Below are 72,089 nucleotides of genomic sequence, written 5' to 3' on the forward strand. Positions count from 1 at the left end.
TCTATGTTGTTGATTTTCATGTTCACTGGGGCGTAAATTCTGTCTAGTCGGAATCTATTCCAGATGTTTTACTTCCGTGTGTGGTTTGTATGGTGTGTGGATATTGCGCTCTGTATGCGTCGACTAAATTGAAATATGTTTTAATGTTGTTGATTGAGTCGGCGTGTGGTTTGTCTGCGATTAAGTCTAGTCTGTCTTCCATGAAATTAAAATCCCCGGCCAAAATAATATCGTGTTGATTGTATCTGTTTGTTAATATTTGTTCCAGGTTTTCATAAAATTTACTGTCTTTGTGTCTATGTGGTCCATGTACGTTGACTATGCTTAGTATTCCACCTTGTCCCTCGATTGTAACTATTGCTAATTTTCCGTCAAAGTTGGCGTACGTGTCTGTTATGTTGAAATTGTTTGATGTGTTAAATTTTTTTGACCCGCTACCCTTGATAAGTGATGAGTTAAACCTAAGTTGTGAGTGAACTTGTCTGCTGTGAATTTATTTTTAAAGTTGGTTTCTTGTAATAGAATGAAGTCAGGTTCATGTTTGTGGATTGTCTTACGTACTTGTCTTTGTATCTTGTAATTTGAATGTTGAGGGTTATAAGGTTTTAACACATGGTCCACCTTAGTCTGTTTTCGGATCATGCAGGGGGTGTAAACGTTTCCTTTTTGTCGTGGATCTGTCCTTTGGGGCTGGGCGTGTAGGGGTTGGCCGTGTAGGAATCTGGATAGTATCAGTTTCTTTTTCTTTCTTCTTCTTCGTTCTTAATTTTAGTGTTGGAAGGGATCCCCTCCAACACAATTAAGGATACGTGTCAACTGGTTATGCGCCATTGAGGCCATTGACTCCGATTTCAGTCTGCTTTTCTTTTAGGATTTGCTTCTATAGCCTTTGTCCAACCAAGAACAAACTGCAAGGCAGCAGTTGTTTGCTTTTGGAGTTGTCTCTCCTAGAAGAGTGGCTGTCCCCAGCTAACGAGCCTCATCTGCCCGAGGGTTAGAAATCGAGACATTTCGGTTTAGCAACCATGAACTTTTTCCGACTCGACCACGCCGACCCCTATCAGTTTCTATAACGTGTTCCTTTTCTTTGCTTTGTGAACTGTCTTTTTTATTTTTCCTTAAAGTCTTGTTGCTTCTTCCCGGAACTGTTGTCCATTCTTCTTCTATGGTTGGGGCCAGAGCCGGCGTTTGGGGGTGGCAAACGAAGCGGTCACGCTTCAGCACCGTCATTGTTATTTGAATTAGTTTGTAAACTTGAATAATCGTTGCTGAATAATATTGGAAAAAACTAAATGGCCAAATTCCGACAATATTGATTGTTATAACTGAGGACACGGTTGATATTGGTTATCACCCACCTGAAGTGGGACAGGCCGTAATTCGATATAAAATCAGTGTCACACCTCGCTGTGCGCAGGGTACGGTCGCCTCGCATTTGACCTGAGGTGAATGGAGATGTTTGGACGCGATTTATCCCCCGACCTGACCTGGGAGGAAAATTTCGAAAACACGTAAAGAGATATACTATTGAATGCGGACCGATGAAGATGTCCTTTTAGTGAGAAGACGGGATGCCTGTAGTAGACAGTGGCCTGATGAACGCTAGTCCTGACTTTCTCGTTGTAGTTGTCGTATACATACTTGTCTTGGTATAACAAAATTAACACTCAGTGGGAGGAGGGCGATGGGGGGGGGGGGGGAGAGGCCCTGGGGATCCACATCAGGGGCATCCAACAGAGTGATTTATTAATTTATTTTTTTTGGAAGAAAGTTAAAAGTGTTGTTATGTTGTGTCATCCTAAGGATTTATCCGTTCCCGGGCAGAATTATTAATTTAAAGGATGCATCCAAATTGTTAAATACAATCGACTACCAATGGTGCTGATATGATATAGTCATCGAATTGTCCGCATGGCACATTTTTTATGGAGGAAGGGTCATCGGCGAAAAGCAGTAATATGGTAGTCATGGATAAACGCGGTCTTTCAATATGTATCTGATTCGTAAAGTGATTAAGCACATTTTTTATTGTAGGGATATACTTTACAATAGTAAATAGCATAATGATTTTGGTTTTAAAATATTTTAGGAATTCAAATTTTGAAGTCTATACTGTTTTGATACACTGAGCCGAGTTCGCTTTATTGTAAAGTTGTCCTAATTTCTCACACGTCTCGAGTACTGGCATTCAAGGTAGTCCGATCATGCCGTAGCAAAACTCTTAAATAAAGTGTCGCTGGCTGTCACGTGGTTCACTTCCTAATTATAGACACAAACCTTCTCTTGTAAGACCGCGATCTTGACCAGTAATTTAATACGTGGACGCTCTGTAAACACGAAGCTCCTTTTGAATGACTCCAGTCAGAGATCCAGTAACGTAGTACTCGAACTTGGAGACCTTTTTTTGGGTGTGGCATCTCATAGCCATCGTGCGGCGTCAAAAAGGTCAATGACCAAACGGCCCCGTCAAAACAACCCCGACAAATCGGCCCGGTCAAAAAGGCCAGCAACATATGGACCCCGTCAAATAGGCTCCCCACAAATAGGCTACTGTGATCTAGGCTCCATCATATAGGGTCCCGTAGTTTAGTTTCTCGACAAAACGGCCCAGTCATTACGACTCCTGACAAATTGGCTCCCGTCAATTTGACTCCCGACAAAAGGACCTCTGACAACACGGTTTTCCGGCAAAATGGCCTCATTGAATATGACACCTGCCAGTGGGATCCAGGACCGGCGCTACCTATAAGGCGAGCTAGGCGGTTGCCGTTTTGACGGGGCCGAGTTGTCCCGGGCCGTTTTGACGGTGTACCCATAGCCATAGATTTAAATGCACAGTTAACTTTTACCTAACACCACCAACTGTCACCCACCATAAAGTTCCATCCTACCGAGCGTCCGTGATTAGATGTGATGTCCAAAAACAAAGAGTGTCTTTTCACGATTCGTAATCAGTGCTTATTCACAATTCCAGCTAGATCTATGTCCAAAAGCTATCAATGTTTTTCTATTTGTATTAACTTCAATTACTTTAGTTTTGTTAATTTGTAATTTGACTAAAATTGTGTGCTTACTAACAGTTTCTTTTTAAATACACCTAAAACGCATGACTTTTATATTAACTAATTGTCCTTAAGAAACAATTTAAACAACTTTATTGTCCTAATTTTTTAGCGCAATTTCCATTCTGGAGAATTGCGTTTATTAACGCGTCATTTCTGGATGGATGGATGGATGGATGAATGTATGGATGAATGTGTGTCCGGGCTTTAAGTCGTATCTCCTCCTCAACGAAGCAATATCGATGACTAGTTCCAAAAGCAATTATGTTAAGCAAGTTACAAGAATGAGCATAGGCCATAAAAATTCCGGGTTTCTTTCATGTATTTCCCGGAAAAGCCAAAAAACCTCGAAAAAAAGCAGTTTTTGGCCCATATCTCGTCAACCAGACCACTTAGCGACTTGAAACATGTACCAATCGATTCCTGCCATAATTTAGAGCAATATTGCCGAAGAAAGTTTTCAAAAATATCCTCTCGTTTGGTCACAAATTTTAAAATTACAAAAACACCTACAAACCGATTGTTCTTCTAGCTTGAACGCATCCCAGCATTATGCGTCAGAGCTATTTTTAGATAACATAAGGAAATTGCGCATAAATGTCACTAGACTTTTTTAATTAACTTGTTTTGGTACGTAATGAATTTTCTTGAGTGATTTGGTATCGATTACAAAACTGTCAAAATTATTTAATATCTTTGTAAAAAAATTAAGAACATTTAGTAAACCGTGGGAGCGGTAAACTTCTGTTATTAAAGTAAGAAGATTGGCATTTGCTTATAAAATCCTAATAAATATTTATATACATATATATAGGCTGTTTATATAATTGAAAAAGCAGGCCCTTCGCAGATGGTTGGCCCTAGGCCCCGCGTATTCCTAACGCCGGCTCTGGTTGGGGCTGTGGATGGTTCTTGGGCTTGCTCGATTTCTGGTGCGTCGTCTGACACATATTCACTGTCATATCCGAGTTGATCATTGGCGAAATAGTAACCATCATTATCTATCGATAGTTTCTTTCCCTTACATACGAGCTTCGGCAGGCGGCCGGCCCGTGTTTGGTTGTGCCGCACAGGGGGCATATAAATCTCCTACCGTTTAGCTGCAATAAGAGGGTGGTTTGCGAGGTGTCCGTATTATCCTCAGGACAAAGCGAAGGCCAGCTGAGGTTTCTTGAAAGTCGTGTCTGTCTGGTTTCGGCCATCTTGGTTTCCAAATTCACAAGATTATAAACTCATGAAGGTTCTGCTAATGTATTAGATCTGCTACGTCTGGCTTTTTTTTTTCTTTTTCTTTGAAATAAAAAGGTGGTGTTTACTTGTATGGTTCCAAAATCTATAGTGATGACTGACGGACAGACGGACTGACACACTATTATTATAAATATGTATTTATTTATTTTATTATGCCTATTAACTTTAATCTCATTGGAACAATCAAGCCAACTAGCCATGCTACCTGCACTGGAAATCACTTTTATTTATCCCTGGTTAAGCATTATCTTTTGTCTAATCCTTTATGAAAAATAAATATCTATTATGTTGTATTTGCAGGAATTGCAAATAGGTATTTTGGTCATTTTGCTTTTTCTCATCGTTGTCGGAAATGTTATTGTATTGGTTGCCATTTCTCTGTCAAAAAAACAAAGGAAGTCGAGGATGAATTTTTTCATAATGCATTTAGCACTGTGTGGTAAGTTCCTCTCTAAAACTCTGTATCACATCAACGTAGAGTGTAAAAAGGGAAATAGACTTTTGTTTAAGAAAGCCACAAAACTCACTCAAAATAATGTATATAGCATGATAATTTATAACAACGATATTTAGACTAAAATTTTGAATAATAATACTTTTGAAAAGAACATGACAAATAATTGAATATTATTTGTTTAAAAGTTTGGTGGTTTTTTTCTGGACTCTTTCAAGCTGAATCATACAATAAGATTACAATAATGTGAAATAAATCATAGGTTTTCTCAATCCATTTGTTTCTATTTTATTTCAAAAGTATGTTGTGTATATATTGGAAGTTTATACTTTGCAACCAAATGTAATACCATGCTTGTGTTGAAGACTTGCTTACAGGGCCTGCTGTAGTAACGGTTGACCTCATATCACGCATGACCAGCCACTGGTACGCTGGGGACACCTTCTGTAGAATACATAAATTTGCCGCTGTGAGTCACAAGTAATTCTTTTTAACTTTTCCAAATGTTCATAGCACCAGCTGAACATTTAGCACATTACTTACTTTTTAACTAAATGCTCTTCTAGGTCTCAGTCATGTATGCCTCTACCTACATGTTAGTGGCACTGAGTGTTGATCGACTTGAAGCTGTAGCAAGACCACTCCACTTCACTGGACGCTGTGGGTAGCCGTTTTCTTTATACATGTGGGCTTGATTATATTAGACGTTTGTGTATTATGTAGTAGCTGGCTAATTAGTCTCTACTCTTTAAACGTTGAAACCCTTTGAATATTTGCAAAAAACGGTACACGACAAAATTTGGATAAAAGTTTACGTTTTGAAAAAGACATTAAATCAGCTAATTATAGAGCTTTACAAAGTAGCTAATGTTTTTAGTAAAAGTAAAATTGTATCCGACATTTAGAAGAACCTCATAAAATAAAAGTAACTATTTCGAATCTGGCGGTCTCTATCAAACAGATGAAATAGAATTCGCCTGTTTCTATGACATCGGCATATAATGGCGTAAGTTTTATGGTCCCTAACGTGAGTCAGGTACCATCAGAGCTGGGTAGACTCGTTGAGTTCACATGCCTACTGTTTAATGATTACATATAGATTTTAGATTGCGTTAAATAACGTATGAAGCAGCAGCATGTATGTTGTCAGCGTGAACATATTTTTAAAAATTTAACAAATAACCTATCTTTTTGTAAAATTACATAGATCTATCTTAGACTGTTAAGAAAAGCTTATAATGAAGAGAAACACAAACTATGATTTGCATGTAGAACTATCCTCTCGATATTTTTTTTCTGTTGTCGCTGTGTGACCCGGTAAACAAACCGATTTCATCAAAAACTTGTGAAATAAAACAATACTAGATTCTAGATCTAGATCTAGTTCTATTTCAGTTACGAACATAAGTTAAAGACTCGGGATCTTTACATTTTTTTGTAAACTAATAGGAGTTTATTGCACTTTGTAATAAAACCGCTACAGTACGGAAACCAAGGGTAACGTTATTAAATATATTGTTCTTTGACATTTGACTAATTATTCAATAGTTCTGTGCTACTACTGTCTGGCTACAGGACATAACCCCACCCCCTTAAATTACCACCCGGAGCAATTACCCCCATCCCCGGAGAATTACCCCCCCCCCCCCAAAGTTAGAATCCAAACTCAAACTCAAATTCTATACTTATATATTACTGTAATATAGTGAGACTTGTGAAGTCAAGGGAACTCACTCTTCTTGTATTAGTATTATATTTAAACTGTTATCTTGAGTGATGTCCCTTATATGTATATATATATTTCTGTCTCGTGACTTCCGCCCTCTGTCGTTACCATCATGTAGTTGAGGCCAATAAACGTTTTATATACAATCACATGCTTCTATCGTCAATCTATTACATCTGGCGACGAGGATGGGATAATCCACTAGAAAGAGCATATGCTTACTTAAAAAGGAGCTTGCTAGAGCATATTGGCTAAGTATTTCTAGGATAATGGCGCTGTATGGCCAAATAAAAGAATTTTATTCGAATGATGAAACCATTCATGATTATCTAGATAGGTTTAGCTTTTACCTTGAAGCTAACGACGTGATGATAGAAGCCAAAAAGAGAGCTGTTTTGTTAACAGTCATAGGGCCTCAACAATTTAGGCTATTAAAGGACTTATGCGCACCAGCTAGTCCAGATACCAAGAGCTTTAACGAGCTGAGCAAATTGCTAACAGACCACCATGCGCCTATACCATCAAAGTTTCTATGTAGAGCTAGATTTGACGGTAGGACTCGTCAACCAAACGAGTCAATATCAGAATATGTTGCTGCTTTACGTCATTTAAGTGAATTTTGTGAATTCGGAGACACGCTGTCTGACAGACAATGTGAAAAGTTTGTGACAGGTGTAAACAGTCCTGATGTTCAAAGAAAGTTGCTGCTCGAGTCAGATCTAACATTAGAAAAAGCAATACAACTTGCAACTTCATTCCAGCAGTCATCCGAGGCGGCAAAATCTCTAACGCCCTCAGAGATCCATGCAGTAAACAGCAGGTTAGTCAACAAACACCAACCCCATCAGAGCATTTCAACTTATGCTAAACAGCCTGCACGTTCAAATCCTAGATCTAAATCTAATAATAATTATCAAAAATGTCATCGATGCAAAGGTCCCCATGCATCTCATCGATGCAAGTTCAAGTCAGCTACTTGTTATAAGTGCAGTAAGCAAGGTCAAATTGCCAAGGCCTGCTTTGCAAAGTCTTCGTCTGTTGCTAAATCTAGCCAGTCAAGACAGTACCGCAACCAAAGACAGCACTATGTTAACTCTCACCAAGACTACCTAACCCAACCAATGAACCACTCTACCTGTGAAAATACTCAAACTGATTCGCAGCCGGATTTCAACCTGTTCTCTGTGAAATCAATAAGTCATGCTCCCATCAATGTACTAGTTAATATCAACGGTAAGAGCATCAACTTCCAACTTGACACTGGAGCATCTCTAACAGTCATCACAAAGAAGGACTTTGACGCTGTCACAGGAGGATCAGTGCCTCTACAACCATGTCACAAGTGTCTAACAACATACACTGGTGACAATGTTCCGGTAATAGGAGAGTGTATGGTTCATGTAAGTTATAATAGTCAAAGTGTTAAACTTCCTCTTCTTGTGGTTGAAGGAAATGGACCACCATTACTAGGTAGGAACTGGTTAAGTGATCTTTAGTTAAATTGGGAGAGTATATTTTCAGTGATCAAAGCAAGAGAATCTAGTTTTACTTCAATAGATAAAGTTATATTTGAAAATGAAAGTGTTTTTGGTAATTCAGGATTACTAAACGATAGAACAGTGAAGATAAGCATTAAAGACACAAATCCAAGATACTGCAAAGCTAGAGTTCTACCTTATGCAATGAGGAATAAAATTGAAAATGAGCTAAGTAGATTGGAATCTAATGGCATCATAAAGAAGGTAGACTATTCCGATTGGGCAACGCCCATTGTGCCAGTGTTAAAGAAGGATGGTTCTGTAAGAATTTGTGGAGACTATAAAGCTACACTGAATAAGCAAATAGAGCTAAATAGGTACCCTATTCCTAACATTGAGGAAATTTCTTTGAATTTGGCAGGAGGAGACAAATTCACTGAATTAGACTTTAGTCATGCTTACACTCAACTAGAACTGCATCCAGATTCAAAAGTCTATACGACAATAAACACACATAAAGGACTCTACCAATATGAAAGACTATGTTTTGGCATATCATCCAGCCCTGGAATTTTCCAGGCTGTCATGGACAGTATTTTTAAGGATATTCCAAATGTTTGTGTTTACTTTGACAATGTGTACATAACTGGTAAGAATGACACTGAACATCTTAAAACACTTGATAAAGTCTTGAAAATAGTTGGTGAAAAAGGTTTAAAGATAAACAAAGATAAATGTCAATTCATGCTGACAGAAATTAGTTTTCTTGGTTATATATTAAGCAAGCAAGGTATCAGACCTCAACCTGAGAAAACAAAAGCCATTAAAGAAGCACCCAAACCTGAAAATACCCAACAACTAAGAGCTTTTTTGGGCTTGATAAATTACTATGCAAAGTTCATAGGGAATCTGTCTGGTAAACTATCACCACTGTACAAACTGCTACAGAAAAATGCAACTTGGCACTGGGGTAAACAACAAGATGCTGCTTTTAATACAGCAAAAGAAGCTTTGTCTTCTGACACCTTACTAACTCACTATGACCCAGGGAAAAGACTTATATTAACATGTGATGCTTCACCAGATGGTGTAGGAGCAGTCTTGTCCCACATGGATGAAAAGGGTGACAGACCCATTGCTTTTGCCAGTAGATCTTTGAACCAGGCTGAGAAAAATTATTCTCAGTTAGATAGGGAAGGCTTAGGCATCATTTTTGGTGTTAAGAAATTTCATAAGTTTCTGTTTGGTAGGAAGTTCACCATCTTTACAGATCATAAGCCATTGCTAGGTTTATTTGGAGAAAACAAACCCCTACCTGAGCATGCCTCACCAAGAATTCAAAGATGGGCTATCACACTAACTGCATACAATTATGAATTGAAATACAAACCTGGATCTGAGAATAGTGCAGATAGTCTTAGTCGATTACCTTTAAAAAACCAAAGCCTTAGCTATGTACCAGAAGATGTATTTGTTCTCTTCACTATCATGGATAACTCCAATATAAATGTGAATGATGTCAAGAGAGAAACACAAAAAGATGAGTGCTTAATAAAAGTATATGAGTACTGTAAGTATGGTTGGCCTGAAGAGTCAGTGAATGAGGACTTAAAGCCATATAAAATAAGAAAAATGGAATTAAGTCTAAAAGATGGAGAAGATGCAGTCCATTATCAGTCAGAGTTGCCTAAACAAAGTATTTGTAACTTAATAAATGATTATGGTGATATGGCAAATTTCAAATGCTTTTAAAGAGAATACATTAGTAAGAAGGAATGTGATCATCAAACAACTTTGCTAACATCATTAGCACTTACAGAAACTAAAAGGGTAACATCAAAAGAAAAAAAGATTTTTGCCATTTAATACACCCACTTCAAATACTGGATCACAGTTGCAAATTGATATGGTCCAGGATATTACTTTTAAACAGTATTTTTGGTTACTAAAAAGCACTATCAGATTACCTGAGAAAATTGATCAATCAAAGAAATCTATGTCAGTTAAGGATCTGAATAATAGCATAATACTTTCAGATGCCAATTCAAAAATAGTTCCATTAAATCATGACAAGACATCCATTGAAAGAGAATTTGGAGTTAATGACAATGTGTATCTGAGAAATTATGGGAGAAGGGAAAAATGGATACCAGGTCAAATTGTTCAATGTACAGGACCTGTGTCTTATAAAGTAAAAACAAATGATGGACTTATTGTCCGTAGACACGCAGACCAGTTAAAAATAACTTGTGCAGATAATAAGTGTGAATCTATCAATCCCACCAAATCTGATCAGTTCACACCAACTCAGTTTGTTCCACAACCGAGTTCTGTTGATATGAGTGAACCAAGTTGTCTAGAGTCAGAAAATGTAAATTCTGGAATTAATGATTTAGATCCTAGACCTCCTGAGATAGAGAATCCATATGGTCAGAATCTTGAGTCACCAAATCAAAAGCCACTGAGAAGGTCAAGCAGGACAATCAAAGTCCCAAATAAGTTAGACCTATGATTTTAAAGGTCAAAAGGACTTTGACATCATTGTTTTGTATTTTAATTATGTTGTAACGTATTGTGCATTGTTTGTAAGGATGTAATCTACCATACTGTTCATGTTACAATATAATTGGTGATTTTAGGATACTGTAAATTGTTCTATTGAGAGATGTGTTGTGTTTACTAAGGGTAAAGGGATGTAATATAGTGAGACTTGTGAAGTCAAGGGAACTCACTCTTCTTGTATTAGTATTATATTTATACTGTTATCTTGAGTGATGTCCCTTATATGTATATATATATTTGTGTCTCGTGACTTCCGCCCTCTCTCGTTACCATCATGTAGTTGAGGCCAATAAACGTTTTATATACAATCACATGCTTCTATCGTCAATCTATTACAATTACCTTAATCCTAACCTTAAGAAAAAGAGCTAAACCTAAGCATTCACCTCAGCCTAAAACACAAAACCAAAACCAATGCTAGACATTGTTTTTAAAGCATCACCCTAACACTAACCCTAGCCATAGCCATAGCCCTAACCCTGACCATAACACTAATCCTAACCCTAAATCTAGCCCTAGACGTAAACCCTAACCCTAGACATAGCCCTAACCCAAGCCATAGCTTTAACCCTAAACCTAACTCTAACCCTAGCCCTAACCATGTCCGAGGAGTAATGTTCTTCTGGGCGGGGGGTAATTGACAGGGGGTAATGACCTGTTCCCCTGCTGTCTATCTGTGACAGTGATTTGTTGTTACTTTGTGCTTTTGAAACCTGGTTAATCAGCTAGTTCGTTCGTTAGTGTTCATCGTCAGTTAGATTAGAATATTGCAGATGCTGGCGTTAATTCATCGCTAATTCTTCAGAGATAATATTAATATTATTGCAGATACTGGCAGATTCATCACTTTCTCTTCAGAGCTTAGATAATTGCAGATACTGCATTGATTCATCACTTTCTCTCCAGAGCTTAGATAATTGCAGATACTGCATTGATTCATCACTTTCTCTCCAGAGCTTAGATAATTGCAGATACTGGCAGATTCATCACTTTCTCTCCAGAGCTTAGATAATTGCAGATACTGCATTGATTCATTACTTTCTCTCCAGAGCTTAGATAATTGCAGATACTGCATTGATTCATCACTTTCTCTCCAGAGCTTAGATAATTGCAGATACTGGCAGATTCATCACTTTCTCTCCAGAGCTTAGATAATTGCAGATACTGCATTGATTCATTACTTTCTCTCCAGAGCTTAGATAATTGCAGATACTGCATTGATTCATCACTTTCTCTTCAGGGCTTCGCTTTAGGATTCTTGTGGCCTTAGTTTGGGTTTTTTCTTGCGTGTTTGCCACACCACACCTACTCTTGTTTCAAGTGGACGAAATTTTCGATGGACCTATATGTCATATTAACATGCCGCTAATGGGGTGGAAGGTAATAATAATAATATGTATTTTAAATAACGATTTGCCAAACTATACACATGCCTAGCTATAAGGCCTATATACATTCATAAACGTGAAGACTTAGAAATTTAAGAGAGTAGTCACTGGAAAGGTCACACTTTTTGCAATGAGTATTCTGAAAGACTGATTTATTAGGTAAAATTAGAGGAATAACATAATTTTCTCAAATTAGTTTTTAGTTTAATCAATAAGCTAAAATCAATTAATAGATATAATTGTATTTCCATTATAATTTATTACATCTAAATATGTGTTAAAAAATTGTATTACTATTTTTGCGTTTAAAAAAAAACGAAAGGTCAACGGCGACAATTATAGTAAAAAATGCAATCATTAAAATAATTTTTAGATCTCATAATGTTGTAGGTCTATATTTATTTTTATTTTCTCGTACACTGAGTAAAGAGAAAGTACTATAATCGTGCACCAATATTAAATGCGATTTTGACAGTTTTTGCTGTTTTACATATTTCTGTTTGATCTTATATGATCTATAAAGCATGTTTGGTAAACGTGCAAACATCGAAATCCAGCTTTTAAAATCTCCACGTCTCACATCCTCCCGAGTCCGAAAAAAAGATTTGCAATATTGACCGTCTTTCTGTGTGTCATAGAAACAGGCGAATTCTACTTCATGTGTCTATATATATATATATATATATATATATATATATATATATATATATATATATATATATATATATATATATATATATATATATCACGATAACTCGAGTACCGTTACAGTTAGGTTGACGAAATTTCATAAAGGCCTACAAATATTTACTAATTTTTTTAGTCGTTTTGAGCGTTTTCCGGTAATCGAAACTAGTACTTTTTCCGCTTCAGAGTTCTCAAAAGACAATATCTTGAGTAAAGTTTAAGTTAGGTGTTTACATACAGATGGATGGATGGATAAGATTGCAAAAGATCATCTGACTCATGGAGGTGTAGAGTGCAGATAATTAAGAAATCTTGATGCACGATTATAATACTTCTTCTATAGTCTGTATCTGTATAAGAGAAAATAAAATAAAAAAAGTAATTTTCGTTTTTTACGTAGTATTTTTTACTAGTGTAGCCTCTCTTCCCCCCCCCCTCCCCGTCAAAACTCGCAAGAATTACATTAATAGTCTTATTTGACGATATGTACATACCTACTTTTGTTGCATAATCTGACCTACATGATTTTTTTTCATCAGATTTACGTTACCCTTGTGGCGATGTCTTTATTTTTTATACCCGCGCTCATCATCCTATTTTGCTACGTTGCGATCATCTTCGTTATCTTCAATAGCAGTCAAATTTTGATGTCTGTCAATAGAAGATACAAGAAAAAGGAAAGAGTTCCGGGTAACTACCAAGATGTATAATTTATTGTTGTCTCTCATTTTACTATAAAATAAGCTACAACAGTCTGTTTGATCACACAGAGCCAATACTAGAGCACACTGACAGCGTAGATATTAAGGTACATTCCCAGAGTTCAATGGGCGTTATTCCCCAGGCCAAGATTAGAACTATAAAGATGACTTTCCTCATTGTGCTAGGTAACTACTACTTATTTCCATTATGTTTACTTCATTCTCTAAACCTATTAATATAGGCTTTCCAATACTTCACAATTACATTTGTTTGTTGTTTTTTTTTGTCTGTTTGCTTGTTTGTGGCTTTGTCGAGTGACCCGGGATCCCAAATGAGCACTATATATATATATATATATATATATATATATATATATATATATATATATATATATATATATATATATATATATATATATATATATATATATATGTGGTTCCATGACAAATTATCTCTGGACAAATGATCTCAGGACAAAATATCTCAGACAAAATATCTTACGGACAAATGATCTCAGGACAAATGATCTCACGGACAAAAGATACCAGGACAAAATATATCAGGACAAATGATATCATGGACAAATGATCTCAGACAAAATATCTCACAGCAAAATGTTAATAGTAATGAGTTTAGTTGATTTGAACTTTTTTTTAATTGACTGTCAATATAGTTTAATTTACTCTTCTACGCATAATAATTGATTGTTATAAAATGAATTTGTTAAACTTAAACAAATGTGAATGGGTCTTCGGGTTCGTAACTTAAAACTGTTGTTTTTACTGCATCATCAACACAAAAATAAAGTTTACGTTACTTTGCTGGCAGGTACATCGTTATGATCACACATTTCCAATACTATGTGATCATGTATTGTGTGAACTTTCGCTGTAGCCTACATGTTCTTACTTGACATTTCCAAATCTTTTTGCCTGCTGCTCTACTTATGGCTTGTATAAACAGAAATTCATTAGAGGTAAAGAGGCCTTAGCTGAGTAATCACCAGTGATACTGCTTTGTTTGCATGTACGCTGCGACGAACTTTGCTCCGCGATGACCGCTGTCGTTTAAATAAGCATTTGTCACCTGATCACTAAGGTGTGACCGACGCATAACACTTGACTTTGGATGGAGGGCGGATGTCTTCCCAATAAGGCATGTTAATGTCAAAGCGGGCGGCTTGATACGAAGGTGTGTCTTTATTATTTCATTCCCTTTAATCTAGTTTCGTCCACCTGACGTGGTAGGATTGTCTCGTGCTTGTCAAGCCCACCTACGCTATCTATCGAAAACATTTCTTTAATCTTCGCATACTATATTAGTAATCTGAATTTTAAAATGCCTAGTACAATATGCCAAATTTATACGGCAAACATGTCTTACAGTTATTATATAAGCCTATAAACAATATTAAACATAGTAAACAAAACCATATGACAGTCAATAAAAAAAAATGTTCACATCAACTAAAATTATCCAATACACTTTTAAAATTTTGCTGTGAGATATTTTTTGTCTGAGATCATTTGTCCTGAGATCATTTGTCCAGTCACCATATACATATATATATATATATATATATATATATATATATATATATATATATATATATATATATATATATATATATATATATATACAGTGGCGTAGCGAGGTCAGGTGTCACCCGGTGCGGCACTTATTGGTGTCACCCCCCAGAGGCGTAGCACCATCCCCCCTCAAACTTTCGATTTGCACCCCACTCCTCAAGTTTTCGATTTGACCCCCTCCCCTCAAACTTTCGATTTGCACCCCCCCCCCCTCAAGTTTTCGACTTGCACCCCCCCCCTCAAACTTTCGATTTGCACTCCCCCCCCCAAGTTTTTCTCTCTATATTTTGCGATTTTCTTGCCTTGGTGTCACCCCCCACCCCTAAATGGTGTCACCTGGTGCGGTCCGCACCCCCCGCCCCCCCTCGCTACGCCCCTGTATACATATATATATATATATATATATATATATATATATATATATATATATATATATATATATATATATATATATATATATATATATATATATATATATATATATATATATATATATGTTACGGTCAAAGCCCGAAGTGCGACCAAAGCCCGCAATTGCCGGCCAATGTGGCCAAAGCCCGAAGAACTTAGCACTAAGAGCGTATTTCCTACATTGGCCGGCCAATGCGCGTACTGGCAGGGATGTCCTGGCCAATGTCCTATCTAGACTAAGTTGTGATCGAGTTTTCATTATTCTGGGTGCGGTTTCATTGTGAGTAACGTATTGTTTGGCTCTTGTTTGTATAGCATTCTATATGCAATGCGACATAGACTAAAAGGACCGTCAAATCAAGAGACAGACATAGCGATGGCTGTCAAAATAAATAATCAAAATCCTAATGGAAAAGAATTTGTGAATCAAGTTATTTCTGAACTATAGAACATATGGCATGAACTTTAACTAGTTCACAGAAAACCAAGGCATAGCCAAAGCCAATGTTCAGTAGAACATGCCAACTAAGATGTTCAAAATATGATGATGACAATGATGCAGAAAAATGAATCGGCTTATTGGGTTGAGAGTCTTAAATTCATTCAATTTATGAAAAACAGTAATTTTCATCAAGGAATCCAACAATAGCCATACGAAACCTTGCTTGGATGCAAGGCAAAAGTGGGACTTAGCACTTCAAATCTACCAAGAGAGGCTCTCGATAATTTGGCTAATGAGGAAGATCTTGCGAACATTGAACAAGTAATGGAGGTTGCCATGCAACGAATCCTCACCTAACACATCTGCTGCCGTGGCGCAACGTCAAGACCAGTTGCGTGACAATAATATGGTCAACATATTATGCGTAGTTTGTGAAAAATATTGCAGTGCAGCCTATTCTTGTGGATCCTGTGGCAACGATGTCTCTCTCTCTCTCTCTCTCTCTCTCTCTCTCTATATATATATATATATATATATATATATATATATATATATATAGAGAGAGAGAGAGAGAGAGAGAGAGAGAGAGAGAGCCAAAACCTTTTTTTTTTTTGGTGTGGGGGTGACACCAGATGACACCCCACCTAGCTTTGCCATTGGGACACGGTATGCCCCTACGGCCTACAGTCAATGGAGGCGAGCGAGTTGACGAGATTCCTTCCATAATGTTGTTGTCATGGAATAAAAACGTGCTTTTTAGATTTAGACCGTAAAAAAAAAAAAAAAAAAAAAAAAAACTTAAGCCTAAAATTAATTTAGAAATTTTATATTCTTAGAATAAATGCTATAAAAGTTACAAATCTAGAGAACTTGAAAATAATTTGTTGAGTTTAAGGCTACATTTCTATTTATTTTCATCAAGCCTAAGTTATAACCGGATGTTTCACTTTCGTAAGACAAATATTGATTGGCTGTACAGTTACTTAGTGATCGATAACTATTTGTTTACAAAACTTTGCAGATCAAGTTTTTAAATAACAATGCAAATTTAAAACCCCATGACCTAGTTTTCTATTTTTAGCTTACAATGTGTACAATAAATCTATGACGGCCTATCCAATAGCAGGATGCCATTGTTTATGTCGCCATTACACGTGAAAACCAAATTGTTTTTGCTTTTTTTTTTTTAATTTTTATTTAGTTACCGAAAATATTAAAAACATCAAATACATCCAATCTTTAGTAAAGTCCGAAAAAAACCAGACAGGCAGGATTTTATAACCATATTAATTGTAACTACGCTGTGCATGATTTTTAAATGAATTTATACACCTCTCAAATACCTTTGAGACTTTTCTCGCTGGTGTCCATTACTTAACCGTATATTCCGACCTTGAAAAAAAAGTTCACATTCTAAAACTACCGATTGATAATTGATAACGCATTCATGAAACCCTCAATAATTTTGCAATATTTTGGTGTGTATTACCAGACAAAGCGGAATAAAATAGATCCATTTTAAACCACACGTCCGGCCTAAAAAAAAGCTCATAGGTGTGTTAAGTCCTAGCTGATTTAGTGTGTCTGACGCCGTCAATGCTAGCCTTCAAATGAGAATATACTCCTTACAAGATTCAGATTTTTGGTGGAATTTGAATTAGATGCCAAGGCATTAGAAACTCTAACATGGGTTGAAACATGATACCCACCTCCCTTATCTTCAGTGTTTCTTCCAGACTTTTTTCTCCGGGGGGTGGGGGGGAGACACTTGAAATTTTCGGGGGGGGGGGGAGCGGACTAAAATTTTCGGGGGGGGGGAGGACAGTGTTAAAAGTATATATTTTCTATATAAATTCCATTTCGTTCGGGGAGGCGGTAGACTTTCTTTCGAGGGGCTTTGCCCCACCTCCCCCCCCCCCCCCCCCCCCGAAGACATGCCTGGAAGATACTCTGCTTATCTCGTCCAGAAAAAGCAATTGGAAATTGTAGTTCCGTTAGCAACCGATCTGTCTAATGTGAAGAGTGTTACTTTTATTTTAACATGTATTTTAATTTATGTTATTAATTTTGTGAACCAGTTGACCAAGTTTATTAGCACGATACAATTTTCAGACTATTTTTATGTAACACTGAATATTTTAAAATATTCTTTTGTTCTGTATCTTCAGTATTCATACTTTGTTGGAGCCCTTATTTCGTATTCAGCATGTGCCAGGTTTTTCAAGTATTTCCAGCCACACCGGAATGGAATAAAGTTTATACGTTAGTTCAAAGCTTGGCACCTCTTAATTCAGCTGCTAATCCTCTAATTTATGGAGTCTTCAGTACAAGAATATGTCGATACATTAGGTGAACCTTTTACTACATTATATACATACATATATATATATATATATATATATATATATATATATATGTGTGTGTGTGTGTGTGTGTGTGTTCCATTGATTCACATACCAACTGTATTTGTGTGATTACATTTTTAAAAAACGTGATACATTTAGAATAAACCGGGAGTAATCTCCCCTAGACCTTCTCAATTCTATATAATAGTTTCGCTGTCTGTCTATCTATCTATCTATCTATCTATCTATCTATCTATCTATCTATCTATCTATCTATCTATCTATCTATCTATCTGTCTGACAAGAACGCTCTAGAGAAAACACAAGCAATTTAAAAACATGCATAGTAATTCGAAAAACGAAGTATGACGTCGACACATTTAGCGCACAGAGTAGAAAATAATCTCAAGCCGGATAGTGCACACATTGATATGACGTCATTGATTATCGAGTAAACATTCAATACAAAGGCAATTTGGTCTAATCTAAGTGGTTTGCGTGAAGAGTTCCTTTCATACAATTCTTCAGGTAGGGGCGAAGCCCCACCCCCGCGTAAGAACGTTTGAGCCCCCCCCCCCCCCCCTCGGGGAGGGGGCGGACACTGGAAAAAGTATATAATTATATTTCGTTGAATGGGACGGTAGACATGTTTTTTAGGGGGGTGGGGGGGTGGGGTGTGTGTGTGGGGGGGGGGGTGGTTTTAATTTAGACTTTTTCCTCCCCGGAGAGGGGTGGTGGTACTTGAAATTTTCGGTGGCGGGGGTAGAATTTTCGGGGAGGGGGCGGACACTGGAAAAAGTATATAAATTATATTTCGTTGAATGGGACGGTAGACATGTTTTTTTTTTGGGGGGGGGGGGGGGTGGTGGGTGTGTGTGGGGGGGGTGGTGTGTGTGGGGGGTGGGGGGGGGGGGTGGTGGGTGGGGTGGTTTTAGTTTAGACTTTTTCCTCCCCGGAGAGGGGGGTGGGGGTACTTGAAATTTTCGGGGGCGGGGGTAGAATTTTCGGGGAGGGGGGCGGACACTGGAAAAAAGTATATAATTATATTTCGTTGAATGGGACGGTATACATGTTTTGTGGGGGGTGGGGGTGTGGTGGGGGTGGTGTGTGTGTGGGTGGGGGGTGGTGTGTGTGGGGGGGTGGGGGGGTGGTTTTAGTTTAGAGAAAAAGAGACAGCACTATCAGCCTAGCGCCCGGTGTATCCTTCCTCAACGGGCCATTTTTCTCGTTATTCTTATATCGGGATATAGACAATATTTTTAATCCATTTTTAATTACTTAAACTTTTAAAAATAGAATAGAATCTCGTAGAAACAATTGCACAGCAAGTGAATGCCAAAAAAGATGTGTATAATAGTGCGGAATATTATTAGTACTTTATAAATTCACATGCGTTTTTTGAGAAATCGGAAATAGCGTAAATTACTACTTCCGGTCAACGGAAATTACTCAAACTTTTATAGAAGGCAGAGCATTAGATCTTTTACTTACATATGACATTTCATTTATGTATCTGAAATAGTACTCAAATTTGAAAAATTGAAAGTAGAAATCGCTGAAAAGTTGATACAGATCTACAAATTTGATATAATATTCATATATAAAATTTCATTAACCTAGCCGTAACGTTACTCAAGTTATCGTGTTTTCCACACTTACTTACTTAGTCCTCTTTGCTCCTTATGGAGCATAGGGCCTCCACCATTTCCTTCCATTTCTTCCTATCCTCGGCTATTAATTTTGACATCTCCCAAGACATCCCTATTGGCTTCAGTTCTTCAAGAAGACTCCGCCTCCAGGTCTGTCTTGGGCGCCCTGTCTTCCGCTTTCCCTGGGGGTTCCACTCAAGCGCTTGGCGTGCCTTTCGCAGTGTGTGACCCACCCAGCGCCACTTCCTCCTTCTTATTTGCACACCTATAGGCTCCTGCCTAGCTTCCTCGGTTGAAGAAGGGGGGTCGGTTCTGTAGCTTCCTTACGGATTTGGCCTGCATTGCGTCATACTTCTCCTAAGTGGAGCCCTGATTCTCCCGAGGACTGGATTTGTTTCGGATTTGGCTTTGGTTTCTGTAACTGCCTTTTGTTTTATGTGGACGAGTAGTTAGCCCATCGCACAACCCCCAACCTGGAGGACCAGGGCACATCGTTTGGTCTGGCCCCTACCCACGCAGATCTGTCCGACTTGGTTAGACCTGCCAGGAGCACTAGGCTCCCGCCGGCATAGCTCTGGGGGTCGCTGGGGCACACAAGCCATCCCACCACTTCAAGGCGGTGGGGGTGTGTGGGTGATCCATCAGGAGGGTTTTTCCACACTATTATACACATTTTTTTGGCGTTCACTTGGTGCGCAATTCTTTTTTCTACGAGATTCTATTCTACAAGAAAAAATGGCCCGTTGAGGAATGATACAACGGGCGCTAGGTTGATAGTGCTGTCTCTTTCCTTTAAACCAAAACCAAAATCACCACTTTAATTAAATTTAACCGGAAACGAAAAATGACATTGAAAACGGATTTTTATCCAGAATCGTCATTTTTTATCGCATTTAAGCTTGATCTACACGTAGTTATCGCGCATTTATACTAAATATACTAAATATATTTAATATAGTCGTAGCCATACCTCTAAATCATGCACCTAATCTCAATCATGACAAAAGTCGCATTTAGAGTGTCTTTCAGGCAACTACTTGGGAGGAAGGAGCTCCCCCCCCCCCCCCCCCCACACACACACACACCAAAGCACCTCTACCGTCCCATTTAACGATATATAATTATATACTTTTGCAAGTTTGTCCCCTCACAGAAAATTCAACCCCGCCCCGAAAATTTCAAGCACCCCCACCCCTCTCCGGCGAGGAAAAAGTCTGAAAGAAACACTGGTAGCATTTGTTGATCATACAAACTAAAGGTAGAGCCTGGGATGGCTTCGCCCTTACCGGAAGAGATGCATGAAAGAAACTATGCACGCAAAACATTTTTTAGATTAGAAAATTTCAAGTTCCCCCACCACTCTCCGGGGAGGAAAAAGTCTGAAAGAAACACTGGTCGTATTTGTAATTCATGCAAACTGAAGGTAGAGCCTACTTCTATAATTTAAACTCGTTACATCGTTTCCTATTTTAGGCCGATCAACCTAACTCTTGCAGACAGTGTTTCTTTCAGATATTTTTCTGGGGGTGGGCACTTGAATTTTTGCAGAGGCGAATAAAATTATCCAGGGCGGGGGATGACGACACTGGTAAAATATATTTTCTATATCAATTATATTTCGTTTTTTTAGGCGGAGGAATCAGACGTTCTACCGAGTGGGGGGGGGGGGGGGGGTTAAAATGGGCTTCGCCCCTACCAGAAGAGAAACTCTTCACGCAAAACACTTAAAACATTAAACACATAATTTAGTCCGTAATGTCAGTATTTTTATTATGGAGTATCGATGACGCCATTTCTTTGAGGGTGTCGGTATAGACGTTCTACCGGAGGGAGGGGAGGAATTAGGCTTTCTACCGTCGGGGGGGGGGGGGGATAGACGTTCTACCGTGGGGGGGGGGGGGGAATAGACGTTCACCGTGGGTTGGGGTAAAGTGGCTTTGCCCCTACCAGAAGAGAAACTCTTCACGCAAAACACAACATTAGACACATAATTTATGCCGTAATGTCAGTATTTTTATTATGGAGTATCGATGACATCATTTCTTTGAGGGGGTCGGTATAGACGTTCTACCGGGGGGGGGGGAGGATTAGACGTTCTACCGGGGGGGGGGGGATTAGACTTTCTTTCGGAAGGGGTGGAAGAGGGGAGGGACTAGACGTTCTACCAGAAGGGATGGGGTTGGAGGGATTAGGCGTTCTACCGGAGGGAGGGAAGGGATTAGACGTTCTACGGAGGGGAAGGGAGGGATTAGACGTTCTACCGGGGGGGGGGGGCGACACTGGTAAAAGTAAAATATATTTTCTATATAAATTCTATTTTGTTTTTTTTTAGGGGGAGGGGGGATCAGACGTTCTACCTGAGATGGAGGGGAAATGGGCTTCGCCCCTACCCGAAGAGATGCATGAAAGAAACCCTGCAAGCAAACCCCTTTTAAGATTAGACACATTAATTAGGCGGTAATTTTATTAAAGAGTATCGGTGACGTTATTTCTTTTGAGTTGGGGGGGGGGGCTTCGACCCTACCCGAAAAATTGCATGAAAGAAACTGCATGCAAACCACTTTTTAGATTAGACACATGAATTAAGCTGTAATTTTATTATAGAGTATCGATGACGACATTTCTTTTGAGTTGGTGGGGGGGGGGGGGGGGCTTAGACGTTCTTACGCGGGGGGATGGGCTTCGCCCCTACCCGAAGAATTGTATGAAAATTACTCTTCACGCAAACCATTTTTAAGATTAGACAAATTTGGCTTTTTAATTCAATGTTTACTATATGCTCCATGTGACGTCATAATTCGTTTTCGTTTTACTATGAAAGTTTTTTTTTTGCTTGTGTTTTCTCAATAGCGTTTTTGTCAGATAGATAGATAGATAGATAGATAGATAGATAGATAGATAGATAGATAGATAGATAGATAGATAGATAGATAGATAGATAGATAGATAGATAGATAGATAGATAGATAGATAGATAGATAGATAGATAGATAGATAGATAGATAGACAGACAGACAGACAGATAGACAGCGAAACTATTAGTATTAATCCCAATCCACTTTAGAAGCTCTTCTTTCTGTATTTACGGATATCAACGGCTCAGGAGGTGTCTCCCGTTAGCCAGTCAGGCCCCAACACGGCCAACTCCTACTAACAGGCTTAGATATCGGTTTGAATAATTTGTTTCTTTCGCTTCTGCCCTTTGGTTCTCGCCAGGTTTATCTTCCATCCCACCAAACGCAGGTTAAAGTCGTACCCCACCGCCCAGTAAAAATGAAATTATATAACTATTAATATTTGTGCAAGGAGCTGGAGAGCCGCATCTGGACATCAATAGAGACGCATGCGGCTCGCGAGCCTCAGGTTGCCGACCCCTGGTATATGCTCATTACCAAATCACCAAATTCCTGGGGGGGGGGGGGGGGGGGGGGGGGTTGTCATACTGGGTTTCTTGAAATTTTTGCTACGTTTTTTATTTTATTTTTGTATGAAGAAAATAATAACTTAAATGAGAAAAAAAATTATGTGTTTAAAATACCATTTTTACGACCCTATTAATCAAAAAATAAATCATTTTTTTTCCAAATCTTGCAAGCTCATTACGACAAGTTTTATATTCGTCATGATATTAAATTTGGCATCATTGGAAAGCTGAATTTTTCATGTATTTGATAATTGTATTTTCCTTCGTCTCGGAAACACCCAAAAGCTTACAATCAGCTTTACAATTTACACAGCTATGGTATTTTTGTGAGCTATTTTTCGATACTTTTTGATGTTTTTCTCAGTTCGCAGTTTTAACACTAAAAAGCCTACTACTTTTTATTTATTAAACAATGCCGACAATATTTTCAGTACTTGTTCTTCATGCAACATTAAACTTTTGTTACAGGGGAACTGTGATGGCTTTCATAGAAAAAAGTGTATGGTAAATAATATGCAAATTTTGAAACTTATGAAAGTACGATTTTTCAGACCGTGTAAAATTCTGACCAGTTGCTCTATCAGAAAGTTGTCGTGACAAAAGTTTAATTGGTACTGAAATAAAAGCCGTTTAAATTAGATTGTTATAAGTGCATACATAAAAAAGCCTTAGTTTTCAAACCCTTTTTTTTTCTATTTAATACTTACCTTTTTACTAAAAGTATTCTACATGCTTTAGATATTAAATTGAAAAACAAAAAAAAAATAAAAAAAATTAGCATATACCCTAAAAGCTTACAATTGGTGGAATTTTTTAGAACTATATTATGTAGAACTAACTACGGCATCGAAATAACGTCATAACACTCTTTCCAACTCTTTATTATTGCCTTCCAGACATTCCCCAGTGAAAAGAAGTGTTCCAACGTCAATGAGAAGATGCAATTCTGGCACACAACCTAAGCTTTCTACACCAGAATACACAACAACAAGCATAATTGAAACAGATGAATTAAGGTATTGCATATATATATATATATATATATATATATATATATATATATATATATATATAGGCCTAAATTGTTACAGTTATATTTATGTTTCTGCTTGTGTTTGTGTGTGTATGTATTTATATAAGGGTGCTATTTGGCGCCCCGGGCCTTCCCGTGTCCGCTATGGCGCCTACGTTCTTTTGAGTGAGTGCAAAAGACTATGAATACTATAGTCGTTTTCTAAGCTTAAACAGGCGGTTCCGCCGGCGCCGCAGCATGGTGCGATTTGCGTTCATGTTTGCGTTTATGTTTTATTTGTATTTGGTTTGGGTTTGCGTTTTTTTTTAACCCTGCTGGGGCGCCGACGGATGCGCCTGTTTCAATTTAGTGAACAATTATATATTATATAATACTCCAAGCTTATCCGTAAACGGAAAGAAAGAAATATTTAGGACATGAAGGACCTGGCTTTCTGTTATTGATTAAAAATAATCAGAAGAAAACAGTACGTCCAGTGTATGGAATAAATAAAATGCAGTATTAAAAATACCAATAACATTGCGCTTAATCAATCCCCGCTAATTATATAATTTTTTTTCCTAACACCAAAACAAAGTAATAAAAAGTAAATTCTTTTCTCTCTCTTAATGGGTTTTTAAAAGGAAGTACTGTGTTTTTCAAATCAAGGGACGTAATGAGAACTAAAGGACAAAATGCAAATACATTTCAGACACAATTTTAGAAATTTTATAAACGTTGATACACTTTTTAAAAAATTGTATGTAGTGTTCATAATTGAACATTTGTTATTCTAAGTATATAAAATTGTTTTTAAAGACTTTCAATAGTAATTTTTTAACTCATAAATTTAGACCATGAGCACTTTAATAAGCTAACACTTGAATCCATGAAAGTATCATTTTTTTCGTTTTTTCTTATATTCCTTTGTAATCCACGACAATTATTTTACAAACATACATACACACAGAATTGAACTTTATATATTAAACTAGCCGTCCCGGCCAGGCCCTGCTCTGGCTTCTGTGAAAAACCTTTCTGTTAAAGACCATTACCTGTGTATTTAGTAATCATCATAAACCCGGCATTGCCCACCCAAACCACAACCAACCAAAACAACAAAACGCAAACATAACGCTAACACAATTACAAATACAAACGAAAACAAAAACCTAACAACAAACCCAACCACAACCACAAACACCAATACAAACACAAAGAAAAAACAAACAAAAAAGCAAACGAAAACAAAAACCTAACAACAAACCCAACCACAAACACCAATACCAACAAAAAAAACGAAAAAGCAAACGAAAACAAACCAAATCCAAACGCAAAACCAACCAAAAACACAAATACAAACCCAAACAAAAAAACACAAACAAAAACGAAAAAAGAAAGAACAAAAACGAACCAAATCAAAACGCAACCACTAACGCAAACCCACCTAAACACAAAGAAAACACTAACGCGAACATAAACGCCCGGGGCGGAATCACCTGTTTTAGCTTAATGAACGACTATAGTACCCCAACTTATTCATAGTCTTTTGCACTCACTTAAACGAACGCGCCTGTTTCAATTTAATGAACAATTTTAATACTCCAAGCTTATCCGTAAAATACCTACAACATTTGCACTTGATCAATCCCCGCTAATTATGTAATTATTTTTTTTTTCCAACACCAAAACAAAGTAATTAAAAAGTAAATTATTTTCCACAAAATGCAATGGTTTTATAAAGGGAAGTAATTTTGTTTTCCTAATTTATCAAAGGGAAGTAAGTGCTATCGGACTAAATAAAGACATAATTAGAATTTTTGTAAAAGATGATATTTTTTTAAAACTTGTGTTTAATGAACATGCCGACAATTATTACTATAATTTGAAAAATGAAAATTATTTCCCAACACTTTCAATAGTAATTTTTTAGCTCAAAATTTAGACAAATGCGCACGATAATTTTCCAAGACCAACGACAAACATATGCATTACATACAGAACTGAGCTTTATATATTAGATTCGAGAAAGTTTAGGGGAGATCACTTAAATATACACTATTGCACAAAACGCTTTCATACAATTTGTTAATAAGTAATAAATGTTATCTACTCACCAATTTAGTATACATTCTTTCCGATTTTAGTCGGCGGAAAAGCGCCCCCCCCCCCCCCCCCCCCATCCAGGAAAATTTGAAAAGCGGGTTTTGTCTGTTACTGTTTCTTACTAAGGGTATTTGTTGTACAGTTAGACAATCAAGGTAAAAAAAAAACAGTTAATTCAGTATGTAAACGCATATAGCCGTTAAATTTCTTAACTTTGTATATAATTCAAAACTGCAGCTTAAAATTAGCTTTTAAATATTTTTTCTACCCCTTTTGCCGTCCCCTAGCGTCAGCGCCCGGGGGGGGGGGGCGCCGCCCGCTCCCTTCCTTACCCTTCTAGCTACTTTTCTGTAGACTATGTCGTTACTATAACTATTCATTAATCGGCCTGCGATTTAAACGAAGTACATTAAAAACTCCGCAATACGTAGGTTGTTCTTTTCTATTTCAAACAGAATGGGTGCAGAGCTAAGAAACATCTGTTCTAGTCATGGAGGTAACCGAGTTCCTTTACAAAAGCAGGAGTTGACGGAAGCAGACAGGAAACTATTGTCTTTGTATGTTAGGGAAAAAGTCTCAGTAGCCGATACAGTCTGATCAAATCACTCTCCTTCTGAGATAGCAGTGGTGTTGGAGCAGTAACCAAGTGTCACATTACCTTGTGTGGAACGTGTGTTGACGTAACAACTAATAAACCAAATCGTTTCTAATCTGAACATTTTTACAAGCTTTTATTTAGTTTACAACGTCTGATTGTTTGTTTGTTGGTTTGTTTGTTTGTTTGTTTGTTACAAAAAGAATAGTTTTGTTTTAATTGCAATGGCCAAACCAGGCTGAATGCGGGAGAGACTATCATCTACTCAGGTCATCAGCAGTGTTTGTTCCAGACTTTTTTCTCCGGGGGGGGGGGGCGGACACTGTTAAAAGTATATATTTTCTATATAAATTTCGTTCTGGGGGGGGGGGTAGACTTTCTTCGGGGAGGAGGCTCTGCCCCCCCCCCCCCCCCGAAGAGATGCCTGGAAGAAACTCTGGTCATCAGGATAAAGATAATGAATACATTCAAGGTGTAACGCTAATGATGTTTCCAGGAGCAATAAATGCTTTATTTGCATAGAAACCAGTCTATTCACGACTTATATCAACTCGATTCTATGCCAAGGGAAAGAAAACAACTTTAATTCAGTGTCTTTCACCCACGGGAGCCCCTATTACACTACCGCAGAGGCGCCATAGTGCTCGCAGGGGAACCCGGGGCGCTTCGAGTCGTGCAATCAACTCCCCAAAGTTTCATAGCACTCGCATTTTCTTCTCGCAGTTTACCGCCTCACAATTTCGCTTTTCGCAATTTCCCATCACCCTTAACTAACCGCATTATCTGAACTGTAATGTAAGCATATCACTATCACAAATCATAATCATGATGTTTCAAAATGATTAGCCATTCTGATAAGCCCATGGCCTTTGTCCCAGACACGTAGGCCCAATAAATTATTACCAAATTAATTAGGCCTAGTAAAATCGAAGAATCTAGCTAGCTAACTACTAGACCTAGATCTAGATAGTAGATATATCTAGATCTAGATGCCTACAACAGTTGTAGTACAAATGCATCTATTTTTTAGATCTAGATCTAACTAGTCTGTAAAAGATCTAGATTTAAAGTTTAAACTTTAAAGGTAGGCCTAGATCTAAAGGTACGTAAAATCGGCCGATGCTAGTAATGTGCGTAAAGGTTGCCTCATTGTTAAGGCTTTAATAGTCCAGTTTCTTGTGATATGTGTGTGTCAAATATTATTAGCCTATAGATCTAGATCTAGAATATAGAATCTAGATCTAGATAACTGAATAATAAACCAAAATCAATGGCTAAATATATCAGTATAGGCCAGAAATTAACTTAAAACAGCAGTGTGTGTGTGCGAGCAGGATTTGCTATATAAAAGGCGACCATCTGTAAGTTAGAGTGGTTTGCCTGAATATCAGAAAAAAAAAGATGGCTGCAAAAGTAAATGAGCTTGGTTGTATCTGATGAAAACATCGCTAGTCTTTATTTTTACAGAAAAGTTTTTTTTACAATTATTTAAAAACAGGTATAGATTCTATTAATGAAACTTTGAAACATTTTTGTATTTTTCAAAACATAAATCCTCCTATACATGTGAAATAATTACTAAAATTGAATGAGGCACCTTTTTTTCACATTACTAGAGTAGATTCTAAATAGTACATTCTCTCTAGATCTAGCCGATTTTACGCACCAAATCTAGATCTAGGTTGTAGCATACAAAATGATTTTTTGAGTATTTTATATTAAAATTATATGAGTTAGAGGAAGGATTAAGATTTCCATTGGTACCAAATTTATATTTCTAGACTAGATCTAGCTTCAAGGAGAAGCTCCTAGGAGAGGAGAAATAAATTTTGTCCTGTTTAAAATTATGGTCTTAATAAATAATATAAATAATCTGTGTAAAAAATGAATCAAATGGGAAACACAAATGAAAATTTTATAAAATATGTTTGCAAAAAAAAAATGAATTCTAATGATAAATTATGAATCAGGGATGGTTCCTTTATGATTATGTAAATTTGCAGTAATAGGCTTGTTTCTGTTTGATGTTATGCTTTGTTTTTTTAAAAATGTACATTATTACTATGACTAATTAATTAATTATAATTATATAGGAAAAACAACATGGCTGATAAAGGTCCAAATCTTTAAAAATTTATAAAAATATATTTGTAAAATTGAATCACAATTTCTTTATAAAATAAATTTAACTCATTTTGCATAGTTTTGTGTGCAGGCAAGTGTTTATCAGTAGATCTAGATCTAGTTCTAAATCTATAATCTAGATCTATATTTTTATTAAATTTATTGCTATTTCAGGAAGCAAGATGAGTAAAAATGCTGGAGTTTTACAAACCAACAAAGGTTAGAATCACCATAAAGTTAAATCTAAATATAATTTTTTTAAAAAACATTGGGGCCTATAATAATAATATAATAATTAATAATGCATAGATAGGGTTGCCAGATAACTTTTCCGAAAATACTGGACACCTTTCCATCCTTCCCTTCTCAGGTATGCCGCAAAGCAGAAGAAGGGGGGTAAAACATATACCGTATATGATATACGTGTCCAGTATTTGTATTTATTTTATCCTGGACAGTCTGCTCAAATACTGGACTGTCCAGTTCAAAACTGGACACCTGGCAACCCTATGCATAGATCTATTTCTATATGATATTCAAAGTCAATAGGCCCCTAGATCTTAGTACTCTATACTACTCTATAATAGTATTTATTAAAGTGTAATAAACTATAAAAAAAATGTCTCATATATTTATTTTTATTAATAAAGATTGACTCAATCTTGTCTCAATCATTGAGACAAGTAAAAACCCTAGTTCGCCAATAAAAGTGTAGGCCTAATTGTAATTATTAATTATAGTAATAGTGAGTATAGACTATAGATAGTGCTGTATATATATATATATATATATATATATATATATATATATATATATATATATATATATATATATATATATATATATATATATATATAATATAATGTGTTTAGGCCTAAAAATATTCATCAAGATTTAATTTTGTTACACTCTTTAGTATAGACTTTCAAATACTTTCTAAATTATATTAGAACATGTGCTATAGCACAGGTCCTGATAAAAGCAATAGATCCTATGCTATGTATTTTAATGTTGATCTACATGTTAGTAATGTTACTGTCACACCTTTTACTTTTTGGCTTTTATATTACGGTTGAAGTAAGAAATAAAAGGTAAATCTAGTTAATAATTAGTTAAATTTAAATGTCATTGATATTAATAGAATAGGCTTTTTTCTCAATTTTATACTTTATGAAAATGTATTAAAATAATTCACAAAAGCCTATTATTATTATGTATGACTAATTATTATTTTAGGTGTAAATTGTTTAGATTACAGGTAATAGACCTAGGCCTCTGTTATTGTTATTAGATTGTTTCCCTTTGGGGTTTTGGTTATAAACCAAAAATGACTATCTACTCCATGTACAGTTATAAAACATTTCAGTATAACTTCAGCATCAGATCATGTACCATTTCTTGAAACACCCCTACCCCCCCCCCCCCCCTCCCCCACACAGACGCACATTCAAACCATGACTATGTTCTAGGCCTACCAATATGCTTGGGTTTTTTATTTTGTTCATCAAATGATCTATTAGAAGAAATGTTAAATGCCATAAAGTTAGCAAAATCAAAGGTAATATAAATCATGTCACTATACATCACCCCCCCCCCCCCCCCCCCCCCCCCTTCTCAACCTATCTAACACTTATATATAAGTATATATACAAAATTTATACCAAACATTCCACCCTATCATTATCCCTTACAAAACCACAGTGTATTAGCTCTACAAATACACTGCCGCCATACAGCTTTAAGAGAACATTGCCTCCCATACAAACCAAAATAAAACATCAGCACATGACTTACAAATGATTATTTTTTTAAACAGACACTGCAGTTATGTTTTTTGAATTGATGATGATGGATGAATACAGTATAACTTCTACTTTTTTAAGTTGTCTTTTAATAGCCACGTTTTTTTTGTTTTTGAATTTTTTGCTAACTTTATTTACAATTAATTGATCTAGATGTTTTAGAAAAATAAATGTGCTTATGTTTTTCCTCATTTTGCTTCTAGAATAAATATTACAGTTTAAAATATAGCTTTGTGTTATATTAATTTTTCAGAAAAAGACTGTCCCTTGACTTGTATTGTAATAGGAGCAGGATCAAGAGGGAGTGGTTATGCCTTATATGCAAAGTTGTTTCCAAATGAAATGGAGGTTATAATGACTTTTTAATACTTTTGTTTTATAACTCAAAATTTTTCTTTCTTTATGTGTATTAGAAGATGTTTGTGACATTTAATCTTACAAAAGGTTGTTGGTGTTGCTGAGCCAAATGACAGTAGGAGATCTGAGCTTTTAAAACTAGGAACCATCACAGAAGATAAAATTTTCAAAGGTAGCTATAAAAAAAAAATATTTTTCCTAATGTGTATTTAGGGTGACACTGAATGATAGGGCAAATGATCTTACGACCAATGATCTCAGACAAAATATATCAGGACACATGATTACATGGACAAAAAAATATCTGGAACAAAATACACCAAGGCAAAAGATATGGACAAAATACCTCAGACAAAATATCTCACAGCCAAATAGTTATAGCATCTAGTTTCATTTATCAAAAACCCAACAAAAGTGCAGTTTCATCATACATTACACTAACCTTTTTTTGTAGCATGATTGATTAATTTGTTAATTATTATTAGTTGTATAATCTGCAGTTTTAAAATAATTTTACAGAGTGTGATACACTTTGTATACCATGCACTACTATACTCGTTGACTAAATCTAATGAGGTGCATACTCTGGTGCCTTGGTGCCCAGGTTCTCCCCCATGGGACTTGGCGCCATATGTTCAGTGATTAAATAGAAAGCACCTTACAATGTCTCTGACACATGGGTAGTCACTGAGGGATGTCTACCTCACTATAATGGAGAGTGACTAGCTTAGGCTCAAAGACTTTCATACAGCATGCCCTGGGGCGTCTAAGCGAGAGCATGGCCTAACAGGAACCTCACTAATAATACTATCATTTCATGCACACTAAAAATAACTAATGAAATAAAGTCATTCAACTATGGACAATTATCTTTCAAACCATTAGATTTTAGTCATTTTTCCACCTCCTCAAAAAAAATTGTATATGTTCAACAAGGTATGGTATCTGTTAGGGTTCGCTGTGAGAGGGTTCAACCTTTTTAATACCATCATCAACCACTGTGGGCGTTTTTCTAAAAAAATTCACTCCTTCTATAAGTTAACGCTTGGTCACAGACATCACAAAATATAACAGGATACTAATTCTTCCTACTTTAGTCTTTATTCAAACAGTGCTAATATCAGTCTACATCAACAACATAACCACAACCTGCTTCTTCAATACTTAGCCCCTAACTTCTAGCTTTTATTCTATCTCAACAACGTTCTTTCTACTTTCTACCTCACTATTGCGCACCAATCCAATATTTACTCGCACCAATCTATACTCAGAACATGCATCATAACAGTATCAACAACTTGAGTATGTGTGTGGGGGAAGAATTAATTTTTTTTCTTCAAAAATGAATTTAGCATCTAAAATATATTTTACAAAATAAGGAAGTTTTTTCTTTTATTATTGTCACACTTTTTAATACAAAACAAAATATTTTTATAATTGTTTGCTTATTTCCTACACAGACTGGAAAGAAGTTGTAGAGTTTGAAAAATTTGCTGATTTTGTGATCATAGCTACAGTGGATCAAGACCACAAAGTAATAACTCTATGAAACTAATCCTGAATAAATTTCTTTAATTTGGGGTCTGTTTTTGTTTTAAAGCTAATGTTACAAGCATATAATTAAATCTAAAGACTTTTATTTTATTGCCAATATTACATTATCTTCCCTTCATGTTTTTGCAGAAAAAACTCAGAAGCTAAAAAAAAAAATTGAGAATGTACATCTGATGTTACACATCTAGAATACTGTTTTTAATTTTTTTAACAAAATTTATTTTATTCAGTTATCTTCTTTATATATAAGTTTAATGTGCCTAATCAGTGGCGTAGCCATCATCGTTTCATGAGGGGGGGGGGGGGGGGTTTACAAAATTTCTCCATCACCATGTATACATATTTAATTATAAATGTCAAAACAAATCAATAATTACTTCAAAATGTAATAGAGTAGCTTAACATAATTCGTTTTTACAAAAATATGTTGTCTACAATTAAAATTAAATATATTGTTGTCATAAATGCTAAAATATTACAGGATAATGAAAGTTTTTGAAATCCTGGGTGATATAAAACCACGCTTTTCATTATAATAAAAAAAGCATTCAGAATAATAGCCTACATATAACTAAAACATCAGTCTTGCAGTTCAATTCATACATATTTTAATTAGCTACTGCTTTTTGTATTCTTTAAAGATCACACACCTTATTACTGGTAGTTGCAAAAACAATATTCACTGAGTTTGACGTTTCAAAAGCTATGATTCTGTCGGCATGGTACTTTGGTACATCATTACGCGTTTTCCCAAATGTACTTAACAGATCAGTTCGGGGTGGGTTGGGAAGGGGGAGTTAACTTCATTCACCTCTGTCTGGTCACTTTAGGTCAATTATCCAACCCAGCTTATACTTAAGTCAATAATGTCGCTCTACACAATTGTGGTGGGGGGGGGGGGGGATTACCAACTCGGAGTGAACAAAGCGTCAGTTTTTAGCCAACTGTTCTAAACTTACATAATTGTACATGTATACTGATTCAGAAATAATTTAAATAATGAACAGTGGTATATGACAATAAAAAAAAAAATTTACTGGGGGGGGGCTATAACACCCCCCCCCCCCCTCCCTGCCAATGCCACTGGACCTAATGTTAGTTCAAAATATGATAGAGCATAGTTTTTCAATAATCTTACAGTTGTTTTTTCATAACTATTACAGGAACCAGCCATTGCTTTTGCCAAACTTGGCTACAATATCCTACTTGAAAAACCCATGGCCGTAAGTTTTACACTTCAATTTTAGAATTTTTACTAGGCATCGGCTTGCTTCCGAAAAATATTTTATAAAATAGTTATTGGCTAAAACGCAAGGTGCTTTACTACACATTAAATGGAACCAGTGTCAAAGCAAAGAAATAGCTAAAACCCTGACACATTTAATATAATATTTGCTACCAATACCTATTAGAAAAAGGAAAAAAAATATATATAAATTATTAGTCAACAATACACCATTTTAAATGTGCACACTGATTAAGAGACTTAAATGATTCTATTAAAACCTGGCTATCCAATAGTATTTACGTTGTTTTTTAAACATATTTTTATTATTTTTGCCGAGAAAATTGTATAAATTTCACAGCATATATCTCGATAAGTAGATCTAAATCAAATTTTAATGAAATAGTTATTTTCTTCATATTCTAAAATTGGAAGCGAATCTTATTGAAGATGACTTCATTAATATTGTGTATCATTTTCAATATTCGATTTTTAATTCTAATTTTTATCCTCCAATCAGTGACGCCATTAGTGTTGTGTACTTTTCGTAGTTTAAACTTTTACTAACATTGTTTCATAAGGATATTTTTCTATTTGTCTCAAGTGACTTCATTTTGCCAGTGATAGCTTTTATATTGCTTGTAAGTTCTCTACAACTTTCTTGTCACAATCATAAACACTTCTCCAATTACATGATTAAACATGTGTTTCTACATTTCAATATGCCTTTATTTTTATTTTCTGTCTTTAAATAAAATTAAATTTTTACATCTAATAATCCAACATATTTTCAACAAAAGCCCATATCATTTAGTTCTTCATATATTGCTGAAGATACTTACATCATAGCCTTGGAAAATTTGCTGCATTGAGAGGGAGAGATGTGCGCATATGGCCTTTTTTTTTATCTGGTTCTAATTTGTGGAACAATCTTCATAATAAAATAAAACTATCTAGATCTGAAAATATATTCAAAACTAAACTAAAACAACAATTATTTAATGACCTCCTTAACTGACTAACTACAACATTTCTCATTCATCTTTTATATTCTTATTCTATCTCATTTTGTATAAGGCCTATAACTATGAAATATTATTTCTTTATTTCAAATTTTTGAGTGCTATATTACTGCTATGTCTTTATCACTCAATTGTTGTTGTTTTTTTTTTTTGTTTTTTTTTTAAATATTGTTATTACGGTGTTTTTGCTTTTTTTAAATGGCCAATGTGAAAAAAGGCCTGTGACTACTGTTGTTAACGTTATTGAATAAGTAATAAATAAATTGAATATGTATTAGGATTGTTGTTTTAGAAAAACAAGCTAGGAGAATCATTGTGGCTTATTTGATGATGGTGCAAGAAATACAAACAGCATTAAAATGACAATGTCCTTCAATTAAAAATGTTCCTAGGTTACTGAAAAAGACTGCAGAGAAATTGTTGAAACATGTAAGCAAAAGAATGTAAAACTAGCAGTTTGTCATGTTCTTCGCTATACTGCTTGGGTTAAAAAAATTAAAGAGATCATTATGTCTGGACAAATAGGTGATGTGGCAAACATTAGACATACAGAACCAGTGAGTAGGTTTTATGTAATACCCTAACTTTGTATGGTTAACTACTTCCCTTATATTACATAGTACATAGGTTATCATTATTGAAATAGGTCTATTATAATTGCAGTTGTTAGTTGTTTCTTAAAAAGTTATACCTGAGAAAAAACAGAAAATTTATAAGGCTTAGCTACAAGTTTTAATTGTATGTTCTATTTTTTGTTATTATGCTAGTATACGAAACACTTTACTACATATATATAATTGTTATATAAGTATATACATATGTATAATACTAATATACAATGCATTATAATAACATGAATTGTTTTATGCAGGTTGGGTTTTGGCACTTTGCACATTCTTTTGTTCGTGGCAACTGGCGAAAAGAGGCAGAAAGTACTTTCAGTTTACTATCCAAGTCCTGCCATGATGTTGACTTAATTAATTATTGGATGTCCCCCAGGAAATGTGTTAGTATTTCTTCATTTGGAAAACTAACACACTTCACAAAAAGAGATAAGGTAACAATTTTATTTTGTAGCAGATATTACAAGATTGTATGTATATTTTAAAATATTAATAACTGACTACTACTATCTAACAAGTCGGAGGGTTTATTAACAATAGATTTTTGTTAATACTGAGCTAATGGTATAATCCTTTGATAAATTTCATTTTAGCCACCCCGAGCTGGAAGTAGATGCTTGGATTGTCAAATAGAACAAAGCTGCCCATATTCTGCAAAGAAGATTTACTTAGATGCTTTTAGACAGGTATGTTTTAATTATTATTAAATATTAAGGAAACTATTGCATAAATAAATTAGGTTTCTTAAAAAGCTTAAAATAAATTGTTAAATTATTATTATTGGGATCATATCTTAAAATTGGGAAGGCATGGTCTTGAGTTTGGATCCTAGATTCAAGTCTCTGTGGCATTCAAGAGTCTACCCAAGAGTGAAATAAAGGGGACCCTTCATATGCAGAGATCAGTGAAACATGAAGCCTACTTCATTTACCTTATGTTTCTGGGAAAAAATAATATAACTTCTTAGATGTTAATTGCCTTGTCATAAATATAAACATAATTGTATTTTTTTTTTAATGGAACACTGCATCCAAAAGTTATGTAGTTTGAATCCAGTATTTTTTTAAGTAAGCCTAGTACTGGATGAGTAAAACAACACACGGTGAGATCAAATCAGTGCTTTTAACCACAAACATTTAACAGAATGTTAGTCATTTTAATATAAATACATATATATATATATATATATATATATATATATATATATATATATATATATATATATATATATATATATATATATATATATATATATATATATATATATTTTAATATAAATACATATATAAATATATATATATATATATATATATATATATATATATATATATATATATATATATATATATATATATATAAAGGAAAGCATGTCTCTATGTGTGTTTTATGCCTACAACACTATTTCATCCGATCCTGTGTAACTTTGGAAAGTTGTTAAGAATACTCCTACAATAAAGGTAGCAACCTGGCAGAAGAATGCTGGTTAGGAGTTCCTTATTTGACTGTTTTAGTACCTGGGATCCATTGATTTGGTCTCATGCACAGAGGGTCGGGGTAGTACGTGATTCAATGGTCAAATGTAAACAATTGCATCGGTCTGCACTCTGGCATTCTTGTGTGACCCAGACTCCCCCATGAGCATTTAGGTACCTTCGTTTATTTTAAATAGTGGTACACTGCAGGCTACCTAAATAAATAACTAAATCAAACAAGGAGTATCCTGTGGTGCCTTAGAAGTCATATGACACATTGTACCTGGGCTCCACAATGAGCAATATGGCATTTATATCGCTTTTAAAGAGCTCAATACACTATGGATATGGTCGGATATTATAACCGTTGACTAAATCAAACCAGGGTTGTCCTCTGGCAGTAGCGTTTGGATAGGCACATGAAATTTCCCAGAGGCTACCTAACCACATGGAGTGCGTTAAATTGCTGTCCTGTACAGGCAGTAAAGGATACTACTTGATTGAACAGGAGCTAAATGGTGGTTCAAGAGAGCGCCCGGCAACATTCCTGACACACAGATGATCAGTAAAGTGTTCTATCTCACTAGTATGGAGGGATATTAACTTTTACTCAATGCTATCATATAGCACGTCCTGTGTGTCAGGGCGATAATGTGGACAAACCTTCGCCTAAACTGGCACAAGTTCTAATACTGACATGAACAACTGACAGCAGGTTGTGTTGACTGGCACAAGTTCTAAAACTGACATGAACAACTGACAGCAGGTTGTGTTGACTGGCACAAGTTCTAATACTGACATGAACAACTGACAGCAGGTTGTGTTGACTGGCACAAGTTCTAAAACTGACATGAACAACTGACAGCAGGTTGTGTTGACTGGCACAAGTTCTAATACTGACATGAACAACTGACAGCAGGTTGTGTTGACTGGCACAAGTTCTAATACTGACATGAACAACTGACAGCAGGTTGTGTTGACTGGCACAAGTTCTAAAACTGACATGAACAACTGACAGCAGGTTGTGTTGACTGGCACAAGTTCTAATACTGACATGAACAACTGACAGCAGGTTGTGTTGACTGGCACAAGTTCTAATACTGACATGAACAACTGACAGCAGGTTGTGTTGACTGGCACAAGTTCTAATACTGACATGAACAACTGACAGCAGGTTGTGTTGACTGGCACAAGTTCTAATACTGACATGAACAACTGACAGCAGGTTGTGTTGACTGGCACAAGTTCTAATACTGACATGAACAACTGACAGCAGGTTGTGTTGACTGGCACAAGTTCTAATACTGACATGAACAACTGACAGCAGGTTGTGTTGACTGGCACAAGTTCTAATACTGACATGAACAACTGACAGCAGGTTGTGTTGACTGGCACAAGTTCTAATACTGACATCAACAACTGACAGCTGGTTGTGTTGACTTGCACACTTGCTATAGAATTTTTTTTTAATTTAGAAAGCTCTGACTAGCAGAAATTCTAATTGAATGCAGGGTCGTACTGGTTGGCCTGTGAAAGTCATTTCTGATGTTGTTGATATCGAACATATCACAGAAGCTCTACAAACTGGGCCTTATGGGAAATGTGTTTATGACACAGATAATGATGTTGTCTCACACCAGGTATTTCATTGTCTTAAATTCCATCAAATTGTTTATGCAAACACTACTACTCAATTTGCTTGTTGTTGATTGTTCTGAGCAACAATTAATCTGGATTTGCTTTATTTCAAATAGTAAGTTGGGTTTTAATTTTGATTTCATATGAGCACACTATTTCAACTGTGTTTTACGTTCTAATTCACATAAAATCCAGCGTATCAATTTTTAATAAATTAAATTTCATATTAATGAATGTTCCAACATGGACCAAGATTTGCGAAAATTAACTGTATGCCTAGATCTAATCAAAATTGATAAGAGCTATTTCCAGAAAATTTATCCTAGCTATATATACCAAAGAGGCCTAATAATAAAAAAGTAAAGTAAAGTTTCCCTTTCAAACCTGACAGTCTATGGGGCAAGTGAAGTAGAGTTCACTTGTTTCTGTGACCTCGGCATATACAGAGATAGTGTGGTCAGCACTATGCCCAGCCACCTTTAATTTCCCTAACGTGAGTTAGGTACCCATCAGAGTTGGGTGGACTCAGGGACGGTCTACTGACTGAAACCCGGATTTGAACTCGAGACTTACGGGTTAGCAGTCCAGCTCTGTACCGCTAGACCACTCCGTCCCATCTTAATTGTTTATTATAACTTATATCTCCTGTTTAAAGAGAAACAACTGATTAAGATATTGTAAAAATAATTGCGTATTTGCACTTCGATCTTTGCATCATTAAACATATTAGTTTTCTTACACAGGTGGTTAATTTTCAATTTGATAATGGTGCAACTGTGTGTTTTAATATGGTAGCTTTCACACAACGTTTGTGTGCTAGAGAAGTAAAAATCTATGGCACTAGAGGTGAAATATCTTTTGAAGATGGATGGGAACATGTTCAGGTTTTCGACTTCTTAACACAACAAACAAGTGAGTTATAAACTATAAGCTGATCAATAATTACGGGACACAAGAATAGAAAATATAATTGGATCTTTTTTTTTTTTTTGGGCAAGACTGAAACACAAACAGAAAATTGTATTTTTATTTATTTATTTTTGAAAGCCAGCTAATCTAATATAAAGTGTATTTCATTTACATCATTCTATAGTGTTAAAATAAAAGTGTAAATATTTTTCAATGGAGATCTAAATAATTTATAGTTGGTCACATAGATTACTGTTCAGAAGTAGGTGTACTACTACTATTAGTAAGTATCATCATTCTTCAATTTATATATATATATATATATATATATATATATATATATATATATATATATATATATATATATATATATATATATATATAAAACAAGCTGGACAGTAATTTGTGTGTTTATAAAGCATCATATACCTGGGGCTGCCCGGGTTATGGGAATATATTAAATTTCCATCTAATGTTAATATGCAAATAACAACATTTGAGAAAGTATAATAACCCTAAACCTAGCCACAACCAACCATAACCATAAACCCTCTCCCCTCCTCGCATTTTAACGTCTCATAAACAACATAAACCCTAAGGCACACCACAACCTCAAGCATAAACATTAACCCTCTCCCTACCCGCAGTTCTTTGCAAAAAAAAAAACATAAACCCTAATCCTCACCACAATCATAAAACAAAATAAACAAAAACACTAACACAAACAAAAGCATACACTTAAACCAACCCTCACCTCAACCTCATTCACAAACATAAATATAAACCCTCTCCACTCTGTGTACTTCTACGCTTAAAAATAAACACAAAAATAAACCCTAACCCTCATCATATTTATCTTGATGTTTGTGGCTGAAGTTATAATGAGGGTTATGGTTTATGACTTATGTTTGTTTATTTTTATGTTTTCGGTTGTGATTAGGGCTATGGTTTGTGTTTATGATAAAGTTTCTGATTGTGGTTGGTTGTAGTTTGAGTTAGGTTTAGGGATATATATTTTTTCTCATGCGTCGATATTTTTATATTGACATTCAACTGGAAATATGTGTATATTCCCTAAACCTTGGCAGCATCAGGTATATGCTGCTTAATAAACAGACAAGCCATGGTCCCGTACAGATAAATTTTTTTTACAAAAGCTCATGTTTAATGGAATTCCTTTACTAAAAAAATATTTGTTTCTGCCTTCAACCTGATGAGTTGACTGCTTTCTTTCACACAAAAAAAATCTAAATATCTGGAAATGCTTAAAAATCGCTTTTTTTTAAAATAAATCATGCTCTTAAATGTACAATGGCTACTAAAAATTCATGTTATTTTATCCTTTAAACATGAAGTAAATTTTCATTGTGGACCTTCATTTTGTAGAGTCATTCAAGCAGGAACTTAGTCTGTCAATCAGGTTTTGATCACTAACCAAACTAGAAATTTAGAAATTTTTGAAGCTTGGACATTTTTTTAAAATGTATGTGCTCATAAGTTAATTTAAATTTTAGCAATATTTTTTAGCATACCATGCTGTTGTAAGCAATCATCCTAACTTAATGACTGGACATGGTGGAGCAGATTTTCACTTGATGCAGTCATTCTTAAAGACTTTGAGAGTAAGTAGCTTTGTAGTTGATTGAGCAGAGATGTTTTGTTAAATCAAAGGCTACATAAAAGGGCAGAGAAAAAAAACTGTAGATGAAAAAAATTAAACACTTTAAAAGAAACATCATTAGTTTTAAAGATACTGATAAACTTTAAATTTAGATCTACACGTAAAAATCTTGACCAAGTAATGAGTTCCATTTTTAGTGAAATTATTGCCCTGTAATTAATGAAGGGATTGAACATAGTGTATATCTTACAGTCTAACATTAACAAAGTCATTATAAACTCGACTTACATCCTTTAGTACTCAATCATTTAAGCAAATTTGTGCTTTTATTACGAACTTTTATTTAGTTCGCAATGTCTGTTTGTGGCAAATCTTGTAATCTTTGACCCACTTCTAATGCAGCGATCGTTCAAACTTTCCAGATACGTTCCATTTCGATGACAACTTAAGTCTGTCAATCTTTTAAAATTTAATTAGATGTTCAACCAGTCATTAAAAATTAATTAAAATGTTCCGAAACCAAGAGGAGATAACAAAATCATATTCAATAACGGAATGGGAGATAACTAGTTAGACGCAGTCACCCGACCAGTCTGGTGAGCTGTAAGTTCACGATTCATGCTGAATATTTACAGTCATAGAAATGGTCGATCTAGTGTAGGCTATATTAGGGGCAGATAATACAGCTTTTAAACTATTTGAATTTAAGGAAAAGATTAAGAGCTATCCTTCGCTTTATCAGCTTGCTATTGTCTGAAAGTGTGGTCACGGACAGCTAAAATATGTAAAAGTTCTTTTAAAGTTCTCATAAGCGATCAAAGCTTTATTAAAGAAAGTAAATTAATTTTATTTTAATTTTTGTCAGTGCATTTAATTTTAAAATCTTGTTACTATAAAGGGTTTTTTTTATGTTTGTTTTATTTTACAAACGTTTACTTATTGTACAACGTCAGCTTGTGTGTGGGTTAGTGGCAAATATTGTAAGTCGATTTTTTTACCCACTTCTAATGCACTGATTCCGGTCAAACTTTCCAAATACCTTCTTCTTTGAGGACAGTAAGGGATATCGTTTTTGTTATTTTGGTTGTTTTTTTTTAACAATCTTTTACTTTGCAACGTCTGTTTGTATGTAAGTTTGTGGCAAATCTTGTAACCCAATTTTGACCCACTTCATACAAGGATATATATTTTTTTAAATCTAATTGGACATCAGATTAGTCATAAAAAATAAAGATTACTATATTCAATAATAAAATAGAAGATAACTAAATAAGCTCTTGTTCACACTGAATGTTGTTTGGTCACGGTTGGTCGTCCGTGTATCGACCACATAGAAGGGGCAAACAACTGGTCTGGTTTTAAATATATTTAATAATAAAAGGGGATATAACATGATTAAATACTAGCGATCTCCCTATGAGTTCACCGTAGCGAGAGAACTATATCCTTATTTTCAGTGGATTTAAAAAGCTTGTTATAATAAAGGTTTTATATTTGTTGTTTTTTGTTTGTTTGTTGTTTGTTTTTTTTTAAATAAAATTTTACACTGGTTCTGGTGTTTAGATAAGTTATTTCAGACATCATTGTTAATCACTTCAAAGTAATATTGCAACAATTTTAAAAGAAAATTTAGTTTTTCGACATCTTTAGTGAAAATTGTATGCAGTAAAAAAAATATCATCAACAGGGAGAAACTGACAATGTAACAGGACCTGAAGAAACTTTAAGCAGCCATCTTCTTGTGTTTGCCGCGGAGAAAGCACGACTTGAAAATAAAGTGGTCACAATAGACCCTGATGGCAGCTTCTAAGAAACTAATAATCAGCCTATTATTTACATACTTTGTGAATGACAAGAAATATTTCTAGTTATTCAATTTTATATTTAATTTGTGCACAAATTATTAATCAAATCACGCCCTTGAGAAGCTGTGGAAATAACCTATTGACCTGTTACTATGTGGTGGAGGGGTTGGTGTCGGACTTATGTGATTACGTGTAACATGTTTAGAAATAAATTTATCAATCACATTTTTTAAAAATTAAAAACTTACTATAACTGAGTTGTTTCCTATTTTTTAAAAGACTTTTTTGAATAAATATATTGAATCACAAATTAATTAATATTCCAACGTTAACCGGGGGGGGGGGGGGGCTTTCTCACAAACTAAAATTGCAAGGATTTATGCTGGATTGATGAGTAGATAACCTTTATCACTTAGAAAAGAAAGCCTATTGTACTAAAGTGTATTGTTCGATTATATAACATTTTTTTAAATTAGTTACCCGCTCTACCAACTTAGTCCAAGATGGGGGGAGCTCTTTTTCGCCAACAAAACTCGCAAGCATCTGTGGGGTCATCCATAAATGACGTCACGCTTTTTTGGACGATTTTTACCTCCCCTCCGTCACACGTCGTCACAAAAAGCCAGACCCCCCCCCCCTAAAATGACGTCACACCTCAACCTACAACCCCCCTCAAAATTGCAGTTGAATTTTTTTAAAACATCGATATTTTTCCAAAATCTTGTCTAAACTATTACAATTTATTAAAACAGTTATCTAAAACGCGAAATAACGTCTAAAATTCGTTTTCTAACATTGCTTTTTTATAATGCAAAAATGTGACGTCGCAACATCTGACCCCCTCCCCCTCATCACACATCATCACAAAATTACGGACCCCCCCCCCCTCCCCCCTACGAGTGTGACGTCATTTATGGATGACCCCTGTACTGGATTAGTGAGCAGATAATTAACACTTAGAAAAGAAACTAATTCCATTGTTTATGACACCATTACCAATTGCTAACCAAATTGACTTAGCCTTTTTTTTTTTGTTCAATTACCGAAAATACTAATACGTCAAATACATCCATCCACTCTTCTTTGTGAAGTCCGCAAAAAACCAAAGTCTGCGTTTTATAACCATATCATGTAATAGGTGACCTGAAAGAAGCGCAACGGAAAAAAGCGCAAACAGAAAAAACGCAAACGGAAAAAAAAAGCGCAAACAGAAAAATGCGCAACCAGAAAAAACACAACGAAAAATGTGCAAAAGAGAAATTTAGCACAAAGACCTAAATCGACTAGATGACACATTTTGTACATGACTGTTAGGGCTGCTGTGAGAGTGTCGTGTTTGATCACGTGATCTACTGCCATTTAAAGCGTATCACTACCATGTGCATTCCCATCACCACGATAAAGGCGATAATCGCTTTACACGATGCCTATTATTTTCTTGGTCAATAATTATTCAACTAGTATTCTCGTATAAATAAACATAAAACTACCGACATTACACAAAGTATCTCTCACATTCTCCCTAGTCCGAACTACCTAGCTTGAATACCATAACAACCCGTTCCTATGGCAAAACTTCACTCTCTTTCGTCCGCGTCATCAAACATGCATTTGTCATATCTCTCGTAAAAACATTCATTCGCACCAAAATAACAATTATGTATTTAATATTTTTTCACATCATGACGCACCTACCTACTACACACTTACCAACCTACACATCTACCCACTTACCCACCTTCCCGCCTACCCAATTACCAACCTTACCACCAAAAAAGTATCGGCGAAGTTCGTTAGTTTCGTAAACTGTACTAGACATCTTTTTTTAATGAAAATTCATTGACATATTATGTTACATATATGTTACATTTTGCGACAACCTTAACTAGTGCGTTGGGCTTGTATGAAAACTCACTTCGAACTAACTCAATTACATGCTATTTATTTTATCATTACACGGTAAGCTTCACCCAACTGTTGTGATGTGAGGTTAGAACAGGTTCGACAATAAACCAACACGAAAGTACGAAAGAGACATAGACTGCCTATTAGAGAATGGACCCCCTAACTTTCCTAACCCCACCATTTATTATACCCTACCTAACCTCTAAATTTCCTGCGCTATATGTCACTTCCCTCCCAATCGCTCCTATTCTACAGAATTGTGTGTACTATTTATTTACATTCTTTAATCTCAATATAACTAAAATAGACTATTGTTTGAAGGGTAATGAAAACATGTAAACATACACTTTTACTAGTGTCCGCCCCCCCCCCCCCCCCAAAAAAAAAAACTATCCACCCACACATCTACCCACATACCCACCTAACAAACTACCCACCCACTTACCTACCCATACATGTATATATATATATATATATATATATATATACTAGCTGCATCCCGTGCTCCGCCACGGTAAATCTTTTTTAAATGTACCAACTTGGGAACAGAAAAAAACTAAACACAACACAAACGAACGCAAAAAAAAACACAAACGAAAAAACAAACACAACACTCATAACATAAACACATCTTAAATGCAATCATAAAGGCATATTGCTCACAGTCTAGCCCGTAGCGCCAAATCGCGCCCTTTCCGAGCGCCGCCGGACGCGTCTGACACAGTGAATGACTATAAAACAGAGGCGTAGCGACTCTTTCCGACGCCCGGGGAAAAACTTACGATTTGCACCCCCCCCCCCCTTCACTTTTGATTTGCACCACTTTTGATTTGAAATTCCCCCCGCTCAATCTGTTGATTTGCACCCCCCTCAAACTTTCGATTTGCACCCTCCCACCGCCCTCAAACTTTCGATTTCCACCACCCCCTGCACCCCCCCCCCCCCGCAAATTTTTTCCAACCCACTTTGGCGCCCCCTTAGGTCGGCAACCGGGGACATTTGCCCCCCCCCCTCTCTACGCCTCTCCTATAAAACCCCCAGCAGTATTTAAAATATCCGTGTTTTAACTACCATATTATATCACTTTATCAATTCACGCATTTTTTTCCCAGTACTTTAAATTTAAAAAAAAAATAGAGTTTCATAACTAAAACCATTGCGCACCAAATGAACGTGATGACGCGTCTATAATAGTGCTTAATAGTTGATAAAAAAGTATAAGTAGTAAACATTAAATTCAGTGAATAAAATAAATAAAAGATAGCCTTTTATCAATCAATGCTAATTATAATATTCCAACAATAATGTACTCTTACACGTCTGCATAATTTGCATTCACATTTTGCTAATTATATTATTTCAACAATTATTCCGTCTTGCAGATTTTGCATTCACATTTTTAGCGTGAGTTCAATTTATTTTTAAAATACCTCCCTTGGCAAAATTACTAAACAGTTTAATTAGATTTTTCTAACCTACAGTTATTATTTATTAAAATGTATCCACTTTTTTCTAGGAATATTAACGAAAACTATATTTGACATTGATCCTTTTAATATGTTTTAGCAATGTGCGTGTATTTAATACTCTCTTTACGTTATGCAAAATTGTACAAACAGTGGAAATTATAAAATAGCTCTATGCCGCTATATAAACAAACCCTACTCTAATACTTATAATAAGACACTGCAATGCACTGAAAAGCACAGCATGGTGCGAATGTTTACTTTTATGATTCCAAAAGCTATAGCGATGACAGAAGGAAGGAAGGAAGGACTGACACACGCTCAGCCCGCTTATATTATATATATATATATATATATATATATATATATATATATATATATATATATATATATATATACTAGCTGCATCCCGTGCTCCGCCACGGTAAATCTTTTTTAAATGTACCAACTTTGGAACAGAACAAAACAAACAAAAACAACACAAACACAAAAAACACAACCACAAACACAACACAACCACAACACAACCACAACACAACCACAACACAAACACAACACAACTACAACACAACCACAACAAAAACACAACCACAACAAAAACACAACCACAACACAACCACAACACAACCAAAAAACAACCACAATACAACCACAACACAACCACAACACAACCACAACACAACCAAAAAAAAAACAACACAACCACAACATTAGAATCACCACCAAACAACACGCTTTTTAGGCGTCCGCGCCCAAAGAGACCCTTTCCAACATTAAAAATTTAAGTCACATAAATGAAGGGCTCAGTGGAAAAAGTACTTAAGTTACATTTTTTCAAAAATGAGTAAAGACCGGTATATTATTTGACTACCTCCCCTTAACCACCCCTGTAAATTTGGGCCATGGAAAAAGTACCGAAGTAGCTTACTTTGAATACTCTGCATCAGCTGTTTTGGTATTTCAATAACAATTTAAAAACTTTGCACTCATTTTTCTCAAAACTCTCAAAATACACTTAAGTACTTTTTCCACTGAGCCCTTCAAATAGATCCTACTCCATAACTTACAATAAAACAATGCGATGCAAATGAATGTACGGCAAGTGGTGTTTACTTTTATGGTTCTAAGAAAACACATTGGCAATGTAATTAGAATTACCACCGAAAATCACGCTTTTCCCAGGCGTCCGCGCCCAGAGAGAGTCTTTCCACCATTCTCTATATTATAATTATAAAATTTCACCATCTGTTAGCACCAAAAAACAAAAACAAAAAATAGTGATTTTGAGAAATCATAGACTAATTAGAAAATAATATAAATAATCTTAACATTTTTCTCTTTTAATTATGAACCTTAACATAGACTAATCAATGCGGTAGTAATAAAAAAAAGATTAACTTAAATTATTGTTGAGTTAAATATATTTTCAAATTACCTCCCTTGAAAAAATTACCACAAAAAAAAGTGGAATTAATTAGCTTTTTCGACCTACTTTTATGGAAATGTATCCATTTTTTCTAGGAATATAAACTAAAATGATATTTGACATTAATCTTTTTAATACGTTTTAGCAGTTTGCGTGTATTTAATATTTTCTTGACGTTATGCGAAAGAGTAAAAACCGTGGCAATTATAAAATAGCTCTATGCCGCTATATAAACAAACCCTACTCTAATACTTATAATAAGACACTGCGGTGCACTGAAAAGCACAGCGTGGTGCGCAGTTTACTTTTATAGTCCCAAAATCTATAGCGATGACGGACGGAAGGAAGGAAGGAAGGAAGGAAGGACAGACACAGCCCGCTTATATTATAGACTAGCTGCATCCCGTGCTCCGCCACGGTAAATCTTTTTTAAATGTACCAACTTGGGAACAGAACAAAACTAAACACAACACAAACGAACGCAAAAAAAAAAAAAAACACGAAAAAACAAACACAACACTCATAACATAAACACAATTTAAATGCAATCATAAAGGCATATTGCTCACAGTCTAGCCCGTAGCGCCAAATCGCGCCCTTTCCGGTGATTTGCACCCCCCCCCCCTCAAACTTTCGATTTGCACCCCTGTCCCCCCCCCCCCCCCCCGCCCTAAAACTTTCGATTTCCACCCCCCCCCCCCTCGCAAATTTTTTCCAACCCAATTTGGCGCCCCCTAAGGTCGGCACCCGGGGACATATGCCCTCCCCTCGCTACGCCTCTCCTATAAAACCCCTAACTTGTCCTCAAACCGAAAGATAGAATAATAATTAGTAAACAGTATAAATAATAGGCAGTATTTAAAATATCCGTGTTTTACCTACAATATTTCACTTTATCCATTCACGCATTTTTTTCCAGTACTTTAAATTTTAAAAATTTACAATAGAGTTTCATAACTAAAACCATTGCGCACCTAATGAACGTGATGACGCGTCTATAATAGTGCTGAATAGTTGATTAAAAATTATAAGTAATAAACAGTAGGGCCTACATTCAGTGAATAAAATAAATAAAAGATTGCCTTTTATCAATCCATGCTAATTATAATTTTCTAACAATAATTTCCTCTTACACATCCACATAATTTGCATTCACATTTTGCTAATTATATTATTGCAACACTAATTCCTTCTATGACGAACGTATATTTGCATTCACATTTTTTATTAGCGTGAGTTTAATGTATTTTTAAATTACCTCCTTTGTCAAAATTAGAAAAGAGTTAAATTCATTTGATTTTTCTAACCTACAGTTATTATGTTATTAAAATGTATCCACTTTTTCTAAGATATTAACGAAAACTATATTTGACATTGATCCTTTTAATATGTTTTAGCAATGTGCGTGTATTTAATATTCTCTTTACGTTATGCAAAATTGTACAAACAGTGGAAAATATAAAATAGCTCTATGCCACTATATAAACAAACCCTACTCTAATACTTATAATAAGACACTGCGGTGCACTGAAAAGCACAGCATGGTGCGTAGTTTACTTTTATAGTCTCAAAATCTATAGCGATGACGGACGGAAGGAAGGAAGGAAGGACACGCTCAGCCCGCTTATATTATATATATATATATATATATATATATATATATATATATATATGTAAGCCCTGCTAGGGGGGATACCTTAAAATCTATCCTACCCTTCCCTAGGCTTATCTAACTAACTACTGTCCGGTCAGTGCAACCGTGGTAGAACCCACAGTGGTTAAACCCTAACCTTAGTCTAAATAATAAGCTACTAAAATAAAACAAAAACGTTTAACAATTTAATAAAATTTATTGCATGGAACCAAAAGTTATAAAAGAAGAATAGATAAAAACTACCACAAAACAGAACCAAACGAAACAAACTTTTTACATCAAACAAAACATTACGTTTGACCATTTGCTGGTGTTGCGCCGACTTATGATGTCTAGGATGGTCCAGGCCCTGACACACAGAAACCTCCCTTCATCCATTCTCGACATCCAAAAGTCCACACCAAACAAAACACTACGTAAAACCACTACGTACAATACATTACGTAGAACACAATACGTACACAACAAACTTTTTACACCAAACAAAACAATTCATATATAACAAAACACCCAGCCAAGTTGCCCAAGCAACCTCACTGGAAGGGGGGGGGGGGAAGAGAAAAAGAAAAGGAAAACATAAGAAAAATGCATGGTAATGGCAGATATATACATAAATATATACACAAGTTCAAAATGCTACCTACTACTTCTATCTAGCTAAAGCCTCGAGTAAAACTAATCCTTACTATACAATTCTAAAAGCAATTCTCAAAAACAACTAACCACTGTCTAAAGAAGAACTAGCAACTTAAAAATAACGTGTAAACAAATTCATCGTAGAACCAATCTTTCCTACACAAGAAAGCCCGAAGCCATTGGTCTACCTAAACAATATCCATATTGATAACATTAAGTTAACACACTCCGCTAAGGCCCCAATGAAGGCAGACACAAAGCAAGCGATACTCAATACGACGTTGCACGAAACAGCACACACATTAATTTTAAACAACCTAAAACTCGAGGCAACTAAAATATGATAATCTAATTACTGTCTAAAACAACTGACTATTGACTAATCCAATCCTAGTCAATAACAACACATCATAAAACAATCAAGTAAATGCACACACGCATTCACACCAGTTTAGGAAACACTCCTAAACACACTGGCCTAAACCACGTGGTCCGAAACACACGCCACGGGTTTAGAAAACACTAAAAATACATTTTAATTCAAAATAACACACCACGTGCATACCAGACATGCCGATGCTCACTATCTCGTTTTAGACGAAAATGAAAGAAAACGAGAAACATCGACAGTCGCATTCATACAAATCACATAAAGATAAAGTATAAAAAAAACAAATACCTCCACGCGTGCGGTGCGCCACGCAGAAACCTGACCCGACCTACATCTCGCCGCGGGTCAAAAAAAAGGAAGAAAATCACTCCGAGCGGTCAATTTATACTGACCGCTTCGAGCGGAAGGGGGACCCCGTGCTGTTCCCCATTGGACCACCATGCACTCCCAGATTCGCAACAAATAAAATAATACAAAATAATCCATTCACCCGCTCACATTCACCCCTTTTTAAAAACTTACAGTCCCTGTAAGAGAAAAAAATGCATAAAACAATCTTAAAATAAAACATGCACCCATCTCTTACATCAAGCCTATCAGCTTGAATGCAAGAAAAAAACAATTTCCATTAACATTAATCTTGCTCCTGTGCTCCCTAAAAAAACTCAAGGCACCAATATAGTGCTCCCTTCACTGAAGGCTGATTCGCGCTACTAGTCCTGTCGGTCATTTATCCGGAAGGGCAAGGGGGGAGGGTCAGGCTAGACCCGCCCGCTACTAATGGCACACATTGCCTGTCCATCCCGTCCACCTGGGTCCACTACACAACACACCGTGTTCTGGTTCTGGCCTCAGCGTAAGACCACCGGTAAAACGTCCGCTTGTTTGGTCCGGAGATGATGCAACCGCCTTGACCCACTGGCTCTCCGACTGTTACCCGCCCCCAACGATCGTGCCTCCGCTTCGACACACCTGTGGGGCGGGTGACCAGTAGCCCTCTTTGTGGTTCAAGGAATTGACGTCACTGGCCTCTCGTTGGTGGGGAGCGTCCGCTTGGTTGGGCCAGGTGGTGACGCAACCGCCTTGCCCCACTGGCTCTCCGACTGTTACCCGCCCCAATGATCGTGCCTCCGCTTCGACACACCTGTGGGGCGGGTGTCCAGTAGCCCTCTTTGTGGGTCAAGGAATTGACGCCATAGGCCTCTCGTTGTTCACCGGTCTGCCGTACACACCAGATCCGCGCCACGCCCGTGTGTGTTGTCCAGTCTAGACCACACGAGGCCGCCATCTTCATCACACGCCAGGTCCAGTGCCACACACCGTGCCTTGTCCAGCCACGCACACTGAAGGCTCGTCGAGGCACGTCTCTCCGCCAACCTGACTGGGTGTTTAAACAACAAACAATCCCTACACTACACACAAACTAAACACAAATGGTTCCAAAAAGGGCCTATCAAGAAACAAAAATTTATCTAAGCTACACCTAGCCCTATCAAAAAACAAAAATTTAACTAGACTAAAGCACTGACCCCACTCGTGCTACCAATTTGTAAGCCCTGCTAGGGGGGATACCTTAAAATCTATCCTACCCTTCCCTAGGCTTATCTAACTAACTACTGTCCGGTCAGTGCAACCGTGGTAGAACCCACAGTGGTTAAACCCTAACCTTAGTCTAAATAATAAGCTACTAAAATAAAACAAAAACGTTTAACAATTTAATAAAATTTATTGCATGGAACCAAAAGTTATAAAAGAAGAATAGATAAAAACTACCACAAAACAGAACCAAACGAAACAAACTTTTTACATCAAACAAAACATTACGTTTGACCATTTGCTGGTGTTGCGCCGACTTATGATGTCTAGGATGGTCCAGGCCCTGACACACAGAAACCTCCCTTCATCCATTCTCGACATCCAAAAGTCCACACCAAACAAAACACTACGTAAAACCACTACGTACAATACATTACGTAGAACACAATACGTACACAACAAACTTTTTACACCAAACAAAACAATTCATATATAACAAAACACCCAGCCAAGTTGCCCAAGCAACCTCACTGGAAGGGGGGGGGGGAAGAGAAAAAGAAAAGGAAAACATAAGAAAAATGCATGGTAATGGCAGATATATACATAAATATATACACAAGTTCAAAATGCTACCTACTACTTCTATCTAGCTAAAGCCTCGAGTAAAACTAATCCTTACTATACAATTCTAAAAGCAATTCTCAAAAACAACTAACCACTGTCTAAAGAAGAACTAGCAACTTAAAAATAACGTGTAAACAAATTCATCGTAGAACCAATCTTTCCTACACAAGGAAGCCCGAAGCCATTGGTCTACCTAAACAATATCCATATTGATAACATTAAGTTAACACACTCCGCTAAGGCCCCAATGAAGGCAGACACAAAGCAAGCGATACTCAATACGACGTTGCACGAAACAGCACACACATTAATTTTAAACAACCTAAAACTCGAGGCAACTAAAATATGATAATCTAATTACTGTCTAAAACAACTGACTATTGACTAATCCAATCCTAGTCAATAACAACACATCATAAAACAATCAAGTAAATGCACACACGCATTCACACCAGTTTAGGAAACACTCCTAAACACACTGGCCTAAACCACGTGGTCCGAAACACACGCCACGGGTTTAGAAAACACTAAAAATACATTTTAATTCAAAATAACACACCACGTGCATACCAGACATGCCGATGCTCACTATCTCGTTTTAGACGAAAATGAAAGAAAACGAGAAACATCGACAGTCGCATTCATACAAATCACATAAAGATAAAGTATAAAAAAACAAATACCTCCACGCGTGCGGTGCGCCACGCAGAAACCTGACCCGACCTACATCTCGCCGCGGGTCAAAAAAAAGGAAGAAAATCACTCCGAGCGGTCAATTTATACTGACCGCTTCGAGCGGAAGGGGGACCCCGTGCTGTTCCCCATTGGACCACCATGCACTCCCAGATTCGCAACAAATAAAATAATACAAAATAATCCATTCACCCGCTCACATATATATATATATATATGTTATAACTGGGTCTATGTGTCCCGCAACTATGAAGTGAGAGGGTCTACACTACCATTATATTCTGTCTAGCCATTCAGTAGTTCATCCCAAAGCACGGCGACATCAAGGTATACAAATGATTCGACAAGATAACATTAATTTTATTATTTATTGCTTTACAAACTTGAACGAACAATACTAAGACTCGACTACATTACGACATCACTCTAACACAACAAGAACAAGTGTACTTTTTAATTTCTTTCCCCGACAACAACGAACCTACACTAAAACGTCACCTTCTTGCGAACCGCGTAACTATTCAATGCGTCATTAACTTTTGCATTAATATTCGTTCACACCAATCCTCCTTGTTAAAACATACATCAAAACTATATATATATATATATATATATATATATATATATATATATATATATATATATATATATATATATATATATATATTATTTATTTATTTATTTATTTATTTATTTATATGTATGAGGTAATTAGGCAGGTAGGTAAGGAGGGAGGTAGGTAGGTGCGTCATAATGAAATAATAGTAAATACATCATTGTTATGATGTGTGTTTTATCGGGTATTTTGGTGCGAATGAATGTTGTTGCGAGAAATATGACGAATGCATGTTTGATGACGCGGATTAAAAAGAGAGTGAAGTTTTGCCATAGGAACGGGTTGTTATGGTATGCAAGCTAGGTAGTTCGGACTAGGGAGCATGTGAGAGATACTTTGTGTAATGTCGATATCAAGGATAGTTTTATGTTTATTTATACGAGAATAGTAGTTGAATAATTATTGACCAAGAAAATAATAGGCATTGTGTAAAGTGATTATCGCCTGTATCGTGGTGATGGAAATGCATATGGTAGTGGTATGCTTTAAATGGTAGTAGATCACGTGATCAAACACGACAATCTCACAGCAACCCTAACAGTCATGTATAAATGTGTCATCTAGTCCATATGGTCTTTGTGCTAAATTTCTCTTTTGCACATTTTTCGTTGTTTTTTTCTGGTTGCGCATTTTTCTGTTTGCGCTTTTTTCTGTTTGCGCTTTTTTCCGCTTGCGCTTTTTTCCGGTTGCTCTTTTTTCTGTGTGCGCTTTTTTCTGTTTGCGCTTTTTTCCGTGTGCGTTTTTTTCTGCTTGCGATTTTTTTCGTTTGCGCTATTTTCTGTGTGCGCTTTTTTTTCCAGAATGGAAATTGCGCTAAAAATCATCTTTAAAGAACACAAAAAGCAGTAGCTAATTAAAAATGTAAATATATGAAATGCAAAACCAATAATTGAATTTTTAAAATTGTTTTAATACTGTAGACAATAAACGGAATTGTTCTGTGTAATTTACTTAAATTTTTTACGATTTTATATCAACTCCTATTTTACAAACTTTTTTTTATTCTGTATGGTTTTAGCATTTATAATAAAAGTATAATTATGATTTTAGGCAGCATTTGTTTTATAGAACGAATAGTAATAAAATATTATATTTAATAATAAAGAAATTATTGATCTGTTTAATTTTGACAGTTACAATTAAACGTGTATTCCTTTACATATCTATACTATTAAGTATTATGTTAGATGTTTTACAAGGTTTACAAAAGAGATTGTGTTGTGTTTATTGTTTTTTGTTGTATATTATATATACAGTGTTTTTGTTTTGTGTGATAAATTGTTTTGTATTGTCGGCCTACATTGTGTTTTGTTCTTTTGTTTTCTACAGAGTACTCTTTGAGTGTTTATATATATATATATAGATATATGTATATATGGCGCCTTTTTCTCGACTCGCCGCTCCCCCTAACCCAAAAACCTGTACGCCTCTGGGTATATAGCTGGATTATAAGTTTGTTAAAATATGTTCATACAAGTGACATACAATAGCAAATTATCAGAAACATTTATGATTTATTGTACACATTGGAATACCACATGGGTTTTCGTTGACTGGTTGAATATATAATGAAACAAGCTAGAGGAAACAAGAATCCAACGGACATAACAGCTCGAAGTCTTGTATTTCTCAGATGTGCGAAATTGAAATGTGGAATTTCAATGCATTGTTAAAAACATTCAATTAGGATCTTTAGCTAAATGTGAAGTGTCTTTTACTGTATGGCTAGTAGCTAGGTGGTTAGGACACACTATCAGAAAGACAGTAAATAACATCACTAAGCAGGTGTTGGTGTAAAGTCCAAGAGAAAAGAGGAAGTGAAGGAGTCACACAAAAATCATAAAGGAAATCAGAAATAGAGATCAGTGTGATGAGGTGAAATGTATGCGCTGCTCTATGAAACTATATGATGACTACTCCTATAACTAACACTCCAACTATATTACTATAAATAAACATGTGATGAGGACGGGAACACTCTTATTTTCCGACGACAATAAGATAACGATATAAACAACTACGATCATAAAATAGAATTAACTTTATTATCAAATACTAATACTACCCAATATCAAAATACATCCTTTTCCTACGATGGCTAACCCCCAACTGTCTTCACTCATGCGTCCTACGTCATCGGTAACATTGTCGCGTCACGCTCACGTCACACTCACGCCACAAATATTTTATTAAACAGACGCACATACTCTCTAACCAAATTGTTTACACTGTCCTTATTAGTCTCTAATAGTCTAGTCTTATTTTATCTATCTCCGCTATGACATCTCCTCCCCACCTACAATTAAAAAAACTAATTGTATTCGTTTTTTCTGTCTTCTTAGTCAATCGCCGTACAAATACAAAGTCATAGCGTCATTACATGAACATTTCAAAAACAAAAATTCCAGCATTTAATTTTTTTTTAAACAACAATAATGTCATTCTGTATCTTGATCTGCAAGTAGAGAACTATAAATCTTTATTATCTGTATAGACAGTTCCACAAAATTTACGCCACTCAATGAATTTTATTATCTGTATTGACAGTTTTACAAAATGTACACCATTTATCATCTGTATAGACAGTTCCACAAAATGTATACCACTCGATGATTCTTTATCATATGTATAAACAGTTCCACAAAATGTATACCACTCGATGAATCTTTATCATATGTATAAACAGTTCCACAAAATGAACACCACACAATTCCTGACAGGAGTTTCCCTTGTTATACATGAACTCAAAATGTTCCCTCGAGCTTTATAAACACGCAAAAACTTGATCCTTTTCAACGTCTGTAACTGTAAAAAAAAATAATTAGCTGAAGTTGCCGTTACGACTTGGTCGAAAAATTGACCGCGACCGTGCGTAAGGCTTCTGTTATCTGATTATGATGACCCTTTCAATTCGACTCAGTTCCTCTCGATGTGTTACTTGGCGTGTTCCTGCTAACGTGTCTTTAACGGCGCGCTTTATATAATTATGTCATTATGTTCATAAGTCCTTGTAGATGTGTTGTCACTCGTCCTTAGCATATTTGGAACCGTTGCAGATGAATTGGTCGTTTGGCCGCTGAATTCATTTGGTCTGCATGTAGAGTTTCTTTCCAAATATTTTATTTATTTATTTTCACATCGGGAATTAGTGAGACACGGGGCAGGCAAAGTAGAGTTCACCTGTTTCTGTGACAGCAAATGAAGGGGCAAATTTTGTCGGACCCATGCTCAACCGGAATCGGTGTTTCAAAAAATAAAAACATATTGTCTGAGGTGTGACGACTTTTAAAAAGTAGGGGTTTAACTTTTAGTAACAGTAGGGAGGGAAGGGGGAAAATAAAAATCGTCAAACAAACGTGACCAGTGTTTCTTCCAGAATTTTTTCTCCGGGAGTGTGTGTGTGTGGGGGGGGGGTTGGAGCGACACCGGTAAAAGCATATATTTTAAGTTTGGTTAAATTATTTTTTTATAATTAACTATTATTTCTTCAATTACGAACTAGACTGCTTTCATTAAAAAGTGTTTGGGATTTAATTAAAACAATAAATAATTATAACAATCTAATTTTTAGCAGGGCATAGAGAAGCCATAAATTTAAAGTGTGTGCTCAAAACGCTCAAGATCAGTATCTATATATATAATTCTCTTCTTGGGGACGTTAGAAAACAAGCTTTAAACGCGCCTTGCAGTCCCCTCTCTTCCTCTCTAGGAAGTCTGGTGAGCTGTGGTTCACGCTAAATGTTTACAGTCGTAGAGCCGGGTTTAGTGACGGCTATTAGGGGCAGATAATTTAGTTTAAAACGATTTTAAACTTAGGGGAGGTAGCTAAGAGGAGGCTGCTTTCACGGGGGGGGGGGGAAGGAAGGGGTTATCGTCCTTAACGACTTACTGATAGTGTTTTAAAGCAAATATTTTCAGTGACAGCAGTAATACTGTCGAATACACAAATTTATGAATTACTGAAAAGTAGAAAATAAAACAACTAAATAGCGGCGTTTGATACGCCGCGGGTCGGCTCGTTTTAAATATTTATTATGTTACATTTTGCAATCAGCCGAGAGGGTGCGCTTACTAAGCATCGAAGCATGCGCACTCATCTGAAAATTCAGAACATGTCCTGTTTTCGCTCGCTGAGCGAAAACAAAAACTTGGCCCAGAACATAAAAAGGGGCGTGGTTTTGTGCCCTGCGACTCCAAAGATGTTCCATAACATGTTTAGTATACATTTAAGTAGGTGAAGTCTAGTATACATGTCGTAAGTGTAAACGCGGTGTTAGGGGTCATCCGTAAATGACGTCTCGCTTTTTTTGACGATTTTTACCTCCCCCCTCCCCTCCGTCACATGTTGTCACAAAAAGCCAGACCCCCCCCCTAAAATGACGTCACACCTCAACCTACACTACCCCCCCCCCACCCTCTCAAAATTGCAGTTGAATTTTTTTTTAAAACATCGATATTTTTCCAAAATCTTCTCTAAACTATCTATCTATATATATAATTCTCTTCTGGGATCAGTTAGAAAACAAGCTGCAAGAGCCTCCTTGCAGTCCCCTCTCTTTCTCTCTATCACTATCATTACCATCCCCCACCCCACCCCAACATTGTCTGGTGAGCGGTGTTCACTCTAAATTTTTAAAAAGCTAAATGTTTACAAATCGTAGAGCCGTACAGCCGGGTTTCTATTAGGGGCAGATAATTTAGTTCGATTTTAAACTTACAGGGGGTAACTAAGAAATAACTAAGAGGAGGCTGCTTTCACGGGGGGGGGGTGTAGTATCGGGGTATGGGGAAAGGGGGGGGGGGGGGGTAGTGTTTTAAAGCAAATATTTTCAGTGGCAGCATTGGTACTGTCGAATTTACAAATTATGAATTACTGAAAAGTAGAAAATAAAACAACTAAATAGCGGCGTATGATACGCTGCGGGTCGGCTCGTTCTTATACAAAAACAACAGGGGATGGGAACTCGGGATACAGTTATGATTCTTAATCCATTTTAAATACTTAAACTTTTAAAAATAGAATAGAATCTCATAGAAAAAAAAAGAATTGCGCACCAAGCGAACGCCAAATAAAGATGTTCATAATAGTGCGCAATATTATTAGTACTTTATAAATTTACATGCGTGTTTTGAGAAATCGGAAATAGTGTAAATCAGTACTTCCGGTCAACTGAAATTACTCAAAATTTGACAGAAGGTAGAGAATTAGATCTTTTATTTACATGTGAAATTTCATTTATCTATCTGAAATAGTACTCAAGTTATAGGTTTTTGAAAAATTAAAAGTAGAAAAAGTACCACTTCCGGTTATCGGAAATCGCTCAAAAAATTAAAGGGATCTACGATTTTGATAAAATATTTATATATGAAATTGCATCAACCTAGCTGTAACGATACTCAAGTTATCGTGTTTACACACACAGACACACAGACACACACACACACAGTGGCGTAGCGAGGTCGGGTGTCACCCGGTGCGGCACTTAATGGTGTCACCCCCCAGAGGCGTAGCGACCCTTCCCGGGGACAAACTTTCAATTTTCGATTTGACCCCCACCCCCCCGCCCTCAAACTTTCGATTTGCACCCCCCCCCCCTCATCAAACTTTAGATTTGCACCCCCCCCCCCCTTTCAAAATTTTCTCTATATATTTTGCTATTTTTGCCTTGGTGTCACCCCCCCCCCCCCCCTAAATGGTATACCCCCGTCCCCGCCACGCCTCTGTCACACACACACACAGACTCACAGACATACGGACAAGATTGCAAAATTATGTTTTTCCGTATCAGTGAGGTGTAAAACGTCGGGATTTGCAAAAAAAAAAATTTTTGCACGATTACAAGACTTTCTCTATACTTCGCATATACGAGAAAGTAAAAACGATTGCGTTCCAAAGGGAAATATTTAAATAACTATAGAGAAAAGCGTGGGTCTCTCCCTAAATATTAAAAAAAAAGTAATTAATAGATAATATAGTTAGCAAAAAAACATTTAAATGGCTTAAATAGGACTTGATCAAAATGTTAAAACGAAAATGGTATAACGATCCTGTGAGTGCTATGGCGCCTACGTCAGTTTTTAAAGAGCACCCTATAACATTGACACAGATGCACACGACATTCGATAATTAAACCGAGCCAGGGACCTTATGCGGCGTCCCTGCGGTAGTGTAAACGGGGACTCCCGAGAGCGCCATTCTACATCCCTGATAACTGGGCGGTCGACTAAGTGTGTTCTACTTCACTATTACTGAGAGTGATTTATGTAGGCTACACTCGAAGCTTTCATACAGCGCGCCCCGGTGTGGGCTGGGAGATAGTGTGGGCAAACCCGAAAATTATGATCCAAGAAATATATCGCTGGCATTGTTTTCATTTAAATCAGAGGCATAGCGAGGGGGGGTGCTGACCGCACCGGGTTACACCCAGAGTTTCTTCCAGGCATCTCTTCGGGGGGGCTTCGCCCCCCCGAAAATTTTTTACCGCCCCCCCCCCCCCGCCCCCGAACGAAATGAAATTTATATAATTTATATAGAAAATATATACTTTTAACAGTGTCCGCCCCCCCGAAGAAAGTTTACCCGCCTCCCCCCCGAAGATTTCAAGTGCCCCCCCCCCCCCCCCGGAGAAAAAAGTCTGGAAGAAACACTGGTGACACCATTTAGGGGGTGACACCAAGGCAAAAAATAGCAATATATATACAAAAAATTGATAATTTCACGTAATTAAATGACTAATTACAGTGAATTAACTAGTCTTTTAAGAGCGAAGTTGACAAATCCCGAAACGGGTGGAGAGGGGGTGGGGGTGTGACACTAAGACGTAAACCTGCTAAGGATAGAGAAAACATGCTACATCCAGCTGTATTTATAAGCGAATATAGATAAAAATCGTTTTTATTAACTGAGCACAGTTTAAAGCAATCACCGTGGGGGTGACGAGGGGGGGGGGGTGTACATCAACTCAACGTTGCAAAATATGCCTGAGGAAAACGGGTTTGTTGAGAATCGCGGGATGGAAGGGGGGGGGGGGTAAAATTAAATACATCCAGAAGAAAACAAGTTAATTAAAAAGTCTAGTGACAATTTTAGCGCAATTTCCTTATGTTATCTAAAAATAGCTCTGTCGAAGCGTAAATCAAGAGCAGGGTTAGTAAAACCATTGGTTAGTTATTAAAACGTTTTTTATGAAAAAAAATTCAGTATTTTACATGTTTTATTTACAATAGAGTTACATGACTAAAAACCATTGCGCGCCTACTGAACGTGATGACGCAGCCATTGAACGTGATGGCGCAGCTATTGAACGTGATGACGCGTGTGGTGTGGTTGCATAAAATGCCTACTAATTCGGTCCAAATTTTAATTAATTAAAAAAAAATGTTGTGACCGAACGAAAGGATATTTTTGAAAACTTTTTTCGGCAATATTGTTCTAGATTATGGCAGTAATCGATTGGTACATGTTTCAAGTCGCTAAGTGGTCTGGTTGCCGAGATATGAGTCAAAAACTGCTTTTTTTTTTAGGTTTTTTGGGCTTTTCCGGGAAATCCATGAAAGAAACCCGGAATTTTTATGGCCTATGTTCATCCTCGTAACTTGCTTTACATATTTGCTTTTGGAACTAGTCATCGATATTGTTTCGTTGAGGAGGAGATACTACTTAAAGCTGCGGACACACATCCATCCATTCATATATTCATACATCCAGAAATGACGGGTGTGGGGAAATTGCGAGATGCGAAAAGCGAAATGGCGAGGCGGGAAAATGCGAGAAGGGCGCGAAAACGGTCGGTCACGTGACTTTTTTGTCTCGCATTTTACCACAACCCGATACTTACGCTGGGTGGTGTTGAAATGCGAAGATTTCAAGATTTCTGCGAAAAATTTACCGCACCCGATTTTCAGTAGTATTTGGTCCAGACTTCAAAGACGTTTCGTTTACATTGTTAAAACTTCAGATTTTTCCGTCGCTAGACATACTGATGATTTGTCAACTCCCCCCCCCCCCCCCCCCCCCCCCCCCCCCCATCTTTTGTGTCGACTTAGAATACCACCTTGTTCGAAACCGACGGAAATACTGCCGACGATAGATCAACTTCTTTCTTTTGTGTGGAACGCCGAAGCCGCCGAAACCGTCTTTGAAGATCGCCGTGCCGCCGCAAACATATTGTGTATTGTTGCATAGAAATGTGTGACGTCACACTATAAAAAAGCAATGTTAGAAAAAGAATTTTAGACGTTTTTCGTGTTTTAGAAAACTGTTTTCATAAATTGTAATAGGAATTGATTAAAATACAGAAATTAAACAAGATTTTGGGAAAATATCGATGTTTTAAAAAAAATTCAACTGAATTTTGAGGGGGCGGGGGGGGGGGTTGTAGACTGAGGTGTGACGTCATTTTAGTGGGAGGGGGGTCTGGATTTTTGTGAAAATGTGTGACGGAGGGGAGGGGGGTAAAAATTGTCATTTATGGATGACCCCTTTTAGCTATTTTAGCTATTAAATGGTAGTTTCGTCCATAGCGGACTTTATTCAGATTATCTACAGACGCACATTTTTTTTCCATTATGTTCATATTCGTGTTCTGTGTTAGCACAGTATAAATGGGAGTCTAATGAACTGGTGGGTTGGATGTACTATGTGTGAAAGATGGTGTGACGAGGTGTGTTTGATTAATGCTAGGACTGTTTCAGAAGATTTTGTTTGTAAATTTTGTTTGTAATTAAAATTACTTAATAAAAAATAAATTACACTTTTAAGAATTGTTTATACTTTTACACTTTTTGCAAGTACAACAATCCATGAATACATGTTGCAGAATATCTCTCCTGCTGACAAAATTATACCAATTCACAATGACACAGCTCACGTTTGTATAAACATGAGCGGGCTAGATTTTTAAAATTAATGCCGACTGAAACGGGATTTTCCTCTCGCTAACGAGAGCGGGCGATGACAGTAGCACAGCAACGATGTGCTACTGTCATCGCCCGCTATCTATCTTCTTAGTATCTATATATATATATATATATATATATATATATATATATATATATATATATATATATATATATATATATATATATATATAATAAAATCTAGATAAAAAATAACATCATACGACACTCGTGTTAAAGGGTATGGCTACATGCTAGTTTATTTTAAAACAAAAAAAATAATTTAAATAAATAAAGATGAAATAAGCATGAAAATTTTTTTTTCGCAAAAAGTGTCTCGCTATTTACCCTTGATTCCGCAGGTATGTCTCGCATGATCTTCTCGCATTTTCCCGCCTCGCCATTTCGCTTTTCGCGTCTCGCAATTTCCCCACACCCAGAAATGACGGGTTAATAAACGCAATTCTCCAGAATGGAAATTGCGCTAAAAAAGTAAATACATATCCACATGCGTTTACACATACTTACAAGTGTATATAGAATATATATATATATATATATATATATATATATATATATATATATATATATATATATATATATATATATATATATATATATATATATATATATATATATATATATATATATATATATATATATATATATATATATATATATATATATATATATATATATATATATATATATATATATATATATATATATATATATATATATATATATATATATATATATATATATATATATATATATATATATATATATATATATATATATATATATATATATATGGCGCTGAAGTGGAACCCACCCGGAAAGAGAAATAGAGGAAGACCACTGGGAACATGGAGGAGGGAGATGGAAGAAGAAGTACAGGCTACTGGCAAAACCTGGCATGAACTAAAAGTGGCTCGCCCAGGACAGGGTGGAATGGCGGAGATTTGTTGCTGCCCTATACTCCACAGGGAGTGATGAGGATTAAGTAAGTAAGTATATATATATATATATATATATATATATATATATATATATATATATATATATATATATATAAAGTATATATATATATACTTACTTTTTGTACTACGGGGGGGGGGTGACACCATTAGGTGCCGCACCGGGAGACACCCGACCTATCTTTACTCCACTTATTTCAATTACTCAAGTTTTAGAAAACAAGAACATTGGTGTAAACCTTTTGAAATATTTTGTCAGACTTTCTTCTAAGAACGCGGCAACGTCCTGGAACGAGCTCGCCAGTATCGATATTATTTATTAAATTACATGGATTTTTCCAATTTTTCGCGTCTTGCATTTTACCGACCACTTCAAAAAAAAGGGCCGCTACTCTTATTTTTCATAAATGTAAACAAACCAAATAGCAGAGATTAAATTCTAGGAATAGAGTCTAGAGCAGTAAATTTAAATAGTAGATCTAAATAGATCTACTAAAATAATTTAAAAATAATCTAGATCTAGATTCATAAGGTTCTAATTATCTAATAGCCTAGTCCTAGTAATTTAAACTTTAATAGCCATTAATGAATGACTCACTAATGAGTAATTTAATGAGCAGTAGAATCTAGATCTAGTCTAGTGACAAACATTCTAGGTAGTGGCCTAGGTAATCTATCGTTTTAGGTACGTAAAATCGCCCGCGACTTGTAATGTGAAAAACAGGTGACTCCTTAAATTTTAATAATTATGTCAATTATTTCACATTTTTAGGAGGATTTATGTTTTGAAATTTACAAAAATGTTTTAAAGTTTCATTTATGTAGGCCCTACCTATTTTAAACAATTGTTAATTGTATTAAAACTTTTCAGTAATAAATGAAGACAGGCAATGTTTTCATCAGATGCAACCAGTGGCGTGCAGAGGGGGGGGGGGGGGGGTGGACAGGGCCCAGGCACTGGGCATCCAATGGGGGTGATTTTTTCTTTTTTTTTCTTTTTTTTTTGTAATTGAAAAAAGCTGCAGTATGTTGTGTCATTGTGTAATCTTAATTTTTCATCAGTCTCCACACTGACTGCTGACTGATTTATTTATTTACTAATCTCACCCAAAACAAATTGTAATACTCAATTGTCTATCACTGTCTGTATAGCACAACTTTTATGGAAAAAGAGGGCTGTTGTATATAAATAGTAATTAACGTTACTTTAATAAATGCGGTCTTTATATTAAAGTGTGTTTCTAATATTTATTTAGTATAGTGTAGGGGCATCTGTTAGAATACTTTTGCCCATTAATTCCTATGCACTGTAGGGGCATTTTTAAAGTTAAAGTAAAGTAATTATGCCCATATTCGTTATTCATATTCAAGGAGATCCATAGAGTAATTATGTCCATAATTATTTTTATATACTGCAGGGGCATCTTTGAAGTAAGTATGCTTGTATTCATATAATATATTTGAAGGGCATCCATACAGTAATTATACCCATCATAATTTTCAATCCAAAAAAATTTGGGTAAAATTTAAGGGCATTTGCAGAGTAATTGAACCCATCTTGTTTTTGATAAATTGTAGGGGCATACCTTTATTTGATTTTGATGTATAATATGAATATACTAAAGAATAAGAATGACCATATTGTTTTTGAGACACTATAAGGATATGCTCAAGAATATATGTATCAACATATTGTTTTTTTTTTATATATTGTAGTGATATCATTTTAAAATAATTGTGCCTTTATCGTTTTATATGAATTGTAGAGCATGGTAAAAGTCGCGCTAAAGTTAAAGTATTTTAATGTAAAGTAGAGCTATCTGTAAAGTAAATGGGCGCTTACATAGAACTGGTTTTATAAATAGTAGAGCCATCTGTAGAGTAAGTTAGTCCACTTTGATTTAACGAATTGTGGGAGTTATAACGGCCCTGGTAGCCCTTATATATGTTGGACCTAGAGGCATAGGGCCGACCATAGCGCGGGGACCAAGGTTTACCATGCGTGTCTTCAACATGTACAGTAAGGCTGTATCAGTTCAGGGGAATAGTGTATTTAGTATTCTATGTGTTCGAAACCTTAATCTCCAATTTGGAAAAGTAGTGTTTTTTTTTATATTTTCTCAATGTATCGAGTTTTGTTTTTCTTTTACCAAGACTAGACGCTTTACCCTACGTATTTGATAACTTTGACATACGAGACAAGACTAGCATTTCTAAGGTCCGTAACTAGTACAGGCATCCAAAAGAAAACCTTCTGCATTGTTCCGAATACATTAGGGTATCACATTACGTGTTTTCCCAAACTTACATACCAGGCTTAAGGTAGGTGGGGTGGGATGGCTCACTCAAGTCCAACTATCGGCAACCATTTCAGGTCAAACAATTACCAGGCAAACCTGCACACATCGAGGTGTGACACTAATTTCTTCCTGTCGCAGTTCAGATGGGTGTAACTCACTCACATCAACCATGGCCTCAGTTGTAACAATCAACAATGGTGAACTTTGACCTTTAGTTTTTTTCCAAATTTAATTCAACAAAGAATATCTTACCTCTGTGATCGCAGCCTGGTCCGCTAGGGCAATGTAAAAACTATTTTGTAGGGCATGAAAAATACCCCCCCTCCCCCAACTTCCGGCATATCCCCAAACTGTCTCCCCTCCCAGAAATTCTACCCATTATTACATTTGTTGAGTCATTCATTCCCTTGGATTTATTTGTGTTCAGTGTTTTCAAGTTTAGCTAAGTAAATTTTTAAAATGCTTTTCTATTTGTACTCTGTTTGATAACATAATTCATGTTGTAATTTATCTTCAATTGTACGGCTGTTAACACTTTTAACACTGTATGATATATATATATATATATAAATATATATATATATATATATATATATATATATATATATATATATATATATATATATATATATATATATATTTATTTATTTATTTATTCCTTCGTGTATTCCTTCAGCGCACCGCGCGTGGTTGTCGGTAGCAATCTGGTGAGAATATGGATATTCATGAAAATTTTAAAAAATTGAGAGCCAACGCTCTCACGAATGTCCGTCCAGACATCTCACTGAACCCAAGGCGTAATTTAAACCGCTGCCGAACAACACGTGTAGCCGCGCCCAGGGAGAGACTTTCAAAATCAATAGCGATGATGGACTGACACACTACCTAGCCACTTATATTATAGATTAAAGCATTAACAATGAGGCAACTTTTTTTCATATTACTAGTCTCAGCCGATAAATTACCTAATAGAAGTATATTATTGTGATATATTTGTGTCAAATATTATAGATAACTGAATCTATCGTATTTAGGTACGTAAAATCAGCCGAGGCTAGTAATATGAAAAAAGGGTGACTCATCAAATTTGTGTAATTAATTCACATTTTTAGAAAGATTTATGTTTTAAAAGTTACAAAAATGTTTCAAACTTTCATTCATGTACCTGTTTTTAAACAATTGTATTAAAACTTTTCAGTAATAAATAAAGATTAGCGATGTTTTCATCAGATGCAACCAAGCTCATTTACATTAGCAACCATCTTGTTTGAGTTTTTTGGTAACATTCTAGCTAGAGATTCTGGGGAAACCACTCTAATTTACAGATGGCCGCTGTTTATTTATATAGCAAATCTTGCTAATCATAAATACCCTTTGGATGCCCTTAAAATGTATTATAATGATCAAGTAGGCTACATAAACAATTTTGGCATACTTCCACCAGAGAATGTAGATCTGGTAGTACAGAGGTAGGATACTTATTACTAGGTAGTGTAGTTTATAATGTATTTAAAGTCTTATAGTTAGGCCCTTACTTATGAGATGTTAATATCAAGCACCTAGAATTGTTAGACCCCAAATAGCACTCTAACCCCACAAAAATCCCTATAAAACTACTAATTAACTTCTCAGATAACAACCACTGCTCTTTTGATCACAGACAAGCAGATGATTTAAACAGGAATCTATTCGACTTTTCTTTTGTCAAAATTTCTCACTTGAATAAGACCATTACATGAACTTTTTTACAAATAGACATAATTTAGGGAACTGCCACATGGAGTTCATTCTCTCTTTATGCCCTTAAGCACGGGTTTCTGTTCATTTTAAACACATTTTCTTAACTATGGTTAGAATAATTCTTTTTTATGTGATTTTTTTTCTTTTTTTTTTTTTGATCAGCAATTATTGATGCTAGAACACAATGAATAACAATTGTCCAGATTTTCCATGCTATAAAGCTTTATTATTTTCAAAACAGAATTGTATTAACAATCATCTTATAGATATTTTGGAAATTTACATATTTCCATTCATTATGTTCACCTGCTTGCACTTTAGAAAAGTTGAAACATTGTTGTGATGTTTCTAATACATAAATTCTTGTGAATTAATATTTAATTCATGAATACATAATTATATATTTTCAAAAGTAATTCTGAAATACTGTTAAGATAAGTTTTATTACTGAGTAAGGTTAGTGAACAACTTCTAGAGCATGATATGAAGCAACAAGAATAATTATTGTGCATTTTTTTTAACACAAGGTGAGTGTTATTATCAGTTAGAGCTAAATGTTTCATGTAAACTTAATGCAAGGACGGAGCCTAATGAATAACCAGAGCTCAAGTTGTTGCAGGAGATTCAATGTCGGTTGAAACCTAAAACAATAGATTACTTAAGTTTAATAATTTGTGCTCCAATTTTACTGTGGTGTTGATTTTGTGTTTTCTGTTTGTTTAGGACCATTTTAAGATTGTAAAAATGTGTAACCTTGTGAGTTCTGTATTATAATTAGACTACTATAATTTTAGAAAACTATCCATAAGTATTTTGGATCACTGACCTAATTTGTTAAGATTTTTGGATTTTTACAAAAATTTTAATGTTTAGAATAATAAAAAATTAAATTCAGCAAATATAGCTGATTTCAAAGGGAACAACTGTATCCATTTAAAATGCTACTTCAATTCTTCACTGATGTTTCAGTAAGAATCAGATTGATAGTTCTGTGTCTTCATTGTGGAATAAGTCTTTAAAAAAAAGCTGTGTATTGGACTGAAAAAGTGCAATGTTAATTGAATAGCTTCGTTTCTCCTGGTCAGATTAGTAGCATGTTTGATAAAGAGCATTACTCATCCCATGGCTGAATTCATCTGGTGATATACATGACTGTTATCTAAACAGTATGACATCATTTCTCAAGCTTACACATGACGATTGCCACAATAACTACATTACATCAGTGTTTACTAATCAAATACTTGAAACTTGCTATATGTTAAAATCACTGTTACTGCTAGCAGTTGACTGAGAACAGCATTTTGTGTTGAAATTTGTTTTTAGAATTACATACTTAGATATTTTTTCTGTTTTTTTATTAAAAAAAACTGACCTAGATGTAAAAACTTATAAACTAACACTGACCTAGTTATGAGGCTCATTAGAAATTCATGAAACAGTATTTAGTATCTCATGTGAAGCATAACAAATTTGATGGGAGATGCATTGTCAGTGCATCAAATTAATAAATTATTAACTGTTGTAGAGAGCATACATATTTTTTTATATTCTGTTGTTGTTTAGTTTTCTGTTTTGTGGCTAAATTAGTTCCTCTTGCATTTGATATAAAAATGTATTTTGTAGGTGGCTCTTGTGACTTACTGTACAAAATCAGTTTTTGTTTTTGGGTTTTTTAAATGTGGTGTTATAAGCACTGATTAACATTTGACCTGTTTGAGTGACATAAGACTTAGAGATAACTTTTTGCTGTTAAATAGGCCTATATGAAACTTTGTTATCAGTGTCATGACACTAAAGTTGTAAACAGTTGCGTTTTTTTACTTTAATGTGTTTGGTATATAAAGTATGACAAAATAAATTTATCCAAGTTTAAAAAATAAATATCAGTTTTATGATTAAAATTATTACCTAAAATGAAATATACTGTTCTAAAACTGAAATATTAAAGCAGATGCAATTGTTGCTAAATCTATTTGTATTAAAGCTGGATTTAATTTTTGTCTTGGAAATCAGTTTGCACAAAAATATGGAGTACTTAAGGTAAATAAACAGAGTGAACATTTAAGATATAATTTATCACTGACTATTTATGTCAGCCTATTCATTTATTTTCTACTAGCCAATAGTATACATTACATAACATTTTATAACGTCTAGCATTAAGGTTTCTGCTACTACATAGTGGTTTTTAATTATTTTTTTAAAATGATAAGCATTTAACTACCATAGGTTGTATTAATAACAGTGTAATTATTAGGCCTTCAAGTTATTTTTGTATACACAGTGAAGAAACACACTTTAGCCTATGTTATCTTATCTACCATTTTTAAGATCGTGGTTTTGTAATTGTTTATTTTGCGGTGATAGCTGTTAATAATAACTGCCTGATACAAATGCTACATTTTGTATCTGTGTTGTTAGAATTAATTGAAAATGGAATAAAAATCTTTTTGGTAATTTTTGTTAGATTTCTTAAACATAATAATAAGGTATGTGCAAGCAGGATCTTTAATTAGTTTAAATGCTCCCACTTCAAATGGTGGCAAATCTCATAAACTAACCAAGTTCTGTATCTCAGCATTATCAGCATTTACCCATTTCTATTATTTTATGCTCCACTTTACTATTTTATCTCTACCTTTATTACATTTATGAACTTACTCTTTGCTTTAAAAATATTATGAAATTGTACTCCTATAAACTAAATATAACTTTATTTTATTTAAAAAATGAGTTACTTAAGAACTAACATTTTTGTTTCAGTTTATCAAGCAGTGTCATCTCTAGTCATTGTGCTCTAGCTGATTTGGATAATGTTTCCTTTACAGTAAGTCATTAACAAGGTTTGCCTTCTATACTTCTAAAGCATTCCAGAATTTATGTAAGCATTTCTAAATCCCACCACATTTTGTGTGAAATAAGATCAACATTAAAATACTTTAAATCTCTAAGTCAGGGATTTTTAACTTATCATTAGACCCTTTTTACAATGCAAGAAAATTGTATTTGAAACTATGACCAAATTTAAGTTCCATTAAATATGGTCTTATTTTACAATTTCATACCAGCATCAGATATTTTTATCATGTTCAATTTACACTTTTATCCCTTGAATTATGTTCATTGCTTTATTATCCTAACTACCTCAAAGGACTTCTTAATGTTATATTATCACTTATGCTGGCTTTATTACTTTTTTTCCAGTCATGTTGGGATTTTTGAATATTTCGTCTGATTTGCTGTACGCTAAATGCTTGCATTCCTTCACCATTCCATCCCGATAATGTATCCAAATTACAAGAGTATTTTATATGCTATGTTGAACTTGTTGAAGTTAATAGACTTAAATTTAAAAGAAAGCTTTATTGTTTTAATTTCTGTTAAGTTTATAATTTTACAAATACATTTACTTCAAAAATATGTTATGACTTAAGCTTTATGTAATTTACTGAAAAAGCTAACATTGTTCAAAATTAACCCAAACTTAGCACATTTTGTTGCCTATAAATAACAACTCAAACATTAAAAATGAAATTCATGGCTCTATTGTATGGTTTTTTATTCCCTTCCTTAAAATGTAATAAGAAATGAAAATTGTCTGTCTTTAAAGATCACACAAAAATATCGCATCTCGTCCTTCTACTAACTACCACTTTGCCAACACAAACCCACCCACTTTCTTTACCTCAGATCCAGCCTATGCTCTTCACCTTCCTCCCTTCCCCTCCACCCACCAAACACACCCTTATCTTACACCCAAAATTCCTGCCTACTCCCTCATATAGATACCTATGTATTATGTACAAGCAATTTAAGTGTTCAAATTGTCATCGTATCAATGTTCAAGTGAAGTCACTAAATATGCATTAAGTATTGTTTTTCAATGTTTCAGGTGATTATTTAATAAAGCAATATTTATAAAAATAATGAATTAAATTAATGTTTTATTTTAGTGCTGAACAAGTGCACTTATAAAGGAAATTATGTCCATACCTTGTGTTTTAATGAGCTTGGTCATTTTTCATTTTATTTAAACCCATTACTTAAATTACAGTATAATACATCATCTATTCCTCTTTGTGCTCATGGGGCAGATGAAAAAGAGTTCATCTGTTCCAGTAACCTCTGCATATAGATCAGCGCTATGCCCAGCCACCTTACTTACCCTAATGTGAGCTGGGTGGAC

The 72,089-nt window shown here is 35.6% G+C and overlaps 3 protein-coding genes across 14 annotated transcripts in view; all 3 read left to right on the forward strand.

Annotated features, from left to right (window-relative positions):
• Positions 1-5,699: 5,699 nt before the first annotated feature.
• Positions 5,700-26,977, forward strand: LOC131953744 (cardioacceleratory peptide receptor). The gene is made up of 7 exons (XM_059317095.1): positions 5,700-5,773; positions 11,774-11,913; positions 13,148-13,298; positions 13,379-13,495; positions 17,921-18,101; positions 24,067-24,186; positions 26,744-26,977. The coding sequence occupies exons 2-7, from the start codon at positions 11,893-11,895 to the stop codon at positions 26,883-26,885; spliced, it is 732 nt and encodes a 243-aa protein (XP_059173078.1). The 5' UTR covers positions 5,700-5,773; positions 11,774-11,892; the 3' UTR covers positions 26,886-26,977.
• A 596-nt stretch (positions 26,978-27,573) lies between these two features.
• LOC131953743 (inositol 2-dehydrogenase) lies at positions 27,574-43,282 on the forward strand. 7 transcript variants are annotated; one of them, XM_059317088.1, is made up of 13 exons: positions 27,574-27,678; positions 29,182-29,226; positions 31,063-31,157; positions 31,254-31,338; positions 32,627-32,700; positions 33,884-33,943; positions 35,360-35,524; positions 35,839-36,024; positions 36,184-36,276; positions 38,574-38,702; positions 39,444-39,612; positions 41,137-41,231; positions 42,918-43,282. In XM_059317088.1, exons 2-13 carry the CDS (start codon positions 29,190-29,192, stop codon positions 43,038-43,040), a joined length of 1,311 nt encoding a protein of 436 aa, XP_059173071.1. In that variant the 5' UTR covers positions 27,574-27,678; positions 29,182-29,189; the 3' UTR covers positions 43,041-43,282. The 7 variants fall into 7 exon arrangements, with proteins under 7 accessions (XP_059173071.1, XP_059173072.1, XP_059173075.1 ...); XM_059317089.1 differs by lacking the exon at positions 27,574-27,678 and adding an exon at positions 27,703-27,765; XM_059317092.1 differs by lacking the exon at positions 27,574-27,678 and adding an exon at positions 27,781-27,985.
• A 21,234-nt stretch (positions 43,283-64,516) lies between these two features.
• LOC131953741 (serine/threonine-protein phosphatase 6 regulatory ankyrin repeat subunit B) overlaps positions 64,517-72,089 on the forward strand; it is a 30,654-nt gene continuing 23,081 nt past the window's right edge. The window contains exons 1-4 of one of the 6 annotated variants that reach the window (XM_059317077.1): positions 64,558-64,584; positions 69,888-69,943; positions 70,667-70,730; positions 71,108-71,188. Coding sequence is in view for 3 of the 6 variants with exons in the window: in XM_059317080.1 (XP_059173063.1) it covers positions 70,717-70,730 (14 nt within the window). In the remaining 3 variants the exon portion in view is untranslated. Of the gene's footprint in view, positions 64,585-68,441; positions 70,393-70,666; positions 70,731-71,107; positions 71,189-72,089 lie in introns of those variants that run through there. The other 5 variants (XM_059317075.1, XM_059317076.1, XM_059317080.1 and 2 more) reach the window with 5 other exon arrangements.

This window comes from Physella acuta, unplaced genomic scaffold (genome assembly GCF_028476545.2).
Source record: "Physella acuta isolate Inbredline_101_S28 unplaced genomic scaffold, ASM2847654v3 ptg000944l, whole genome shotgun sequence".
Lineage (NCBI taxonomy): Eukaryota > Metazoa > Mollusca > Gastropoda > Physidae > Physella > Physella acuta.

Coding starts and splice junctions, on each gene's coding strand:
- LOC131953744 (XM_059317095.1), top strand. CDS start 11,893: ATGCCGCTAATGGGGTGGAAG. Junction 11,914..13,147: donor TGCCGCTAATGGGGTGGAAG/GTAATAATAATA, acceptor TTTTTTCATCAG/ATTTACGTTACCCTTGTGGC. Junction 13,299..13,378: donor GAAAAAGGAAAGAGTTCCGG/GTAACTACCAAG, acceptor TTGATCACACAG/AGCCAATACTAGAGCACACT.
- LOC131953743 (XM_059317087.1), top strand. Junction 29,227..31,062: donor AGTTTTACAAACCAACAAAG/GTTAGAATCACC, acceptor TTAATTTTTCAG/AAAAAGACTGTCCCTTGACT. Junction 35,525..35,838: donor ACATTAGACATACAGAACCA/GTGAGTAGGTTT, acceptor TGTTTTATGCAG/GTTGGGTTTTGGCACTTTGC.